This window comes from Lacerta agilis, chromosome 17 (genome assembly GCF_009819535.1).
Source record: "Lacerta agilis isolate rLacAgi1 chromosome 17, rLacAgi1.pri, whole genome shotgun sequence".
Lineage (NCBI taxonomy): Eukaryota > Metazoa > Chordata > Lepidosauria > Squamata > Lacertidae > Lacerta > Lacerta agilis.
Window position 1 is genome coordinate 28,859,420 of NC_046328.1, and position 58,507 is coordinate 28,917,926.

Consider the following 58,507-nt stretch of genomic DNA (forward strand, 5'->3'; position numbering starts at 1 on the left):
CGGGACTCGGGGAATTCAGGCACGAAAAGTCTTGCAATGATAGGGAGAGGCATTGGCCCCTCTAATCTGGGTGGAATTCATGCCCCTCCCCTCCCATTCTGACCCGGCACATCTCCCCCTCCTCATTTACCCCTTGGCTAATCCAGAAATTCCCCCAGTTGCTGGATTCCTTTAGCGAGCAAAGCAGCGTAATCTGTGTCTTAATTGGTGAACTAAGAGGTACCGGGGTTTTAAGTCTGCTTAGGAAGTCTGCTTCATGGGGGACGAGCCGTAGCCAAGTAGTCGAGAGCATCTGCTTGGGATGCAGAAAGTCCCTGGTTCAATCCCCAATGAAATCTCCAGGTGGGGCTGGCAGAGACTCTCTGCCTGAAACCCTGGAGAGCTGCTGCCAGTCACTGTAGTGTAGACAATGCTGAGCTAGATGGACCAATGGTATGACTAGGCAGAAGGCAGCTTTCTGTGTTCCTGGGTCCCCTCCTCTGGTAAGGACTCCAGGAGAGTTAGGTAAAGGCTGTGGTTTAGTTTGTTAGTTCACATTTGAGGGGAAGTTTGCCAACCTAGTGCCCTCCCAGTGTTTTCAAATACAGCTCAGTCCAAAACATGAGGGGAAATGGAGCAGGCTGGCAAAGTTTGCTGTAAAATATAAGTGCTAGGGAAGGTAACAACAGGGAATTGTTAGACTACGGGGGGACAATTGGTCCTGCTGATGGGAGTTGTCATCCAAAACCTCTGGAGGCACCAGGTTGGCAAAGTCTGCAAGAGACCTTGCAAACACTGGACGGAGCATGCCCTCCAACCCCGTGTATTTATTTATTTTACCCATTCTGTGGTAGAACAAACGGCAAGTCACAGCATCGACCACCTAAAATATTTATTCATTTATTTATATAATACCACTCTTATCTTCTGAAGATCCCAAGGTGGTGTACATGGTTCATCTCATCCCCATTTCATCCTCACAACAACCCTGTGAGGTAGGTTAGAGATGGTGACTTGCCCAAGGTAACCCAGTGAGATTCATGGCTGTGTGGGGATTCGAACCCTGCTCTTCCAGGTCCTATAACCCGATACTCTCACCATTACGCCACACTAACATATGCATCATTGCCAGAGCTCCCAAAACATCCTTCTCTCAGATTCTGATCTCTTGCCCACCTGTCACTGTAAGGACCCGGGTTGCAACAATATTATAAAAATGCACAATTAACATTGGCCACAAAATAGGGGCCGGGTGTGATGGCCCCTTAGCCTTCCGTGGCTCTTCCCAAGGACGAGGAGGAGCGTATGAGAAATCTACCCTGCCAACTTTTAGCCCAGCAGAGCGCCTGATGGAACCTCCAACTCCGGAGGTAGTCTACCTTTGAATGCCAAACTGCTGGGTGGACAAACAACAAGGGATGGCAGTGCCACCTCCATTCCTGGTTGTGAGCTTCCATACGTGATTATTTGTGTTCATGATGGTTTGGTGGCGATTATACACAATCCCGCTTTCAATCTTGTTGTTCACCGGCTGCAAAGGTTTTGGGACAGACTGCGTCGCTTCCAATCAGTGCAAGCCTCGTAACTTCCAGCTGAAATTCTGCAACTTTTCATACCACAAATATTCCAGGGCTGCTGTTGCTTTGTCCTGCTTTCGTTGCGCAAGAGCGCCCCTCTGAATAGCAATAGTGCGCTAACCCTGGGGGAGCCTCGCAAAACAACAGAGCAAAAGGGCAGTGTGGATGGCCCAATATAAGCTTTCCTGACCATCTGACATTGTAGCCTGACCATCTGACATTGTAGAGTTTGAAGGGACCCGAAGGGTCATCCGTATCAAGCAGCCTGCTGCACTCACCAATTCTAGAGGAAACCTCTCCAGAGCATCCAGCTGTGGCTGCTTTAAGGTGTGATGGGGTGCAGGATGCTGGGTGAAGCAGACCCTCCTTGACCTGTTTGGTTCAAGGTTGTTCTTGGGATAGGGGGTGCATATCCCCCCCACCCGTCTCTCTTTCTCTGACCTGCGCCAGCAGCCAGGCTCAGCCTCTCTCCCTCCCTCCCTCAGGGTGGGATTGAACAGTCACATGAGAGCTCGCTTGCCTCCTTCCCTCTCCTCGCTGTGCCAGCAGCTTCTGTCTCCCTCGCGCTCTCTCCCCCCCCCCTCGACTTGGAGCCCAGTTACTTCTGCGGCCGCCTGGCACGAAGACACCACCGTCGCCACCTCCTCCCTGGGCAGCGGCGTTGGCAGCAGCTGCGGAGATGCACCTGTACCCACCTCTGGTTCTCCTTGCGCCCAGGTGCTGGGAGTAGGATGGCACCGAGAGAGAAGCGAGCGGCTGCGCCGGGCACCAGGCTGATCTGAGCCATGCCCAGGTGCAGGGGCAATGCCCAGTTCCTGAGTGGCGGCTGCCCGTCGGCTGGGCATTTTGTCTGAGTGGCAAATCCTGGAGGAGGGGGGGGGCGATCCTGGACGACCTCCTTCCCCAATCGACTGGAGAGCAAACCCAGAAGCTGCCGCCGAGCCAGCAAACTTTGAAGAAAAGTCTCCAAGAGGAGCCCGAGGCGGGCGCGTGTGCCCCCTTGCCCGGCAGGAGCAGCGGCAGCGGCAGCCTTGGCACCACCATGAACGCCCCCTGCGGTGCCCTTCAGCTCCTCTTGGCTACCACCTTGCAGCTGCACTACTGCGCCGCCACGACGGTAGGTGGGCACAGGACGTTGGGGGGCGCACGCAGAGGGTGGCTGGGAGTTGGCACCCAAAAGCCCCTGGCATTGAGCAAGAAGCGGGGTGAGAGGAGAGAGGGATGGCAAACAAGTTTGGGGTTGTTTTTTTTTAAAAAAATAATAATTCCCCAAATGCATGGGGTAGCGAGCTGGCACTAATGGGGGCTGCTGGCAGAGAAGGCTGGGTGGGTTTCAGATGGGCATCCAATGCGGAGAAAGACAGAGGGGGGTGAGATGACTGGAGGCAGGGGCGACGAGGCTTTTACTGAAGGGGGGGGGGAGAAGTTCATAGCCGAAACTGGTGTGCCCAGATGGTATATAGGACATAGGAGCCAACTACTAGGGGCCAAGGTCCCTTCCCCCCCAATAAAATATTTGAGGGGGGTGCCCCCCAGTTGATGGGCATTGCCATTCAAATAGCGTGTGTGCACTGTGTCATGTGATCGATTATGCATTGATTGTCAAAGCTGTGGTGCTGGTTGGACTGTTAAGTTTTTTGGCATCTCTTCCCCCCCACACACACTTTTCCCCATTTCACTCAAATCCTGGAGCTCTGCTTTGGGTGCCCCACTCGAACTGTGTACAAATTCAAGTGTGCCCCCCCCAAAAAAACCCTCTGGGAACTGTAGTTTACCCCTTGTAGAGTTACAATTCCCAGTACCCTTAAACAACAGGAGAGAGAGAGAGAGAGAGAGAGAGAGAGAGAGAGAGAGAGAGAGACTGTAGATAGATAGATAGATAGATAGATAGATAGATAGATAGATAGATAGATAGATATTTGCGGGAGGTGGGGAGAATATGCTTTAAATGCATGGTTGACATGCAGCCAGTGAGCATTCCCTTCAGGGTCACAGCTGTGAAAGAGACAGCAAGTGGGTCTATGTAAGGACTTTGCTTGCCAGAGATTAGGGGCCCCTTCGTGTCCTTTACCACACATCTTGTGTTAACTGTGGTTTGGGGAGGGAAGGCGATAAAGAGGGACAAATGCTCAGAGTCTATTTGCTTCACGGGGGTTTCCAAGATTCAGCCTTAGTTATTAAAAATCAAAAACAGATCATGGAGCTAAACCTTGGGACACATAAACAATCCTTTCACATTAGCCAGTCACAGAGGTAAAAATCCCCAAAAGATTTCCCCCCAGCAGTGTTTAAATGATAGCCAGAGAGAATATTAGGATTTCGGCTGCAGTCCTATGCAACACTTACCTTGGAGTAACAGTAAGCTCAGTGGGACTCACTTCTGAGTAAAGTTTTTTAGGATTGCACTGTTAGCTTTTTCTTAAAAAAACAAAAACAAACAAATAAACAAACAAACAAACAAACCAGCAATAACCCACCCTGGACCTTATTCATAATTTGCATGGCACTTTTAAAGGCAGGATTTACAAAATAACAGTAAATAATAATAAAGGTTACGAATTAGATAACACCTGTATTGCATTTTCAAACGCACATGGAAGGATCCTTACAGCAACATTACAAACCACTGCCCCCCCATGCCACAGAGACGGGCATTTCATGGGTCAAAGCTTAGAAACAGAGTCACCGTACACCAGTCTGCAGATAGACAATCTTGGCCACTTGGATGTTAGCTATTCAAGAGTTGCGGGTTCTTGCCACATGGCTTCTGACAAACAAATTCCCTTTCCTTCCTTCCTTCCTTCCTGGCATGGGCCCATGTGCAGCTCTCTGGGCGCTTGCATTTTCTGCCCTCCATATGGGTAATTTAACGATACACGCTTGCAGCCACCAATCAGGCTGTCATCCTATGTGGAACTGCTGTAAAAGCGCACCACACATTTAAAGCACATGGCTTCCCCCCAAACTGAGGTTTACCCCTCACAGAGCTACAGTTCCCAGAACCCTTAACAAACTATAGTTCCCAGGATTGTCTGAGGGAAAACGTGTGCTTTTTATGTATGGTGTGGACATGAACTTTGAGCTACGTAAGAAAGCAGGCAGCCACTGGTGGTGGCAGCAGCTGAGCTTTGCTCTTGTTCAAAAGCAACACAGCCACCCAAAAAGCACCCAGGAGCCTGGCAGGGAGGGTGGTGGGTGGTGGGGCAGCCGGGTCAAGCTGCTGTGGGACTTTTCCAGGCCCCTGGGGCCTTCAGCCAATGCCCCACTGGCACTGGGCCTGCCCCTCTCCAGCACCATTCTGGGAAGTGTAGTTGAACCCTCATAGAGCTACAGGTCCAAGCACCTTTAACCCACTACAGTTCCCAGGATTCTTTGGGAAATACAGTGTGAATACAACCAATGGTACACTTCTCAGTGGTCCTGCTGCTAGCAGGATTTTAGGATTGGTTTGTTCTTATTTTTATTATATATATATTTATTTTATATTGTAGTTTTGTGCTGTAAACTGCCCTGAGATCTGTGGGTGTATGGTGGTATGCATAATAATAATAATAATAATAATAATAATAATAATAATAATAATAATAATTTGTGGTGTTTATATCCCAAGTTTTTCCCCCTCCAAAGAGCTCAAGGTGGCATATGTGGTTCTCCCCCTCCTCATTTAATTCTCACAACAACCCTGTGAGGTAGGTGAGGCTAAGAGGCCGTGACTGTCCCAAGGCCACTCATGGCCTAGTGGGGATTTGAACCCCTGGCATCCCAGGTCCCAGTCCAACACCCGAACCCATTACACCACTATGCACACACTGGGAATTGGCTCAGTGGCAGGCATCTCTATGAGCGGACAATATAAATATTCTAAATAAAACCATTTTAAAATCCATTTGGTCCAGGGATCCAGGCTATGTATACAACGGCATGCCTTTAAAACTCATTCTTTCCCTCAAAGGATTATGGGTGCTGTAGTTTGTTAAGGGTTGCTGGGAATTGCAACTCTGCGAGGGGTGAACTACAGCACCCAGAATTCTTTGAGGGAAAGAATGTGCTTTGGGTGTGCTTTCAATGTATAGTAAGTACACACAGTTGCAGATTATAATTCCTATAGCACATTTACAGCCTTCATGTCTTCTGCCCCCCTGTGGGATCTTTCAGTGGGGTGGAGAGAGAGAGAGAGAGATCACTATGTGTGTGACTTGCTTCTGGAATTTGCTACCATGAGATGCACTGATGACGATGCCATGGAAGGAAGGCTTAGAGAACCAAGTGGGATTGAGGAAAATCCTGAGGAGAAACAAGGGGAACATTGCCTGCAGGCTTCTCATAGACAATGGTTGGCCTCTGTGAGAACAGGATGCTGGTCTCCGTCGGCCTTTTTTCCTCATCCAGCATCAGGGCTCTTATGATGTTCTTGTTGGCAGAGGGCTGCTCCTTCACACCACATGACGTAATTCACTTATGGAACTCACTTCCACAGGATGCGGTGGTGGCTGCTAGCTTAGACGGCCTTAAAAGGGAGGACTGGACAAATTTGTGGAGGTGGTTGTTCAGCCGTGACATGTAAACAGAACCTCCATGTTCAGATGCAATCTACCTCTTGGGCAGGCACATTTGGGATCCTGAGGAAGTGCCATTAGCGCCGGTCACGAAATGGCTGCTGTGTTTGTGTGTATGTGTGGCATAGCTCAAAAAAGCTGCTACACGTAACAGGGCGGCAGCGGAGGGGAGAGAGATGGAACCATAAAATGGTGAAGACATGTCCCCCACAACTTTTTTTTTTTTGGGGGGGGAGGCAGCTATATCAGCTACTGCCATACTTGCTCGTAAAGAGCTATCTGCACCTCTCCTCTGCTCAGAAGGAAGGGGTGGGTGGGTGTCTGGTCCTGGCATCCAACAAAATGTGGGCATGTGTTCAGTGCAAGAGAGGCCGAGCCAGGGCAAACAGAACCTGAGCAGGAAGAGCAAACAGCCTCTTGTGCAGTTTTGGATTTCTGGGCAGATAATTAGGGAGCCCTGGAGGGCTGCTGCCACTCAGTATATACAGTCCTGAGCTAGATGGGCCTGTGGTCTGACTCGGTGAAAGGGAACTTCCTATGTTCCTGGACAGCGCATGTTTTTAAGCACTAGAGTTGTGTGCTGGCCATGGTCTGTCCCCACCAACAGACTCTCTTGGGAGTGTTTTGCAGGAGCTAAAGTCTCTGGACCAGGCTCCATGCAGAGTGCATGACGCTGATCAAGCCCAGAGGTTGCCAGTGCATGGATCCCTGTGGCCCAGATTGCTTGAAGCGGACTCCTGAAAGTGCCTTCCCTATTTCTGATCCGCTGTTGTTTCTGATCTGTCTGCAGATTCTGCCGCATCCAGCTAATGAGATGGAACCAGTCGTAGAGCCAGTTACAGAAGGTAAGAGCTACGGAGTCTGAGGACAGTGGTTTTGAGGGTGGGGGTGCACATCACTCCTGGACACAGAGAGAGGGACTGTTAGAAAAACCACCCCAAAACACATCTTCCTCGAGCCCCAGATATTGAGCTCCCATGTGTTTGTCTAGGAATGTGGAGACCTGGGTTCAAATGCAGCCCACTGCAGGACCTGATCTTGGGTTGGTGACTCTCTTTCACAGCCTGGCCCTACCTCACAGGACTGTTGTGACGATAAAATGAAAGGGAAGAGTAGGTTAAATCTGTCCATTTCGGATTCTCTCGGTTTTTCATTTCCCCCCAGTTGTAAGTTCAGCTCTCTACATTTCCACACCAGTCTGCAATTAAAAAGAAATATCCCCACGAAAATTTGTCAGCATTTTAGGGTGGATTTCTCCTAACATGCCCAGGTTTGTTTGCAGTTTTCCTTAATATACACATTTTCCCTCACTGAATGGGGAAAGAAACTACTGTAATTAGCAGGATAGGATCTTGAACCTAACTATTGTCGGATAAGGATGGTGGTTGAGGAGTAGAAGACTCCTTCTGTCCCCTTCCTGTCCGATTCTCAATAAACTTGCTGCCTCCCCCTTTGCTCACAGCTCATGCCTCATTAGCACCACTCTCAATTTTTTAGACTTCCTAACCAGGGCTCTGGTTTATTTTTATTCCTGTTGATGGTTTACAGCACCATGCCCATCGATAATTATGTGTGAGCTTTATTAGCTGTTTCTTCCATTTGTACCACACTCCAAGGGGTTCTCTCTGGGAGTGGGGAAGAAATTCGGCTCAGTTTCAACTGAAAGCCTGAACTTAACAAACTCAAACATTCTGAAATGATACACGAACCAAAACAGCTGCCCTTAGAAATTCTCCAATTTTGCAATTCCATTCTCTAGCCAATGTGTCTGGAAATGTATATGCTGCTAGAAAGAGTGTCTGAAAATGCATATATTTGTGTAACCGATGGACAGAAATGGATTACGTCAGGGGAAATTGCTTTGCCAAATGATGTGCATGTCAGACAAAGTTGAGTACCAAGATGTTACCTCACCTCAAAAAGGATATCGTACTGCCAACCTAGCAATTCGAAAGCATGTCAAAGTGCAAGTAGATAAATAGGTGCCGCTCCGGCGGGAAGGTAAACGGCGTTTCCGTGCGCTGCTCTGGTTCGCCAGAAGCGGTTTAGTCATGCTGGCCACATGACCTGGAAGCTGTATGCCGGCTTCCTTGGCCAATAAAGCAAGATGAGCGCCACAACCCCAGAGTCGTCCGCAACTGGACCTAACGGTCAGGGGTCCCTTTACAGTTGGAAATGGTTGCGGAAAGCTGAACCTAAAATTGTCAAGGGGATGGAGCGACAACTGCTGTGAGGAAAGGTTCTAGCCTTGGGACTTTTTGGCTTAGTAAAAATCTCAACGAGAGGTGACACGACAGAAGTTTATAGATCCAGTTACAGGTGGGTAGCCGTGTTGGTCTGCCATAGTCAAAACAAAATCAAAAATTCTTTCCAGTAGCACCTTAGAGACCAACTGAGTTTGTTCTTGGTATGAGCTTTCGTGTGCATGCACACTTCTTCAGGTATCTGAAGAAGTGTGCATGCACACGAAAGCTCATACCAAGAACAAACTCAGTTGGTCTCTAAGGTGCTACTGGAAAGAAGTTTATAGAATTATGCATGGTGTGTAGAATGTATATATATATATAGAGAGAGAATTTTTTCTCCCTCTCTTATAACGCTAGAACTCATGGATATCCAATGAAGCTGAATGTTGGGGGAATCAGGACAGCTAAAAAAAAAAGTACTTACTCACTCAGCACACAGTTAAGCTTTGGAACTCCCTCCCACTGGAGGCAGTGACAGCCACCAATCTACATGGCTTTGAAAGAGGATTGGACAAATTCATGGGGGATAGGGCTATCTGTGCCTCCTAGCCATGATGATTATGCTCAGCCCTCACAGCTGGAGGCAGTAAAGCTCCTGATTTCCCCATTGCTGGAAAACACAAGAGAGTTATTGTGCCTGAATCTTGCATGTGGTGGGTTCCTCACGGGACATCTGGTTGGCTGCTGCGAGAACAGGATGCTGGACTAGATGAGCCCCTGGCCTGATCCAGCAGGCTATTCTTATGTATATATTGGGATAAATGCACACTAACACTTGCAAAAATTGACGAGCACTTTAAAAACAAAGAACAGCACCCAATCGCAAATGAGAACTAAATTTAAGCCAGGAAAAATGAGAAACTGAGATTGACGTATTTGATTGACACCAAATAAAGTGTTTAAATCTGTTTGAAATTGATACCTTCTCCTCCATCCCTCCTCAGAGATAGCCCTCTGACAAAGCTTTTAACTTCTTCTTCTTCTTCTTCTTCTTCTTCTTCTTCTTCTTCTTCTTCTTCTTCTTCTTCTTCTTCTTCTTCTTCTCCTTCTAGTGGTGAGGTTCCTGGAGGTGTTCAGCCGCAGCGCCTGCCAGGCCAAGGAGACAATGGTATCTCTGGACAAGGAGTACCCGGACTTAGTCATCAGCCACCTCATTGTGCCCTCCTGCGTGTCTCTAAAGCGCTGTGTCGGCTGCTGCGCTGATGAATCGGCACAGTGTATGCCGTCCCGGACGTATACAGTGGCCATGGAGGTAATGAACTTGGGCAAGAATGGGGGGAATCCTTTCAGGAAGGCCAGGACAGGGAACCTTTTGCCCTCCAGATTGGTGGTGTTGGCAGCCAACAGCTATGTTCTCCCTCTGGAGGCAGGATGCCTCCAAATTCTTGTGGGGAGAGTTGCCCTCAGAGACAGCTGTTGTGGGTTTCTCAGAGACATCTGGTTGGCCACTGTGGGAAAAGCGATGGGCCACAGGCCTGATCCAGCAAAGCTCTGCTTATATTCTTGGTGGGGGCAGACTGAGGTGGGTGGGCACTGTGCCCCCTTTCACACTAAAAAGCTAGCCTTCACGGCTCAGGATATTTCCAGGACACCCAGCACCCTTCAAGAAGAGGGAAGGATCCTGCAAAGTTGATAGGCCAGTTCTTGGTTACATGTGAGGTTAACTTGCCCCCACCCGCAGAAATGAAAAAGTAAATAAGTGAACCACAGCCACAAAATCTGGTATTTTTTTGTTTTCCAGAATATTTGCTCTGGTTTGTTCTCAATATCATTTAAAAAAAAAAAAAAAAAAAAAAGCTTCACAATATTTTTAGACATATTGGCCGCATTCATACCACACACACGGAAAGCACTGTGATATCACTTTAAACAGTCACAGCTTCCTCCCAAAGAATTCTTTGTTAAGGGGGCCGAGGGTTGCTAGAAAACCCCAATTCCACTTGCAGAGTTACAGTTCCCAGAGTGGTTTAACAACCAATCCCTCTCCACAGAGAGCCCTGGAAATTGTAGCTCTGCAAGGTGAGTAAAAGTATCTTAACAAGTTACATACACATATACTGTCCTTTGTTTAGTTAGTTATTCAGCTACTGTACTTGATTATTTTTATTTTATAAGGTGGGAGCTCCTTTTTTTAGACCCCTAAAGTCTGCATTTTGCAGAGTGAGGATAATAATAATAATAATAATAATAATTTATTATTTGTACCCCGCCCATCTGGCTGGGTCCCCCAACCACTCTGGGTGGCCTCCAACAGATATTAAAATACATTAAAATATCACAGGTTAAAAACTTCCCTAAACAGGGCTGCCTTCAGGTATTTTCTGAATGTCAGATAGTTATTTATCTCTTTGACCTCTGATGGGAGGGTGTTCCACAGGGCGGGCGCCACTACCAAGAAGGCCCTCTGCCTGGTTCCCTGTAGCTTTGCTTTTCGCCGTGAGGGAACCGCCAGAAGGCCCTTGGTGCTGGACCTCAGTGTCTGGACTGAACGATGGGGGCGGAGACGCTCCTTCAGGTATACTGGACCGAGGCCGTTTAGGGCTTTAAAGGTCAGCACCAACACTTTGAATTGTGCTCGGAAACGTACTGGGAGCTAATGTAGCTCTCTCAGGACCGGTGTTATATGGTCCCGGTGGCCACTCCCAGTCACCAGTCTAGCTGCCGCATTCTGGATTAATTGCAGTTTCCGGGTCACCTTCAAAGGTAGCCCCACATAGAGCGCATTGCAGTAGTCCAAGCAGGAGATAACCAGAGCATGCACCATTCTGGCGAGACAGTCTGCGGGCAGGTAGGGTCTCAGCCTGCATACCAGATGGAGCTGGTAGACAGCCACCCTGGACACAGTATTGACCTGTGCCTCCATGGACAGCTGTGAGTCTCCTTTTTCCTTCCCTTCTCCTTTTCTCCAGGTGTTGTTGCTGAGCAAGTTCCAACACAGCCACTTGCAGCAGCTGACTTTTGAGGAGCACGCTACCTGTGAATGCAGGTGAGAGTCAGAAGGGTGGGGGGATGCTGAAGAAGAGACGGGTGATTGGGACCATTCCACGATAGCCACCAAGCTGGATGGCTTCAAAGGAGAATTAGACAAATTCATGGAGGAGAAGGGTACTAACCAGTGGCTATTAGCCAGGATGGCTAGGTTCACCCTCCACTTTCAGAAGCTGTATGATCCCGAATGCCAGTGCCAGAGAGCCTCAGGAGGGGAGATCGCTCCTGTGTTTAGGTCCTGCTTGTGGGCTCCCCATAAGTTTCTGTGAGAACAGGATGCTGGTCTAGATGGGCCTTTGGCCTGATCCAGCAGCCAGATTCTTATTATGTTCTTAAGCCAGTTATAATTCCGCTTGCAGTGGAAGAGCAATGATTAGGTAGTGCTGGGAGCCATCAATGCCAAACAAGCACCAAATACTAACCTTATTCTTCTGCTTTTCAGACCAAAGGAAGTTTATAGATTGCCCACGCACAGGTAAAAAAAATTCTCCCTCTTATAGGCCTCTGTTGTTTGTTTGTTTGTTTGTGTGTATGTATAGGTTTTAATTCCCCTCAAGTCCCCTGTACCAATATATAGTTTTACCTCAGGTTAAGAACTTAATTCGTTCTGGAGGTCCGTTATTAACCTGAAACTGTTCTTAACCTGAGGTACCACTTTAGCTAATGGGACCTCCCGCTGCCGCCGCCACGCGATTTCTGTTCTCAACCTGAGGTAAAGTTCTTAACCCGAGGTACTATTTCTGGGTTAGCGGAGTCTGTAAACTGAAGCATCTGTAACCCGAGGTACCACTGTACAAACATTACAGTCGAATCTCCGTTTACGTAACCCTCTGGTTATGTAAACTTCAGGATGCATGCATGGCAAACCCGGAAGTATTTTACCTGGTTTCGCTGCACAGTCTGCACATGTGCAGAAGCAGTCCTCAGGTTCGGGAAACCTCGGGATCCGACTGGACCTCCAGAACGGATCCCATCCACAACCGGAGGTACCACTGTACTCTGAAACTTGAGATGTATATTTTTACGACCCACCTTATTTCTGTGGTTGTAGTTTTTTAATTGGTTTTTAACATTTTTAATTGCTGTAATTGTTGTTACCTGCTCTTGGAACTTAGGGTAAAAGGTGTGTAATTAATAATTATAATATTGTAATGATGGTGGTGGTGGTGTTGGGGGAGCATTAATAGAGTCATAGAATTTTAGAGTTGCAAGGGTCATCTAGGGTGATCTAGTCCAACTCCCTGCATTACAATACATCTTATGGTTCTTTGGGTCGCATCCAATATTAGCAGTGGCGGAGCAAGCTGATCGGGCGCCTGGGGTGGAGGTGGAGCGTGTGCCCTGTGCCGAAGGATGGGGCCAGCAGCCGCCCGCGGGGCAGGGCAAGCCGGGGCAGGATGCTCCATGGGGCCTCCAAGGAGTCTGCCTGCCTCCTCCCACTCAGCTACCCTACAGCTGAGGGGGAGGCAGCGGACAGACCATTTGGGGCAGGGCGGAGAGACGCGTGGCTCAGGTGCGCTGCAGGCCCCACCGTGAGTGCCGCCCAGCATTTTGTCAACCCCCCCCCCAGTGGTGATACCCAGGGCGCCCCTGGATATTAGTCCTACCCAGCATAGCCCCCCTGAAATTAATGGGCATGAGTGAAATGGATTGTTAATTTCAGGGGGTTAACCCTGAGTGGAATTTTGGCCCCATTTGCAGTATACATTTATAACAGTGTTACACCACTTTAACATTCTGAAAGCTATAGTTTGATAAGGGTGCTAAGAGATGTTAGTAGACCCACCCACCCTATTCCCTTCAGTTCTCAGAATACTTTAACAATCAACCCCTCTTCCCTGGGAATTCTGGGAATTGTAGTTCTGTGAGAGGAATAGGTGTCTTCTGACAACTCTCAGCACCCTTAACAAACAATGGACACAACCCAGAGCCATAAGTACTTGAAGCAGATAACCTTTGAAACAGAGGACTCACTCTAGTCATATTCAGTTTATTTATCGACCACATTTTCCGCAAATACATCTCTGTTCAAAGCAGTTTGCATAAAAGCAATCCAAATACTGTATTAGCCATAACAGTACTGTAATTCATTTATATCCTGCTTAATGCATACGATTAATTTCTATATATACCTCTTAACACTGCTTAGTTGACAAGGTAGTACAGTGAGAATACATAATAATACCAATAGTGAAAGAAAATAAAAAGAACAATCAACGGTTTATGTAACGTACATCAAAATTTAAATGAGCACAAAGCTCACCAATAGGTAAACTTGTTGTTGTTTTTTAATCCAATAATATTGCAACCCAAAGTAGCCCCAAAACTCCAAAATCGAGGAATGTCCTTTGTAAAAAGGGGACATATAGCCTCCATATGCTAAAAGGCACAGGAGGGACGTTGTCTGAAAACAATTAAAAAGAGGGGAATTGTGGGGTGAGCTTGTAACCTCACACGTTTGGAAGGCACCCCTCCAAGATGTTGCTTCATCTGGGATTCTCCTCTCCCAACAGCCCGTCCTGCGCACCCTGTCCGGACAGGAAGAAGCGGGTCAACCCATTGACATGTGAATGCGTATGCAGGCGTGATTCCGTCCGCTGTCAGCAGCGTGGCTGGGAACTCAACAAGGCCACTTGCAGGTGGGGTTCGCCTCCCTACCCCCCCCCCCAATCCTGAACATCCCCCTAATGGTGGGCTTTCAGGCCAGGGACCACTAATGTAGTACCTTCCAGATACTATTGGGCCTGAGGGAGTCTTGAGCCAAGTGCACTCTAGTGCCCCCCCCATCTTTTGGTGGGCCCTGGCGGGCTTTCACTGGCAGCAGCTCCAGCCAATAGCAACGACATCAGATCGATGGCTGAGGGCCACCATTTAAATCGCCCACAACTCCCAGGGCATTATGGGAAACTTTACCTCTTAAGGCATGTGGATCTAAGCCAACAGCTTGGCTTATTTCATTTCATAGAATCATAGAGTTTGAAGGGACCCCAAGGGTCACCTCGTCCAACGCCCTGCAATGCAGACATCTCTACTAAAGTGTCCATGAAACAACCTCTGCTTTAAAACTTCCAATGAAGGGAAAAGTCCACAACCTACCGAGAGAGACTATTCCACTTGTCAAACAGCTCTTGCCGTCAGAACGTGTTTCCTGATGTTTAGCCAGACTCTCCTTTCTTGTAACTTGAAGCCATTGGTTCGAGTCCTAGCCTCAAGAGCAGGAGAAAACATGCTGGCTACATCTTCCGTGTGGAACAAGCAAGTTTTCTCCTGCTCTGGGGGGTAGGACTCAAACCAATGGCTTCAAGTTTTCAAACTTTGGTTCCCCATTATGAAAGTCGCCCTTTTCGGAATGCAGGTGCCAGACGGAGGGGGTGGGGCTAGTTTTCTGAATGCACCCCAGAAAACATTTCTACCTCCTGTGGCCCCTTGAAGGGACGCAAGCAGAGATGGTTACTCGGTTTGGGCAAAGGGGGTCCCTCCCCACCACCCTCAGTCTGCCCTCAGTCAATGCCTGCCTGCCTTCTTCCTTACAACCAATCAGGGAGTGGATCTGCCTGTCATTGCCTCTGCTCCCACCTATCACTGGGCTCCCTGCCTCCACCCTGCCAACCCCAATGGGAGCCAGTCCCCACAGGTATAAAGGAACCTGAGATCATTTTTTTAATGGGGGTGTGTGTTATTCTTGCTGCAGGTGTGTGAAACACCGCAGGCGATCCAACAGGAAAGCAAAAGCGTAGCTGCACGGGAAGCCAGGACTTGGAGGAGTTTGGATCTTGGACCTTTCTCGGTCGGGGATGACTTTTCTCTGGTGGGAATGAAGCACGGGACTTGCCGAGGAGACGTCCAATGGTCGCTGGGGGAGGAGAAGCAGTCTTCTTTACCTACCACCGCAACACCGTGCCGGATTACCTCTCTTTACAGCAGAAGGAGGCTGTACCACACGCAAGAGCTGTACCACACTCCCATGGAAGGCAGACTGAAGGAGCATCTCCTCAGCGTCAAGACACTGAGATTGGTCCCACTCATATTTAAAAGCAGCAACCGCCAAACTGGTCGTCTGTTTGTCCTGGGCCTCCCCTGGGCTGCTTCTAATTTATAACTGCCTCTCCTCCGAGGGAGCTTTATTTTCTTTTCCCACCCGCCCCTCCCTCGCTTTCTTCCCAAGTTTTGCGGTGCGCTGGGGAAGCTTCCGGCATCCCACCCTCTTCCAGGCCGAAGGAGAAGATTTTATGAGAGGTTATGAGAGGGAATATTACTCTTAATATAAAGATCTGCCACTAAGACACAGCTCCTGGGAGCCGCGACCTCTCTGCCTTGCGTGCCTTCTAAAACGCCATCTTACAATGCCGTTCTTCATCATGGGTAGTTTGTGTGGGGTTCGCCCATCTTAGTGGGCACATTTACAAACCAGAGAAGCTGATGTGGGCAACACACACACACACACACACACACACACTGCAGATCAAGCACAGACTGCCGTCTAGTTTATGAGCTAGCCTGATTTCAGCAGCGGACCCTGTGGGAGCCAGGAAAGGCTTCTGTGGGTTACCTGTGCACCCAAGGGTGCCACGTTTGCAACCCTGCTTGACAAAGTCACAGCGGCAAAGGACAAGCCTCATGGTAGCTCAGTGATGGAGCATCTAAATTTCAAACAGAACGTGCCAGGCTCAGTCCCTCATGGTGAAATAAACAAATTGCGTCTCCAGGAAGGGCTAGGAGACACTCCCTGCCTGAAACCTCAGAGGGCAGCTGCCAGTCAGAGTTAACAATACTGAGGTGGATGGGCCAATGGTCTGACTCAGTAGAAGGCAGATTGCTATGCTCCTAAATTTAGATTAGGACGGGGTGTGGAGAAGGAGACAACGAGTGGAGTGAGTTCAGCTGTATTTTCAAAGGTATTTTGGATTTTACAGTGAAAGTGTTACCGTTCATAATAGCTTCCAGCCCAGGGTTAAACATCTTGGGAAATTTGGCTTTACTTAAATGTTTATGAAGCCCAGGGCACTTCAGCTAATGAGTGACCGTTGATAAGCCTGCTCACTCAAACAAATGAATGTATGTACTGACACACACAAACACCAAACAGAGCAGCTATTTCCCCCTTGCACACGCACACACACAAAAGATTTAGGAAAATAATCCTAAGGCAGGGGGGAAACCCCAAAAACACTCCAATAAGGACTGAGCATCCTCAATGGCTACAGAAAGGCGGTTGACTATTAGGTGCATATGGAATGGAATGTTCTGGAATAGGGCACAGCTAGCTGGATTCTCAAACAACACCTTGCTGCGCTGCAGCATCTTGTTGCAGCTTCAACTTAACAACAGGCTGGCAATATATATGATGCTTCACAGGTTAGAGCAGATGTTAGGTAATTCCCCTGCCCCTAGGAGCGGTCAATTCAAATGTCGAATCTGGAGTTAATGAAAGCAAGACGTTTGGAGGAATAAGGAATAATTCCTATTTGCCAGGATATTTGTGAGCAGACTTCCCATATATATATTTTTCCTAATTTACCTAATGGGACTCTAATTTTGGCCAGGGCAATGCTGCTCAGGGAAGATAGGCTTTGTTTTATTTTATGTATTTATTTAAATAATTTTTATTTTGCTATTCAGCCAAATAAAGACTTCTAGAGCAGCATATAGGTAACTGTAAATGGGACATTTATGGCTGCTCTCAGGCTTACATTCTAAAAAGACATAGCACAAAAGGAAAATGGGTGGGGAGGGAGGAGGAAATAATCAAACGCGGGTGCGCGTTCTTAATTACAGGTACTACTTGTGGCCAGCTTGGCTGGAAAACCTCAAGGAAATGAGGAAATTTGTATTTCACCCTTTCTCCTGTGCCATTTCCTGAATCAAAACCCTTCCCACTCCCCCCCACCCCGCCAAGTTGCTATTAGCCCACAGTGGAAAACATCCCGGGCGCGTGCATGTTCACTGTGGCATTAAAACCTTAATAGAGGTTCATCTACAGCAGATGTGGAGAACCTTTGGCCCTCCAGATGTTGATGAACTACAACTCCCATCAGCTCCAACAAGCATGGGCAGGGGCCAGGGGATTTATAATTCACCAACATTTGGAGAGCCAAAGGTTCCACACATATTATAGATCTCAATGGTGTGTGACAGAGTAAAAGGGGGCAAGCTTACAAATTAGAAATTGCCTCAGGGTAGAGGAAGGAAATGCAGACGGGGTAAAGGAGTGCTGGTGGAATATTTCAGTGAAACATATTTAGCCCCAGTTGCTGCTGAATACACAGAACCAGCCTTTCTGCCAAAGGTTTTGCAAAAGGGAAAAAAGCGGGTGGCGGTGCTATGAATGGATGAGAAAGTATCCACAAGGGATCCCTGTTATACGCTAGAGGAGGCTGCCTCATTCTGAGAAGGGCATTCTTTGCATTTCTGGAGGAGACAAGCAAGTCTTCTGCCAGGCCACAGAGATGTAAAAACCCAGAGTCTACCCTCTACCTGCCCCAGCATCCTGCTCCCATCAGTGGTCAGCAGCCAGATGCCCCTGGGAAGCCAACAAAGCATGGCATGGAGGCAATAGCCATCTCCTCCTGTTGTGCCGCCCTCCCACTGCCAGCATCTGGTATGGAGCAGTCTGCCTCTGCTTGTGGAGGCTCCATTTGGCTCCATGTCTACTTGCTGCTCCACTGTTCCCACTTAGCTATTATGGCTAATGGGTAAAGGTAAAGGTACCCCTGACCGTTAGGTCCAGTCGCGAAATACTCTGGTGTTGCGGCGCTCATCTCGCTTTACTGGCTGAGGGAGCTGGCTTTGTCCGCAGACAGCTTCTGGGTCATGTGGCCAGCATGACTAAGCCGCTTCTGGCAAACCAGAGCAGCGCACGGAAACGCTGTTTACCTTCCCACCGGAGCGGTACCTAATTATCTACTTGCACTTTGACGTGCTTTCGAACTGCTAGGTTGGCTAATGGCTAGCTGTTTATAAATTGGCAAGGTATTTTGGCCAGTGCAGGGCTTTTCCTGCAGCTCCAGTTGGGCTGCCCTTGTTAGCACAGAGCGCTCCCTCTGGCCCTCCCCAGCCCTGTGGAACTCCGACTCCTCTTTTCAGGGCCCGTGAATGACTGAGTCCCTCGCTCCTTTCTTTCCCAGGATGGCTGAATGGGCCCAGCCATGCCCAGCGTTGGCACTGCCAGGCAGAGACGTGCTTTTCCGCATGGATTCCCCAGGCCACGCTGGCTGTGTGTGTCAGTGTGTGTGTGTGTCGGGTGGGGGGGGGATCCTGGCTGTGTGAGTTTCACATGACTAGAAGAATAAGGAGCTGGCTCCGTAACAACAAGCAGCTTGATCCTAAACGGGGACGTGCGAGGACTCCAAAGGCTTCCCATTTGCGGAAGCCGCAGGTTCTTCAACCTGGAAACCTTTGAATCCTAGAAACTCTGTTTGCTTATGCACTTCTCATGTGCTCAGGGGAAGGCTTGTCATTTATTCCTTTGTACGCATATCACTGCACAAAGCCCTGCCATTCAGATAATTACATGCGGGCACTCCAAATGTTGCTGGACTCACGACTCAGCCAGCATGGCCAGGAATGATGGGAATTGTAGTCCAGCAATATGTTGAAGGAGGCAGGTTCCCCAGCCCTTCACAAATATCTACAGCTCTCTGAATGATCCACCCCCCCTCCCCAGAAGGCTGACTTTTAACAGGTAGGTGGGACTGCCCACATGCCAATCATCTGATGTTACATTGATGTAAGGTGATTGGCAGGTGGGTTTTCCCACCCATTTGTCCAAGTTGGCCCTTGGGAGTGGCCCACGCAGGACCAAACTTCCTGAACAGGATGGGTCAATCCTACTTACTACAGGGTTCAGGTACACCAGCCTGTTTCCCCATGAAATGACATCAGGTGTGGCGCAGTTGGTCATGGGTGCAGAAAAATGGAATGGCGGGACAAATGGGGAAGTCTGATGATTGGCCGGTGAATTAGGTTTGGCCCATTGTCCCCTGAACTAGAGACTAGATTTCCCCTTGTGGCACGGCAAGAAAAGCATTGCTTTTCACATCTCTGTGAGTCTGGGTTCCTGGACCAGGGACAGGGACAGATCCAAGGGTGCTGGGGGAGTGTCAATTCTAACTTGTGGCCAAAATCGCTGTTACGGAAATTACCCACCAAAACAGAGGCTGGGAAACAGACAGTTGCTCTTTGACATCTATGGCTAAATCGCACCGCAAAACAGCTGCCTTTGAAGGTATTTAGAATGGCTGGTTGGCCTTGAGATGACGTGTCCGTGGTCTTCTCTTCTTTCTGCTCATTTTGTCACACTTACAAGTATTTACATATTTCACTATCGGCTAGTCTCCAGACCATATATGTCTAATATATTGTGATGGTCTCTTTGGAAGCGTTTGCATTGACTGCGTTCACAGGCTCGGCTCTGGCGCCTGGGCCTCTGCTCAATATTTCACCCTTCCCCTTCTTTGGCTGACATGTGCCCGGGAGCTTCCTGCCTCCCCCTCTCTCTTGACCAGGTCACATACCATACTCTGCTATCTATTATTTCTAGGGCTGCCAGACCTCCAGGGCTGCCCTGAAGCCTCCAGGTTTGCTTGGCCCATTCCAGCTGGCAGGGGGAGGGCTCAAATCTCCACCTGGGAGAGAGTGCCTTAAAAAAAAAAACTGATTAAGAAGACTATGTGTGCAGCTTGCAAGCTTTAGTCCAGCAGGAGCCAGCTCCAAATTATTGCATAGACTCTCTGAGGGATCTGCCCTCCTCCCCTCCCCTCTCCCAATTAACCTCCGTCTCCAGGGCTCAGTGGTGGGAGGGAGCGCAAAGGAAGAATCACCAGGGCCCACCCCCAATACAACACCAGGGCTTGTCTCCCTATGACCCCCAGGGCTGGCCCAAGGTGTTTTGCCTATACCCTGCCACCAATCTTGCCCTGATGCGGTGGCAAGGGCAGTGGGGTTATGTGGGCCACGGGTGAAAGCCTGCTGGGGCTGGCAGCAGCGCAACAGGGAGGCAACTCAAGGACACATTCCAGCCAGGAAAAACCCTCAAGGGGGTTGCAGAGCTGGGCTCTGGAGGGGGTGTGGCCTGGGGAGAGTCCCAAGGGCCAGATGGAGGGTTGTGGAGGTTCATATGTGTCCCTTGAGGCTGAGGTCCCCCATCCCTGGGATAAGAATCAAAGACTCCCAAGAGAAGCACGATAGAGGATGATAAAAGCATGTGTTGTGTGAAGAAAGTGGGTAGGAAGGCAATTTACCCACCTTCTCTTGTAATAATGGAACTCGGGGCTAGCCAACAAAACTGACTGGCAAGAGATCCAGGACAGCCAAAATAAATTTAATTCATCACATAGTTCATTGTTAATTTATTGAATTGGCTGCCTCGGGAGGTGGTGGTGATAGCAACTGCTTTCCCTGGCTTTGAAATGGGATAGGACACATCCATAGAGGAAAATCAATGGCTCCAGGATTTTGGAGTGGGCTCAGGCACTGCAATCTCATTGGGCCCCCATAATTTGGAAGAGCCATGACGTGCAAACTGAGACTTCTCCTAGGCTACTCTTGATCTTCCTGGGTGTTTTGTCCGAAGAAGACGGGTCTTGGGGCCCTAGTACCGGTAAATACCAAGCGCTGCCAACCTTCTGGAACCAGCCTTACTGCCACAGCTAAAATAGAACTTCCATGTTCAGAGGCATAATACCCAGAGAACAGGGAGGCCAATTACAGGGGAGGACTCTTTCCTCCATCCCTTTGCTTGTGGTCTTCCCAAAAAAACATCTGACTGGCCGGCCTTCGAAACAGGGCATTGGATGAGAGTGCCCTTTGGCCACATTCAGAAATGAGATTCTTGGAAGTGGAGAGGATCTGTGGGGCCTCCTAACTTGGGTTCATCTCCCTTGTCCTATGGGCAGCCTGGGACACATGGCCATGTCCTTCCCAGGAATGGGCATTGGAAAAGCTGCCCTGTGGGGTTTCCAAGCAGACTTTGCCCCTAACCTTGGAAGAGTCAATATTTACAGAGTCCAGTTGGAGGCTTGCATGTTGAGGTGGGGGGGGGGGCAGAAATGTCTCTCCGCAGCCACCTTTCCCAAGGCCACTACTAAAAGCTAGGAAGGGAGGATGGGTGTTGGCAAGCAAAATACTAGAGTATCAGGGGTGAATGACCCCCTCCTCATGCTCCAGTTTGGTTTGCATCACACAAGGAGAGGCTGCAGTGCAGTGGGTACAGCACATTTGGGGAAGAGCCGTAGCTCAGCGGTAGAGCATCTGCTTTGCATGCAGAAGGTTCCAGGTTCAATCCCTGCCATCTCCAAGTATCCCTGGCAAAGACCCCTGACTGAAATCCTGGACAGCCACTATGTAGACTGAGAGCTAGATAGAACCAAGATCTGAGGCAGGTTCTTGTGTTCCTAAATTCACCTGACTGCGGGGGCGGGGTAGGGGTAGGGAATCACTTATGAATGCCTACTGGGGAGTAAGCCCCATTTCCCATCAGTGAGATTTGCTCCAGCGTCATTGTGCGTCGGACTGCTGAAATAAATAAAAAATATTAAATCAATGAATACATTAAAAATAAAGTGCATGCCAAGGAAGATTTTGCCCAATGATTAAAAAAAAAATTTAAAATCATTTTTTATTGTTAACCAATTGGGGAGCTGGCTGAAATGTAGGTTTTACAATGCGTGGGGAGGAAAAAAAATAAATTAAATAAACAATTAAAAAATAAAATAAAACCGCATTAAGGAAATAATATGTTCCAAAAATTTGTATTTCACCAAGAGGCTCACTTTACAACAAACAGGCTTATTTGTTGGAAGCCCTCAGAGTGACTAGGGCCCTCCTAGTCAGATGGGCGGGGTAATCATCATCATCATCATCATCATCGGAGCCACGTGATGAAGACGAGGCCACTTTCAGAGAGGCCGGGGAGCCCCCTTTCTCCACTCCAACACCAGGGGGCGCGCTCACACGTCAGTGCGCCTACCGCAGCTCATATGCCTCAGCCCAGAACGGAAGTGACGCTTTGCCCTTGTCACGTGCAAGCCGTTATAATTTTTGTATTTTGAAGTGGGGGTGGGCACGCCTTTATTTCTGTGATTATTTCTCCCGTGTCCGAGAGAAGAGCACTAGAATCGTAATGACGGTCATTGATTTTTATAAAATAGCTAGCCGAGCGCCTGTCACGTGGCGCCGCGCCGATCACGTGATGGCGGTTAACCTGCCTCGGGGCGGGCGAGGGAACATGGCGGACCCCACGGCTGCTTCCCTTGTTGTTAGGCAAATCAGCGTTGCGAGGCGCGCATGCGCAGAGGGGGGTGGTATCCGTTGAGGAAAGGAGAGGTGAGGAGGGGGGGGCGGATGGGGGGTCCTGAGGAGACGGGGGGACAGGGAAGGGGGGCGCCCAGGAGCTTTGGACCGAGCGAGGGTCGGCGGCAGCAGCCTGGGGACCTAGATATGGGACAGCCCCAAGAGGCGGGCTGGAGGGAGCGGGGAGGCTCTAGCGGGCCCGAAGGGACCCAGGCGTCCGGCGCCCCCAAGTGGGGGGTGGCTGGTAGCGAGGAGGGCCTCGCAGGGCCGGCGGCAACGCAGGGGCCGCGGAAGCTGGAGCGGAGGGACGTAGGGACCCAGGTGTCTTGGGGTCCAGGTGTGCGGGCCCTTGACTATGGGAGGACCCAGGCCCCAGCCGTGGGGAAGGTCCTGGAGGGACAGGGTGGCCCGAGGAGAGTCACGATGAGCAGATGGGGGCCTCGTGGGTTTGGGGGCCCCCCAGGCAGCGGGAGCTTGGAGAGCCTGGGCCGCCCTCCGCCCGGCTCAGGGAGGAGCAGCCAAGCAGCGAGGCAGGAGAAGAGAGCTTCGTGGTGCGTGGGGGTCTGCGAGTCCTGCGTGGCTGTGGCCGTGAAAGGAAAGGGCGTCCCCAAAGAGGTGGGGACCCAGCTCTCCCACAGGGAGGATTGGGAGTTGGGTGCGGGGAGCCCCGGGGTGGTCAGGGGAAGAGGCGGCGAGGAACCAGAGTTCCCGGCACGGGGCGTCAGCCGCAGCCACTCCGGGGGGATCTTGGGGCATGTGGGTCCCCAGAGGGATCCTGTAAGGGGAGCTGCGATGTGGGTCCAGAAGGAGTGGTACCGGGACCCTGCGGAGGCTTCTGGGCAGGTCTGGGTGCCCCGCAAGCCAGCCAGGGCCTCTGATAGGATGGGGCTGCCGTGGTTGCAACGGGAAGCCAGTCCCCAGGGGAAGCAGAGAGAGTGGAAGCCCGAATCTAGGGGTGTCAGTTGTTCCCCAGAACGCAGCCAGGTCTGGATCCCCCGAGAGAAGCCAGCTCCTGCGGGTGGGGGTCCTGGGGATGTCTGGATTCACAAGGTGAGGGATCCTTCTGGGGCTGGGATCATGTGGGTCTGGGCCAAGGTGACAAATTGTAATGAAGAAGATGAAGCAGAGGAGACCAGGGTTTGGACCTTCCGTAAGGAGGGCCCTAGGAAAGGGGGGCAAGGTGAGGGTGGATATGGGGTATCTTAGGGCAGGGGTGCTATTTGGGGGGCGTGGGTTGGGGGAAGGCGATACTGCACCTGGGAGGGAGGGGGGAGGAAATGCTAGGCTCATACCTGAGGGAAAGGGTTAGAAATATGATTTCATATGTGGGAGATCCTGTCTAGAGGACTAGGGAGTACAGGAGGGAGGGGGGAGCAGAGAGACCTTGCTGGATTATTCCTGGGGTGGCAACAGCCCAGTATCCTTGAGAGAATCTGGAGTGGGGTGGCGGCGGCTGCCACCAGGGGAGGGAGCAGAGTCCAAGGCGCCTCCGGCCACACGGGTAAGTCGGGGTCCAGAAGCTCCCGGGGGGACCTGAATGGACCGCATGCTGTTGCATGCCAGGGTAGGAGCTGGGGGTGCTGGCAATTGGGGCGGGAGTGTTGAATCTGCATGAATTATTTTAATTCAAGGATGGGCCTTCATGGGGAGGAGGCTTCTGTTCATTGGGGCACCATGTGAAAAACGGGGCAGGGCCCTACCTGACATTTGAACCTGGGACCTTCTGCATGCAAGGCAGGTGTTTATGACTGTGTTGTGGACCTTCCCAAATAGAACTCATGTCTTGGTGTGTGTTGGCATGGAAGGACTGGAGCTCTTTCCCATTCTTCCTTTTCCTGTATGTACAAGGACAGTGAACAGAACCATATGTCTGGCAGCTGCTGAATGGATCCCTTTCCCCAGAAGTGGCATGCTCAGTGGGGGGCGGCCTGCTGCGCCAGCTTGCCAGCAGCAATGTTACTGCTGCTTATTGGGAGGGGTGAGGAAATCAGGGCTGTGGGGGCACCCTGGTGGAGCCATTCAAGTACTCCCATTGGTGCACATAGACAGCCCCAACTTCCCCCTGCCTCCTGGTAAATGGCAGCAATGCCACTGCCAGGAAGCCAGCTCCATTTCCGCCTTCCTGTAGCATTGTGATCAGCAAAGCAAGAGAGAGCGATGGCAGTAGACTTTTGGCCACAGAGAGCTCTCCACAGCTAACCAGTTTCTGCCCTTCCAGGAGCTTATGCGATGCAGGTGAGCCAGGGAGCAACGTTACTCGCTCTGGCGCTGTGTGCAGTCTTCTCGCTAGTGCTGGGCACGGAAGGCAAACGGAAGCTCCAGATTGGGGTCAAGAAGCGGGTGGACAACTGCCCCATCAAGTCCCGCAAGGGTGATGTGCTCCACATGCATTATACGGTGAGTGCTGCAGGTGTGATGTGGAAGGGCAGGTCATTGTTAGCCAGGTACCTTGAGGTTTGCAGGGGCTGAAGGGGTCTTTCCCAGAGGCCACAGGGGAGAGACATATTGTCAAAGGGTGAATCGTAATCTAATGGAGAACCTGTCAGGCCTTCCATGCATTTCTAGACTCCACCTCCTGCTCTCTCATCACAAAGTTGTGGCTCTTTGGGAACGGCTGGGGGACCTGCCTGCCTGCCTCCAGGTATTGCAGAACTTCAGCTCCCATCATCCCTGACCATTGGCCATGCTCACTCTGGTTGATGGGAGCTGAAGCCCAACAACCTGGAGGGCTTGTAGGTTCCCCATCCCTGACCTGAAGCAGTGAGAGTCAGCAACTCCTGCCAAAATTGGTGTGTGTGTAGTTGCTAAGTTGGTGGGGTTGGGTTTGTTTTGGAAGGCAGACGTCTGTGGGTGACCCAAGTTCAGAGCTTCAACAGAAAGAAATAAAAGAAAAAAGAATCCTACTGTAAATTAGGCCATAGCTGTCAACTTTTCCCTTTTTTTAAGGGACATTCACTTATTCCAAATAGGATTTCTTGCAAGAAAAGGGAAAAGTTGACAGCTATGAAATTAGGCACATGTGTCTTGTGTCTCATGGAACTGTCTACTCCTTGACATCTGAATTCAGCAACCCCTCTGAGATTTCACTAGGAGTATCTCCAAGGCTTTGATAGAAATTTTTGTGACCATAAGGACTAGATGCTTAGCTTTTTTAAAAAAGGAATTCTTGAAGCAACTGGATTCTGCACCCACTACTAGATGCTGCCATTGCAACATATTCTTGGCTCAGCTGCTTGTTTCAGCCATGCACCCTTGCTGACTCACATGTGCTCATTCATGGCTTGATGGCTGCAGTGTTAGGTGGCAAGTTGAATGCAGGAAATGGACAACCAGAGAAAAACTCTGTGTTCCCTGTGTGAGGAGGAATAGGGGGTGGAGCTTTTATCCCCCTTTGATTCCAATCGTATGGGCATGAGGTTACTCTACCCCGTTCCATTCTGCAATTTCCAGACCTCTGTTTGGCCAGAGAACATAAGCAGAGCCCCTCTGGATCAAACCAAAGGCTACCTAGTTCAGTCTCCTTTTTCCCATAGCAGCCAGCCAATATGCCACTGAATTCTGTGTTGCTGGAAATCACAGTTAGGGAGAGCACCATTGCACTCTGGTTCTGCTCATATGCTTCCCATTGAGTATAGAGTGCTAGACTAGATGGGCTACTGGCCTCATCCAGCAGAGCTCTCTTTTATGCAGCCATATCCTTCTGGGAACCCATAAGCATGACAGCAAATAGCTGCCTCTCACTATTGTTCCCCAGCAAATGGAACTCAAAGACAATCCTGGAGGTTGCACCATGAGATTAGTGTCTGGTAGCCACTGATAGCCTTGTCCTGCCTTTTAAAGTTTTTTTTTTATATTATCATTAAGGGATGTGTTTGTTTTATAAATTAAAAATTTATGTGTAAGTGGACCTGGGATCGAATCATGGAGGGTGGGGTCACAAATGTACCAAGTAAATAAATAATCCCCTTTTAAAACCATCTCAATTTGGCAGTTATCCCTGCTCTGTATGGTGGCAGGATTCCAGAGTTGAGGGCCCCTGGTCATCTGAGCAGCAAGGGGAAAGGGGGTGGGTGTATTAATTTCATGTCCTGCTTGTGGCCTTCTCAACAGGCATTTCATTAGCCATTGTTAGGAAACAGGGCCCTCAACCTGACTCACCTTTGCTCTGACCCAGCAGGGCTTCTGCCTCAGGTTCTTATGAGTCACTTTCCGCAGTGGAGCAGTGAATCACTGAGTGATAGACGTTCATGTGTGAATCTGCCCTGAGTCAGTCAGTCAGTGAGAGAGCAAGGCTGAAACACCCCAGGGCTTCTTTACTTTCAACCCTCCAGATGTTGTTGAACTCCCATCAGCCCAGCCAGCAATGATTGGGAGGGCCGCAGGATCCCCACTCCTGCTGTGGAGGGTGTTTGTATACGTGTGCTTAGTTAAAACTGCACATAGTTAAAGCTATGGAATTCACTTTATTAAGATGTAGTGATGACTTAAAAGAGTAGACAAATCCATGAGGAACCAGGCTATCAGTGTCTGCTAGCCACACTGGCTCCCTTGTCTGTATGTCTCTGAATGTCAGTTGCTGGGAATCACAAGTTGCGCTTGGGTCCTGCTTGTGGCCTTCCCGTTGAGGCATCCACTTGGTCACTGTGAAAACAGGATGCTGGACTAGATGAGCCCTCTTTGGGCTTACTTTGCAGGGCTCTTCTTTTGGGATAATAAGCACAGCATCTTGGATGTTTTAAGAAGAAACCCTGGCTGGCTCACACCCCTTTTAACTTCCGCACTCTCTCATAGGGCAAGCTGGAGGATGGGACAGAGTTCGACAGCAGCCTGACTCGTGATCAGCCGTTTATCTTCTCCTTGGGGACTGGACAAGTCATTAAAGGCTGGGATCAGGGCCTGCTTGGGTAAATTCTTCCTCCTAGCAGGGATCAGGTGTGGCAGTGACCGCTGTGTTCTGGTTGCTGGTTTTCAAGCACCCGAACGGGGAAACACAGTGATTTCTCCAGTGGCAAGTCAAAAGTGCAGATTTTCACTCTCCCTTCTAAAGGATGCTGGAAAACTCCTAAAACTTTATTTATTTTGGGATCCTGAAACTTTTTTTAAATAAAGAGCAGAGAATTCCATAATCTGGGCATGACCTCAGGGAAGGGCCTCTGGTGTATTCCGACTGCATCTGCAGCACCTTTGGCAGGAATGTTGGGGGAGAGCACTCTGTGCAATTGCACCCAGGAGATCTGGCTGGCATCTTCTAATGATCTTTTGCCGTCTTTTGAAAATCCATCTGTTCCGGCTCATTTTATTTATTAAAGTGTCTTGTTAATCAGGACGGTTCATCTATCCTGTGTTTCTCTCCAGTGTTAACTACATTTAGTGTGCTTCTTTTTCATTTGTATGTAATTTTTATATTGATAGCTGCCCCTAGGCAACGTTAGAAGGGAAGGTTAAGTGATATGAATGAAGTAATTATTTTCGAGTCAGATTTCAGCCCTCCTGTTTTGTGTTGCTTCTATACAGCAGGAAAGCCATGTACAGTATTTGGTTGGTAACTGAATTTATACTGTTCTTTTGGTGTTTCTAGGATGTGCGAGGGTGAGAAGAGAAAGCTGGTCATTCCTTCTGAGCTGGGTGAGGAGCTGGAATGTGGGATGGGGAGGGGGGGAAATTGGGTTCCTGGGTTCAGAACCTGCCCCAGGGAGGTGGAAGTGGCAAGGGGTTGGTACTGGTGCTTCACCTGTTCTAAGGAGTTGCCATCATCATTTTTTTGCAGGGGTCAGTGGGAGTTGAAATCCCACAACATCTGGAGGGCCACATATTGCTCCATCCCTTCACTATCTGGGAACTCTTTGATCTCTTGGGTAACTTTGTCATTTTTCTCCCTTTGCTCACAGGTTATGGGGACCGGGGAGCGCCACCCAAAATCCCAGGTAAATTGTGCATGCCTTTCCCCCCTTAGAATCAGTCCTGCTATGAATTCTGAACTGATGGGCGGGGGCTTCCTCCCCTCCCCAAGCGAAGTGTTTATGCCAAGTTCTTAACCCGCCTTCTCCCTGCTGGCCTTTTGAAAACCAGGAGACGAGAATGGAAGGGATCAAAACCTAGTGGCCCCACTCAAGTTCCAGGCAGTCAGCTGTGGGGCCACCAAAGCTTCCAGGGCCCTCTGGCACCTGCTCTAGGGGTTGGGATGGGTAGTGCTTCTTCCCAGCACCTCTCCCTCCAGCCTGCACTCGTGATTTCTCTTTATTTTCCCCCCCAGGTGGCGCAACCTTAATATTTGAAGTTGAGCTGCTGAAGATTGAGCGAAGGCAGGAATTATAGCGACATCTCTTCGGGGGAGGGGGCACACAGGGAGGGGAGGTAATCTTGAGTATTTGTTGATACCGATGGGCCAAATAAAAGCACAGACCAGAGTTGTATTGTGACTGCAGCAGGTGGCCTGGTGGCAGGAGAAGGGGCAACACTGTTCTAAGGAGGTGGAGGTGGGGGGTTCCTTGGGCTCAAGATTTGGGCTGCTCTGACTTCTGTGGCAAGGTGGGGGGAAGCCCCAAATATTTGGGTGCAGAAAGTCCCAGGGTCAACCCCTGCCATCATCAGCAAATATGACTTAAGGTATGAGGGCTAGGAAAGGCCTCTGCCTGGAGCCTTGGAGAGAGGCTGCAAGTTGCAGCAGACATTACTAGGCTGGGTGACCTGCTGGCCTGACTGTGTAAGGCAGCCTCAGGGGTTCAAGTCCTTGTGGGTGTCTGGTCTCTGGCCTAACCCCATCACCTCCAGGTGGGTCAGTTTTGATTGGTGTCTGGGCCTCATCAGATGTTGGACTACAACTCCCATCATCCCTGACCATTTGCTAAGCAGATGGATGATGGGAGTTGTAATCCAGCAGTAGGGCTGGGCATTCTATCATCCAAAACCAGTTTGAAGTCCATATTGTGATACCAGTTTCATAATTTTTGACCTGGCAATATTTTTGGGGTGTGTGTGTGTTTGCTACACTAAAACCTATGTTGAGGAAACTGTGAAGCCAGCTGATGCGCTATCCTTATTTCAGACATTGTGATATATCGGTATATCAGTATGTTTAGCTGGTGATCTATTGTGATATAGAAAACCAGATACAGTCATACCTCGGGTTACGTACTTATTTGGTTCCGGGTCACTGTACGTAACCCGAAACGTATGTAACCCAAAAAACGCACGTTGCACATGTGCAGATTGTGCGTGCGGCGGGTTACGGGAGTTCGTTACCCAAAAAGTACGCAACCCAAAGTGTATGTAACCCGAGGTACGACTGTATGCCCAGCCCTACCTAGCAGGATCTCGTGCCCCAAGGTTGAAGAACACTGTTGTAGACAATACTGAGCTGGATTGACTAAGGGCTGGGCTCCTAAGCAAGGCAGCTCCCTATACTAGTAACACTAAGTGAAATGCACAGATAGCTTGCCAGGGACAGGCAGCCTGTGTCCTTCCAGATGGCGTTGGATTCCAAGGTATGTCACTTCCGATCAGCCTGGGCGGTGGCCTGAGAGGGCATGGGTTTTAGTTTAGGTACATCTAAGAAGGCTGCAGATTCTCCATTCCCAGACTATTGGGGCATTGGAAGCCTAATAAAAGACTTGCAGAGCAGGGAATTCTTGTGCTATGTGTGTGGCTGGCAGCGGGATTGGGCTGTCATGGTGGCCTGGCTGCCCAAAGCCAACCTTTCTGTCTTTGGTCTGGCTTAATGTGGGGCCTTGTGCTGCCCACAGTCTGGTCCTGTCCTCCTGCCAAGGGAAAGCAAGCTCTGGAGAATATCGTGTGCTGCGTGGCTTTGCTGTAGGCGGCACATCCCAGAATCCCCTTGTGATAGACTGCAAGGGATTCTGGGGGCCTTTTCTGTGCTGGTGGCATCTGCCCTCCACAAGAGGCGTATGGGGATTTGTGAAGCCACGTTCCCAACAACCTGCGTAATTAATTAATCGAAGCATGCGCCGACTTCGTAGTGGAATTTGGGTTTGTTTAAGGACAACCTGGACTGAATAAACGAGCCATGGAAGTTGCGAACGTGTGAAGCAGGGCGAGAACGTGAGATAACGGATAATTTTGCACTGCAGAGCAGAAAACTGCGAGGGGGTGTTCTCCCCCAGTGAAACCACCAGTGTGAATGCTGCTGGGACCCTGCCAGTATTGTCTACTGTGAAAGTGAACAGTTGTGAGCATTGCTGCGGAAGGCTATAGTGAAGGGGCAGGATGGGTTGCTGTGAGGAACTCACTTATCCTCCTTGACAGAGAGGGTCTAGCTGCAGAATGCCTTTTGCAGAGAGACCATTCTCCAGCCTCCCTTGTTCAGCATGAAGAACAGTTGAGACAGTGTGCGCGCACGCTGTACTTAAAAAAAAACCCAACTCCAACAAATCGCATTTGTGCCTAATTTTGCAACCTCCATAAATAATGTCAGTGAAGTGATTTTCATGTGTGGTATAATTAATTGTTCCTGTCAGGGCTGTGGAGAAACAAATAAAAAAATAAAATAAATCCTATTTAGCAAGGCACAACTCCCCCTCCCCACCTTCAGAGCATAGAAAGCATTGCCATTTCCCACACCCTGATTTCAGTGTGATTCTCACCACATACTTTCAAGACTCATCCTTTGGCCTCAAGGGCTAGAAGGTTGCTCCCCCCCCCCCATGCTCAAAATAAAATTAAAACAACCTAGGATGTTAGGAACATAAGAATCTGCCTGATTAGGCCAGGGGCTTATCTAGCACCCAGCATCCTGTTTTCTGTGGCCAACCAAATGCCCCAATGGGACACCCACAAGCAGGACCCGAGCGTAACAGCAACTCTTCCTTGAGGTTTCCTGCAAGTGGCATTCATGGGCGTATGGCCTCCAACAGTGGAGAACGTGGCCAGATAGCCTAGCCCTCTGAATTTGTCAAATCCTTTTTAAAGCCATCCAGGTTGGTGGCTTACACCCACTGTGAGGTGCTGCAGCAGAATCCCTTGGCACGTGAGTGAATCTTTATGGTTTCTTGGCGCAGAGAAGCAGAAGTGGCTTTGTAAGTGAACTACTTCCTTGCATGAACCAATGAGGGAAAGCTGGAAAAAGTATGTGTGCGGGAGAGAAATTAGCCACCCCTCCTTCATAAAAACAAATTCTGCCAAGGCCACAGTGAGAAATAGGGTTTGCTTGTGGGTGAGGAACCTGCCAGACCCTCCAGATCAGGGGTCCCCAAACTATGGTCCGCAGGCTGGATAAGGCCCAAGGGACTTGTTTATCCGGCCCGTGGTGACCTCCACCGCCCACTCTTACTGGTGCTGCGCTGTGCGGCTGCAAACTTCCAGGTCGGAGGAACACCGGAAATAGTGTGTGCGCACGTGTATGGGCACACGCTCCCCCACCCTCTGTGCAATTGGCGCTGGAGACGCCAGTCCGAGGCATGCTAAGTTTGCTGACCCCTGCTCCAAATGTTCTTGGATTTTTCCCATCATCCCTGACCATGGGGTTGTTTGGGCCCAAGGAGAGCTGGCCTCTTTCTTCAAACTGGGGAGGTTGTGCTTGCTGGCAGAAAGCAAACTCTGGCTTTCTTCCAGCTGCAGGAAAGGAGGCACCTGCTTTAAAGGCAACCACGCCCTCTGCGGCAGAGAGCCAAAGGGAGCCTTGCAAGATGCAGCTTACGGGCACAGCAGCCAGGCGTACTGCTCCACCCTCGAGACAGCATCTCTCTCGCCTTGCCCTGCCCAGTCTGGGAACCAAGTAGTGTTTTGTGGCAAGGCTGTGGCTCTGGTGCCTGCTTTCCCTGTTCCTTTCCCTCCCCTGTGGGGCCAGTGCCAACCCCTCTTAGGCATCTTGGTTTGGAAAGAAGAGCCACGTGGAAAAATCAGGCCGGGGCCAGCTCCGGAGGCCAGGGCAGGCCATTTCGCAAAACACACACACACACACACACACACACACACAACTTGCCTGGTGACTTCAGGCAGGAAACACGAAGCCCGATTAGTTCCAGGCCCCAGAAGACATTCTTTCCTTGCTGAGTTCAGCCCCGCCACAAGTGAAGGGGAGGGGGAGGCTCCGCCTGCGTCCCCACCAGGGACAGCGTTGCTAACTGGGGGACCTGTAACTCTGCACTTGGCCTGGTCTGCAGTTGCACTTGGTTGAAAATACTTGCTGCAGGCAGTGAGGAAGGGGAAGAAGGCCCACGGGGGAGCAGAATCTCCGCTTTACTAGCCTAGCTGGTCGAAAAATCTCCAAAAAACACTTGTGTTTTTCACTAGTATGGGTGACAATGATAAGCCATAAGTGGGTATTATTTTATTCACATTCAGTGAGCAAAAGGCAGCATCCATTGCTCTCTCCGCCCCCCTCGCCCAACAATTGCCTTGCAAGATAGGTTATAGGCTGAGAAAGTTACTTGCCCATGGTCGCCTATTAGTTTTCTGGCCAAGAAGGGAGTTAAACCTGGATTCTCTCCCCACCCCCCTCCAGTCCTAATACTTGGCTGGAGTGACATAAATGTCCTCCCAATTCACCAGACTAAGCAAACCAAAAATGTCCACAACTCTTCAGTTTTTACTAGTACTGGTAATGAATATTAAGCGACAAGCAGGTATTCATTTTTATAGCCTATTTTACTAAAGGCTGCGGCCCTCTTTTCTCTCCCCTCCTAACCCCTCTATTTCATCCTAAAAGCCACCCTGCGATGTAGACTGTAGGCCAGGCATGGGCAAACTCGGCCCTCCAGATATTTTGGGACTACAACTCCCATCATCCCTGACCACTGGTCCTGTTAGCTAGGGATGATGGGAGTTGTAGTCCCAAAACATCTGGCGGGCAGAGCTTGCCTATGCCTGCTGTAGGCTAAGGTGAAATAATTTGCGCAAGGTCGCACGTTAATTTTCCTGGTCAAGCATCTGAACCCAGGTTCTCACTCCCAAGACCTGCCACGCTACTTGCTTGCATAATCCTGCTTTTTTTCCTTTTAAAAGTGAAAAAGTTTTGTTAAAATACACGTACGCAAACACTCGTCTGCCCTAGCGCACACTTCCGTCCCCTAAAGCAGAAACCAAACCCTTGTTCTCAAAGCATTTTTATTAAATTTATATAAAAACGCAAATAATTAAAAAAAAAAACCAACCCAAACGTTCTTTAAAAAAAAAAAGATTTCTCAGGATCCTACCCCTCTTTCTCTTCCCCTGGAGAACAGACGTTCCTCTTCCCCTCCTCTGACGCTCACGGGTGGAGGAGGGTGACGGGCAGGAAGGAGCAGGTTGGTATTGCTAAAAAGGTGTCCAGATGGTTTTGATTATCAAGGCAATCCCACCGAAAAGGGAAGGTCTTCCCTCTCTCATAAGGGCAGTATCTGGTTCTCCACTGGACCCCTGAAAAGCTCCCTTCTCCCTCTCCAACCCAGCCAGCAGCCAGAGTCTCAATGACAAACTCTCCAAAGAGGAAGGAGGGCAGCGATGGGAGATCATCACGCCAGTGGCAAGTCACTTCTTCTGTGGAGTGCTGAGCTTCTGCATCCCACGGATCTTGTCTAACAAGTCGGCAACAAAAACCTGGTGGGCGACAGAAGGGTGGGGCGTCAGCGAGGAACCCAGAGTCAAAGCAGAAGGCATAGGCACCGGATCTCTCATCTGCCCTCCTTTTAGGTTGCGTACATACAGGGGGGAAAGAATCCCGGGAACTCTAGTTTGTTTAAGGTGTTGGGAATCGTAGCTCAGTGTGGGGTAAACTACAGTGCCCAGGGTTGCTTTTTAGGGGGGGTGGGGGGGAGGAATCGGGTGCTTTAAACATATAGTGTGTACACAACTGTAGACTCAAGCTGGCTGCGTATTTTAAACCACCCCCCAATAATTCAGTGCTTCATTAACTTTCGGAACTTGCATCACACAATACCCATTAGCACAGAAGGTTTTAAAGCGGGTGAGGAAACTTGGAACTGTGATAATGCTTCTTGCTTGCCTGGATAGAGAGTTTTTTTTGGTCTTCTGTGGCTGGAATGCACACATCTGTTGCCCTGTCCATTTTTGCTTCTGGCTCTGCTTATATCGTCATAGATGTGTACGGGACCATGAGGGTCATTTAGTCCAATCCCCTTGCAGTGCAGGAGTCTTGCCCAAGCCCTGCCTACCGCTGCCATGTGGCCCCCAGAAGGCAGCCTGCAATGTGGCCCTCAGATTTAAAAAGAGAAGAGTTCCTCTCCCCTGCTTTAAATGTGTTGTTACAGCCAAGCAAAACCTCCACAGATAGAGGCAGTCTACCCCTGAATTGCAGGCACCGGGGATGAACAAAGTCTGGCAGGCATCTTTGCATCCTGCTGGTGAACTTCTAGGGGCATCTGCATGGAAGGATTCAGATCGAACACTGGTGAGGGCTAATACTTGAGCCTACCTAGCGGCAGTGGAGGCAACAAAGAAGGCATACTTGGCTGCCTCCATTGCATCCTCATTGTGCCACGGCAGAGCTTTTCCAGGTAGTGCAGGGGACTCTTACCGCCTGGCCAGATTTGTTGGCAAAGCATTTTGAGAATAAAATTACTGGCACCCACCGAGATCTTAAAGCAGATGAAATCTCACGGGGTGCCCAGAGCTCTGCCTGGTCCTGTTGCGTCGGAGGAGTTTCAGTCACTAAGGCTCAGATGTGGACAAGGCGTTTGGGTCGGTCTGGGCAAACACTTGTGCCTTGGACCTGTGCCTCCCTTGGCTGATAAAAACCAGCAGGGAGGGGAGTTGGAAGGGACCCTGAGGGTCATCCAGTCCACCCCCCCCCTCCAATGCAGCAATCTCAACACACGCTCCCCCATCCAATTTGAAACCATACTAGCTCCTGGTTAGCTTTGCAAATGTGCCGGCAGTTTCATTGCTGCACCACTATAATTCACAGCAAAGTGATTATTTGCTCGTCGTTCGCTTTAAAGGCTGTAGAGCTTCTGGCTTCAGATGCAGTACACTGGAGTGTTACAAACTCAGGCAACAAATGGGCAGGGAGAGCATTGCCTTCATGCCCTGGCTTGCCGGCTTCTTAACTTGCGGGAAATCTAGGAACTGCACTGGAATCTAGGCCAGGGATGGGGAAACCTTTTCCAGCCCTGAGGCCGATTTCCTAGGGAGCCGCCTTCTGGGGGCCACATGCCCATTGGTGGATGGGGCAACAGACTCTTTATGTTTCCAGAGCCCAGCCCCAAAAAACTCAAGAGCCTCCTACCAGGACAGCTCTCTGTAGCCAGGCAAGCAAGAGGCAAGACCCCGGTTCCAGCCAGGCAGAAGAGCTGGAAGGGGGAGACAAGCCAGTGCAGGGCCTGGGGAACGTCCCAAGGGCCAGAAAAAGAGGCCTTGGCGGGCCAGGCAGCACGGCCTGCGGTTCTCCACCCTTGAGCTGCCTGATCCAGCAAGACACTTCTTGCCTACTTCTACCCCGGGGGGCAGAAACGACAAACGCAAGCAACGCCTCCCGTTCGGTGATGAAACCAGCAGCTTTTGGTGGCGGTTGAGATCCTTCCCTGAAATCTCCCAGCCTCTCTGCCAGGGGAAAAGGGAGGGTGAGGGGGGGAGACAGCTGAGCAGCCCCTCCCCTAACAGGTGCCGGAATGGGAGGGGACTCTCTTCCCTGCTGTGAGAGAAGGAAGGAACGGGAGAAGATTGGGAGCTGGCACTGGGCAGAGGCAGCTGCTGCTGCTCTCCTGATCTGCCAACAAAGCAGCTGCGAAGGGAGGAGGGTTGGGACATGTGGGGCTTCTGGAAGGGAAGGATGTGGGAGCATTTAAGGGGTCATGGGAAAAGCAGGGTGGGGGGTGGACTCAGGGCAGGCAGGCAAGCACTCACCTCTGTGGGCTTGTAACAGTCGACCAGGAGCTCCTGTTTTTTTGGAAAAAGAAAAGATAAATTTAGATGCCAATGGTTTGGACAAGCCGGAAGCCCTGTCCACCCAGATCTCATTGAGGGACAGGCCACAGCTCCGTGGTGGAGCATCTCTGTTCCATGCAGAAGGTCCCAGGTTCAATCCCTAATGGCAGGGCTGGGAGAGAACCCCATCTGAAACTGCCCTGAGGAGCAGCTGCCAGCCAGTGTTGGCTGACCTAGGTAGACTAATAGTCTGACTCCACAAGAACCAGATTCCTGCGTTCCTGTTTTGAGAACCATGAGCACTTGGATCTTAAATTTTTAGGGGAAAACCCACAGTTTGGTGGTAGAGCAGGTGTGGGGGACCTGTGCCCCCCCCATAAGTCGCTGTGCTGCCATCACCCCCAAACCCACTGGCGACACTAAGCGGAGCTGATGGGAGCCTGGTGACCATCTGTAGGTTCCCCATTTCTGATACATTCTGAAAATAAAAATCCCAGCCTGCCCCAGTCTAAAACTCACCCTTAATCTCTAGCCAAATCCTGAGTGTTTATGGCAACAACAGAAGGCCACTCTCTTTATTTATGTATAAAGAAATATTGGCAGATACGTATGGTCTCCAGATTGCTGACCAGAACAGCCCACCCACCGCTTGGCTGCCATCGTGCGAAAACAGCATCTGGTCTTCCCAGGCAGCGCACGGGCCCCCCCTCCTCTCAACCCCTCCTTTTCTTGGGGGGGGCGTGGAGAAGGAAGGAACACCCCCCCCCCATTTTCAACCCAGCTTTCACAGCTCCTACCTTCACTCGGGCGCTCCGAGACTCATCACTCTCCATGTCCAGGAGTTCGTCAACATCTATTTCTAACTCCGGAATCTCCTCTTCCTATAAGAAGACAAAAGAGAAGAACCTGCCAGGAATCCAGTCATTTTATTGTTTGGAGGTGTGTGTATGTAGCTGGAGCATGAAAAGAGTTCTTTCTGCATGTAAAAACCTTACCCAGAGCAGTGGATGGGGGGGGGGGGAGGCTGAGAGTGCGAGATTCTGCACCCCTTCAAATGAACTCAAATTGAATAATAAAGGGCACAGTTGCAGTGTTCAGATTACAGGAACAACATGATCCCTTTTAGGATGCTGTGTGTGGGGGTACTTCACCCCCTACCTACCTCTCTCCATATAATTTCAACATTGGTAAGGTGTCTAGTAAAAGGGTATCTCCCTGCCCCATAGACTGAGGCAATTCGAGGACCAGCTGGGTGTAAGGAGTTGTTTTCTCTCTGCCTTCTCAAGGAGAGGGATCTCATCGAGGATTTTGTTTCCAGACTTCCCAGGACTGGAATCCTGCCACACTTGTCTACTACAAGTCTGGTTTGTGTGTGTACACACACACCCTTTGGAGTTCAGCTCATTTGGGGGCAGGCATTCCCACACCCCCTCAAGCAGCTACAATGTTAAGGCTCCCACCCCCTAGTCCCCAACTGGGAATGTTGTGCTGGGGGGGGGGCACGTCATGCCTGAACTTCTTCTCCATCCTCATTAATCATTGTCATTCCCTCCTTTCCTGGCTTCAACTGTTTTAAAAGTTGAACAGTTAAACCTCCTAGGTCAGGAGGATGCCTAATCCCACACAGGCACTGAAAAAGGAGGTGGGAAAAAGCGGATCATTTCAATGCCCCCCTCCACATAGCCCTTTCGATGCACGTCATCAAGGCAGAATAAGTTCTCAAACCACCTAATTCTCCTGCCCTTGTACACTAGGCTTTGGTCCTGTGTAGAGCACTTAGCACTCAAGAGGTATTCAAGAGTGGTAACAAAACGTAGCCGGCCAGCCAGCCATGCCCTTTTCAGGATACTCCATGCCAACAGGAACTCTTGGACTGCTTGGGGAGGTGGGGTGCTGTCTTAGGTTCCCCACAATTTTTCTTTGTACGTTTGGAAACCTTGGGGTTGCCCCAAAAACCTCGTCTTTTTTCCTGACTAGCCAGAGTTTGTTATTAGAGGGGGTTATAGGCAGTCGGTGGGAAACTGGAGGCAGATCTTAATTCTCCAGGCTTTAGGGTAGCAGAGAGGCCTCCCTGTGGGAGACCTTTAGTCAGTTCATCAGTTAGAGTAAGTGGGTGGGGTGGGGTGAGGAATCCGCAACCTGTTGTGTAAAACATTTATTTATTGGACAGCAGTTTTTAAAGTTTTAGAAGTCACTTTTGGAGGAAAACAAAATCTGGATGGTAGGCACCATCTTAGAAGAGTTTGGCGTCTGCAAGCACACCTTTAAAGCATGTTTATATCACTTTAACTGTCATGGTTTCCTCCAAGGAACCCTGGGAAATGTAGTTTCCCTTGCCACAGAGCTGCAACCCCCAGTACCTCTAACAAACTACAGTTCCCAGGATTCTGTGGGGGGCGGGAGGAACCATGTGCTTGAAATAGTGTGGAGGATGCCTTTTTCTCAGATGCTTCATGTACATGCTACTCATAGAGTGGGAAGGGACCCTGAGGATCTAGTCCTGGGTTTCCCAAACTGGGGGTCTCCAGCTGTTTTTGGACTACAACTCCCATCATCCTTAGCTAGCAGGACCAGTGGCCAGGGATGATGGGAACTGTAGTCCAAAAACAGCTGGACACCCCAGCAGCTGGCTCCTAACCAAGTCTACTCGGAAGGAAGCCCCACTGGAACCTTCATTATACACTTTTAGGCGGCCAGTGGAAACGGTCCACTTTAACCAGGCCTTTGGCTGCTTGACATCCAATGCCCTTTTAAGGTGTTTTGGGGAACAACCCCAATAAAGGGGGTTTGTTTTTATTATTTATTTTGTGTTTTTATATTGTAATGCTACATTGTAACCGCCCTGAGACCTGTGTACAGGGTGGTATACAAATTTAATTGATTAATAAGAATAATAGTACTACTACTAATAATAGTAATTCAGTGGGGCTTTCTCCCAGGTAAGTGGGGCTCGTGGTTGCAGATTAAGGGTTTGTTAGTGGGGTTAACCCTACTATAGAGCAGACCTATTGAAACAGATAAAAGGCATTGAGCTACGCAAGTCCATTCATGTTAATATTGTGAAGCGCCCCGAGACCTCCTGATGTAGGGCAGTATATAAATTTAATAAATAATAATTTCAGCGAGTCTACTCTGAGCAGGGCTGCGTTGGCTGCAAACCTAAGCTCCTTCCAGCTCCCTGCTAAATCCGCGCAGGACTTGCCCTGACCGGCACCTCCAGCCGACAGGCACAGCCTGGTAACAAGGGAGTCATTGAGGGATGCAAAGGAGAATTCAAACAGCTGAGGTACCGTTCTCAGCCGCAGAACAAGGCCAAAGGTAACTGGGTCACGCACACACTCCCACTGGCATTTGTGAATCAACTAGTGTGTGTTTTGTTTTGCAAGGACCCAGCGGTGGCTCTTTCGGCCCTCTTGACTAGCTACTTACTGCCCCATTAGCCTACTCAGACGCAAGCCCCATATGGCCAGCTAAATCCCCCACCCCACCCCAATAAGCAGGCTGGCCAGCTGCCAGGTGACATTTGGCAGGCGGGGTGTGTGTGTGTGTGTGTGTGTGCAGGCACACACAAGGAGAGGGCAGACAGAAAGTTGATCCTGCTGCCGCGGCCTGGACAATAAAAAATTAGACTGGTCTCTCGTTCGAATGCTACCTTGGCCGCAAGTCCAGTTGGGGGGGCGGCGGGGCGGGCAGGGTTAGCGCCATCAACTGCCCACCCCTACTTGGTTTCAATCCCACCCACCCATTTTTCACTTGAGGTTTCTGGCAACAAGCATCTTGCAACGTTAAAGAAATAAAAAGGAAAGCCATATCTTAAAAGACAGCTGCTCCTCTCGAGAGACAGCTGCATTTGTGGCCTAAGGCACACACTTCCAAACCCAGAACAGCATACCATGCACAGCGGAGAGGGTGGGGAACGCCACTCTCCACAGGACAATCCCTCCACCCACCCACAATGCTGCAAAATCAGGAGTGGACAATTCCCTCCCCTTGCTCTTTTTTAAGAGGGGTTGGGGAAAGGAAGGATTCGAACACAGGCCCCATAAAGGCCTTTGAGTACTTGTGACCTTAAGTGACCTTCACCATTAGTTGGAGGGGGCAGGAATAAAAGCAGGGATCCTGCCATCACCATCTCTCCAGTCTTTAGGGCAGGGAAGAAGAACAGGAGGATCTTGGGATGTGAGGGTGGGAGGGAGAGGGTGAAGCATTTTGTTGGGCATGTGGTCACTTCTGAAGCGTATGCTCCAAAATTTGGCAAGCGGAAAGAGGAAAACTGGCACAGGGTCAAATGCCCAGCGGAGATAAGGGGAAGTGGGTGGTTGAGTGAACACAAGATGCCCCGATGAGCCAAAAATCGCTAGAAAAATATAAATGAAAAAAGTTGGGTTTCGGGGGCTGGGGGAAAGAGTTTTTTTCTGGTCTGTGGAAACCATTTTCTCTGGAGAGGAGCAGGCCTTGAAACTACAAATTTGTGATTCTGAGGGTGGTAACAAGCATCCAAGTGTGGTCTTAGGGAGGAATAAAAAATGGGAGGGGTGGCATCAGGTCCACTTAATGGAAATGGGGGCCCTTCCAAAAACTAAGGGTGTTTTGTTCTTGGGGCTGCAGAGAGGGGGAAGGCCTGGAGCTTGGGATGGGGCAGGGGCTGCATATGGGGTGTAAGTTGGGTTAGAAACAGTCCCCAGATAAAGTGGGTGGAATTTGCCAAGGAGCGAGTCCCCGACTCCGCGGGTCACTAGTCCTCAATGTCCCTTTTCATAACCTGCACAATGGCTGACAAAAGAACCAGGAAATGGGGGTGGGAGTCCTTGGGTAGCCACTCCCTGAACCTGGGCTGCATTGGAGGGTAATGGGGCAGCATATATGGGGAGACAAGGTGGGGTGGGAGGAGGCTGCATGAGTTGATCTAGGATCTAAGCTGAGTTATAAGGAGGATGTAACAGGGTGGAGGAGCTGGAGACATTAAAGTATCCGGAATAATGGGTTTGGGGGACACCAACATAAAAGGGGCAGGATTTTCAGGGACTCTTTTGGGAGGCGGCAGGGGCTTCGAGGTGAAAGTCAAGCCTGCATTCTCTTTGTTATCCACTACTTTCTTTGTACTGCTGTGATGGGAAATAATATTATTGCAAAGGTTACATGTATTTGACCAGGAGGCCTGCCCTCCAGATCAAGAAGGTATTGGGGCATAGTGTCCATATTTGGGGTCCACAACCTTTTCCTTAAGATTTAGCAAGTTCCCGGGGGGGCAGAGACCTTAAAAAAGAAATTATTGCAAGTAATTTTTGTGGGGTGGGAGTAACACAAAGCCTGCAACTGTAGGGACAAGATTCATTAGATGGGCAGTTGAAATGCATGTACAGGCTCCACACACATTAAGGGACGCCATAAGGTGGGTGTCTGGTTTATAGGGGCAGCGATCTAGCACCTGAATGATGGAAGGGGGCTAAATTTTAAGGGATTGTAGGGAAATCCAAGTGCGAGGAGAGGATTTCGGAGTTTTTACCTGGCAGTCGTAGAGGACCGTCAGCTGTTCCAAGATCCATTCTTCCAAGTGGAGCCTCTTTCGGAGCTCTTTGCGATCGTATTTCACCGTCACCCGCCCCTGGCGCCGGACCGGGCCCTCCTCTTCCTCTGCGGCCGGTTCTCCAGCCGGGGGGCTTTGGAAATACACCCGGGGCCCCGTCCCCGCAGCCGCCGGGGGGCCGCTCTCTGGGCTGCAAGGAGCCGCCATCCGAACCGGATCGGAACCGGAGCGCAAGAAGTAAAAGAGCGCGGATCAACCGCACACACACACACACGGAATCGCTGACTCCGCTTCCTGACTTGGCGAGTCTTCCTTTTGTCTTCTTTTCCTTCCCCGACGCCACGTGGTGGGGACCCCCGGTTGGATCCAGAGGGCAGAACTAGCCCCAGAACCGGATTGGGATTCCCCACCCAAAACCCACTCGGTTGAACCAAAAACCGAGAGGGAGGAACAGGCAGAGAGAGAGAGAGAGAGAGCTCGATGCGAAGTCTGCCCAAAACCGAGCCTCAAGAGGACTAGCGCCACGTGCAGTCCGAACCGAGGGAAGGAAGCGGGGGGGGGGTCCTTTATTTGGTTTGGTTTGACGGATCGCTGCTCCTCGTTCCTTGCGCCACGTGCGACGGGATCTGGATCTGGCCTCTTCTCACACTTACACACACACACAAGGGCAATAACTCGGCGCCGAACCAGAACCGGAATCCCGAACTCCGCCTTTCTCTCCTCCTCCTCTTTGTTTGCAAAACTGGAAACCGGTTTCGACTCTCTCCCTCCCTCCGCCCACCCGATCCTCCCTCCGGGCGCGATTGCTTCACTCCGCTTCAGGAGTTCCTTAAGCCAAGCAGGTCCAGTCCAGGTTCCGATCCGCTTTCGCCTCGGCCCTTTGTCCCGCTGCTGCTCCCGGGGCTACTGCTGCTGCTGCTGCGCTGGCTCCGTCTCCTCACTCCCCCCCCCGCACCCCACCCCGCCCCCTTAAAGGGCCAGCACGTCTTTCTCCCTTTCCAGCCAGCGCTTGCCCAGCTGCCCTGCCTGACCACCCCCAGGGCTGGCCGGCTGGACGCCCGCCTCTCTCTTTGATGCCAAATCCCCCACCTTGCCCCACCCCAATGCACACCTCCCCCCTTTCAGATCTCCTGTCTGGGGACATGTTTTCTCCCCCACCCCCCTCCGCCCACTCCTCAATCTATTCTCTTATCAAAAGGGTGTGCCCGGTTGTCACACACACACACCAATTTTTGCTTTGCCACAATGGTTTGGAAATTCCGCTTTGTCAGTCGCTTTGAACTCTATCTCTCTGCGTGCCTTGTTGGAAGAGAGGAGGGGCGGGTGGATTAGCTTCCATCAGGTTAATCTTAGTTTAATGGCTTCATTTGTTTATTAGGTTAATGCCGCGAGAAGACTGGCATCGTATGGATGCTGTTAAGGCGTCCACGTGAATGTCAGGTCATCAGTAGCAGCAGGGGTAGTTCTGAAACACAAATTGTGTGTGAGAGAGAGAGAGAGGGAAAGAGATTTAGACACAGAAACATTTTTTTGCTTAAATATCAGAAGATATATTATTTTATTATTATTAATCTATTCATGGCCTTCTACACAACTGTCTCAAGGCGATGCATTATAAAGAACAGAAACAGCAGGAGAAAGGCAGATGCATTTAAATGGTGTTAGATTATACGAGATTTGGAGAAGAATTGCTTATTTTATTGTGCACAGAGCCATATAAATAGATGTTAATAATAATAAAACAAAATAAGAAGGATACAAAATAGGCACTCATGGGCAAAGGCTCATTTAGCCAGCTGGGAAAGCCTGTTGGAACAAAAATGGAATAACAAAGTGCAAGTGCGTGTGATCCAATGTTTGTATCCAATGTCAGTCCTACTCATAGTAAACCCATTAAGATGAAGAGTCATGATTCACTTGCGTCTATTGATTTCCATGGGTTTACTTAGCTGGGTGCAAGCCATTATTTATGATGCAATATATTGATAAAAGTATGTATGAAATTTCAATAACCATGAATGAAACTCAGTTTACTACGGCCCAAAAATGCACTGCGAGTCTCTATATGCAGATGCAGGCTTCCTTATTTCACACGATGAAATATATGCATGTATACAAATACGCTAGTGCAGATAGGCACAAATATGGATATCATATCAGACAGATGGATACATTTTTCATTGCATCATGTGTATATATGAATTGTGTGTGTGTGCTGGTGATGATAATGATGATATGTGCTGAATCATTTTGTCTGCGTACAGACATTTTGGAAGAACGTATGCTTTCTAATGTATACACAAATTTTGTCTGTGTATATGTGATGTATACACACAAAACTGAAGCCACTTTGGTTAAAGGAGGAGTCTTGTGGAGCTTTCCAGTTAAGTGGGGTGGGGGGCTATTTCTGCAAAACAAACAAACAAACAAACACCCTGCCCCATCATTCCACTTCTACCCCATTCCAATCGCAAAGCCTCATTGCATCATGTTTCTGTCATTCTGCAACAGGCATGTTTGTCCGATTTAAATATGGAGAGGGCAATACTCCAGTGCTGTGATTCATCTGGTTCTGGGGAGGGGTTTTGTTGTGTTTAGGATGTTGTCACCCTTTGCCTTGGTTTGGATACCCTTCACGGTATTCTTTTTAATCCTGATTATTGACTCCAGATAAACTTCCCTTAATCCCCTTCACTATCAGCTAACAAGGTACTCGGATTTCAACTCTAAGCAGATTGTGGTTTAAAAATGAAGATTAGAGCAATGCCCCAAAGCAACAATTGCTTATCTTAACTATATCTGCATTTATTCTTGAGAAAGATGCCCCTTTTTGTTCTGCAGGGGCGCCCTTCGTATACTGCCCTATACCCGCAGGTCTCAGGGCAGTTACAACATAAAATCACAATATAAAAACACAAACTGCAAAAAATGCAGCATGATTTTCACTGCATCACATCAGGCACATATCCAACAGGCTATTATCCTGGAATAAGAGAAGGTTGGTTGGTTTCTTTGTAGTTTTTTTAATAAATAAAAAATCAGAGACCCTGCTCACAGTGGATTGGGAGAAACTGGGATTTGGAAGGGCATAATCTCTGCTACCAGCCTACCAACTCCCCACAGGGCTCTCTGCACAGTGAAATGCACAAATGAAAGGCAGACTCTCGCCAAGTGCTGGAGTTTTAATCCTCATGGTCCCAGCATTGCCTAAACAAGCTTATACCATGTGATCGAATGCCATTTTTAAAACAAGACTTCTGTGGCTTTAAGATACAAAGCTCTTGGCAGGGGTGGGGGGAGTTGGGCCACGTGGTTTGGGCCCCAACAGAAGCTTAATTCAGCCACTTCCTGCCAGAGTTGGGGGAAGCAACAGCTGCAAGGCACACTTCTGAACATAGGAACTTTGAGTCAGATCATTGGCTAGTATAGGCCAGATTGGCAGCAGCTCTTCAGCATTTTGGGCAGAGATTCCTGCCCCCACCACTTGTTTTTCGAGATCTTTTAAATTGAAGAAGCTAGGACCCAGGGAAACTGAGGCCATTTTGCATTCTGCATTATGTGCTCCTGGATACAAATTCAAATTACATTTCTACACATTTTACAATTCCTCCACATTTCCTCTGCACACTGATCCTCAGTGTGACCCGTGTGGCTTCCTTCCTTGGAACCTAAAGCTTCTGCAGAACGAGAGGTTGCTTTTTGAAAACATCAGCATCTGTGGCCTGCCTTCCTTGGAGGCTTTTAAGCAGAGGTTGGATGGCCATCTGTCATGGATGCTTTAGCTTTGCAGGGGGTTGGACTAGATGATCCTCGGGGTCCCTTCCAACTCTACAGTTCTGTTTCTATGCAAGCAGAACATGGGCGCCATAACCCTCTCCTGCATGTGATCCCCAGCAACTCGTAATTCAAATTCCTGGAGGTACTATAGCCACCATGATTAGTAGCCATTGTTCCTTATCCTCTGTGAATTTGTCTAATCCCCCTTTAAAGCCCCCTAAATTGATGGCTGGCAGGGTTAACAATGTGCTGTGCGGGAGGGAGCCTTTCCTCTAGTCTGCAGTGAATCAGCTCCTTTCAGCTCCACTAGTTGAAATATGGAAAGTGGTGGCTGGTGCCCATTGGGTCTGATGGGGGGGGGGGATGGCATGGAGCCCAACAGTAGGTGGCGCCAGAGACAATGGCAGGCAGAGCTGATGCTACATTTGTCCCCATCCTCCTCCTCCTTCCTGCTGAATTCTACAAGGGGCAACACAGAGACTAAGGAGGCAGGCAGGGCCACTTTCCTGGACTGGCTGAAAGAAAGAAGGGAAGCAGGTGGGGCTGGCTGAAGGCAGACGGAGGTTGGTGGGGCAGTGCCCCATTTGCCAAACAAACAAACCTCTGCTCGACAGGAAAAGGGGAAAAAACCTCCCTCAGTCTAATTTCTCCATCACATAGGCGCTTCAATCATGTCTCCCCTTACCCGTCTTGCCCCCTCAAAGACCCACAAATTGTAAGCCCCAACCCCCGCAAATATTGGAGATTCTTCAATAGCATCCTAATTGCCTATTTTCTGGACCTTCTCCATCTCAATCATCATATATATTATGATTTCCCCCCCAAAAAAAGTTATTGGTGTTTCCACATAAAAAAACAACAAATACAGAAATAAAACATCAAATCAACATATAAGACAAAACAAATACAATAAACAATACTAATAACAAAAATAAAACTTATACATACCGTAACACCACAAATAGACAGGAAATTATTAATTAAATTCTTATTTCGAATCTTATTTATGGGGACTTCCCCCATTCTCTCTTCTGCGTTCTATTTCTAATCTACTTTAGTAACTTTATAACTAATTTAACAATCATTCACCATACCTTAATCTTCAAATAAACATCTTATATACCTTATGTCATTCAACTTGTTTTAATCACATAATTCATATTTCAAATCTTAACTTCTTATATCCTATTTTCTCTTATCTTAATAAAGCTATTGCTGTTATTACTTCTAATGCCTACCTTAAAAAAATAAATTCCAAACCTTATCATAAAAAGCCTAAACATTTCTTCCCTTCTCCGAATCGCTTGTTTCCCTCTGGCAAAAGAGTATCTTGGTAAGCCGTCCTAATAAAATTCATAACTTACTTTACCCCACCCCTCTCCTCACAATCCTCCCTCCTCCCATCTTAATCTCCCACCGGTCTTCCCCCCAGCATATTCCCAGTCCATATTCTTCCAAAATCACAAATTTTCCTTGTTGTAGAATGTCACCTTTTCCTTGGTAGCTAAAAACCAAAACAGTGTCCCCAGGTATCTTTGCTGCACTCTTCCAAACGCCTTGCACATTGTCCCCAGATGACTCTCGTTCATTCTTCAAATCCAGTTTTGACTCCCAGAGTTGATATTCCTGCATTTCTGGGCTCTCACCCCAGAAAGCCGTTATAAAGTTATTGTCATAGGTCTCAGACCTCTCACATACTTGAGACCGTTCTTTTTGAACCTGTGTCTTCTCATCTTCAAATGATGACTCTGGGAGGCATTTCACTTGGATCGTATCTCTAAAAATATCTCTTCAGATTCTCTAATTGATGCTTTAAGTTCCTCAGCAAAGTCCTTGAAGGCACTTCCAATCCCCGAAAATGTTACAGTAACACTCTGTTGCAGAAGTTCCAATCGCCACAAAATTTCCTGGCCAAATGCCATTGCTGTGTCTGAAGGAGCCGTGGGAACCAAACGGGAAAAACAGGAGCTGGCAGGGAGCAACAATGTCTCAGTACTTTTCCATCCTTTGAGATCAGATTTCAGCCACCATTTCCACTTCCGTCAGAGGGTAAACTTTCTATTGCTAAAACCTCTATTTATCAGAAGAAACAATTCCAATATCTCAGTTTCTTCCCAAAACGGATTCCTTAAGCCATCAGAATCAGAATCAACGTAAAACTTCAAAGCAATCCATACAGAAATCAGCCAAATCCGGTGTTACTTTGATCTTGCCGCAGAGGAGAGAAACGGACTTCCGCTTTTTAAGTCTCTCTCCGTGAGCCAATTAGTCCAAATTAAATCCAATTAGTCCAAATTGCGATCATTACTCACGGTTCCTTCTTTTTCAGCTGAAATTGGAAGAACGTAGCGCACACCACGAGCGGCCGGCTGCCGCTTTGGTTCCCCCGGTTGGGGACAGCTTCCTCAGCCCCGCGCTGGAGCCCGTTCACTCAAGCCTCCCTTTTACAAGGGAAGCCCGAGAACGGGACAGCGCAAAGGGGCCCGCAGGAAAGCCCCGACCATGGGACGCTCCTCCCGTGGGTTACCGGAGCCCGCAGCGCGGTTGCGGAGCTCCAAACCCCGGGGGAACCGGAGCCGTCTCGGAACTGAGACGACTCCCAGCAGCCCGCAATGGCGCACCCGCCGGAAGTCATATATATATATATATATATATATATATATATATATATATATATATATATATATATATATATATATATAATGTGGCACCCAGAATTGTCTGAAGCAGCATTCCAAGCTTGGAAGGAGAAATGCGCTGTGTGGTACAGGAAAAGACAAAGAGGTTGATATTTGGGCACAGCCACCTGTTGGGCTGCAGTTTGTGCCACCAGCTAAGCCTTGAATGTTCTATCATAGAATCATGGAATTGTAGAGTTGGAAGGGGCCACGGGGGTCATCTAGTCCAACCCTTTGCAAGACAGGAATCTTTTGCCCATGGCCCTGAGATTAAGAGTCTCGCATTCTACCAAGTGAGCTATGAGATGCTTGCACTCCTTTCTTTTTCTTTATTCCCCCTCCCATAACAAACAAAATAAAAACAGATGGGGTATCTGAAGAAGTGTGCATGCACACGAAAGCTCATACCAAGAACAAACTTAGTTGGTCTCTAAGGTGCTACTGGAAGGATTTTTTTATTTTATTTTGTTTTGACTATGGCAGACCAACACGGCTACCTACCTGTAACTGAAACACTCTACTAACATTCTGGAATTAGTCACCATGTGGGGAGACTTTAAAGAGGCAACTCAGCATCTGTAGGACAGGAGAGTGGGGGCAAAGTCTTTCTGGCAGAACAAAAGTACCAATCCCTTATTTGTTTGCCAGGAGGCCTAACCATGAACTAATTAACATCTCCCCCTTCAGTCTCCATTATGAAGTAGGTTTCTTGGGTGGGGGAGTGGGGGGAGGACAAAGGAGACCCACTCAGAAAACAAAGAGTTCACTTTGCAGGCCTTTTTTTTGGTTTAAGTTCCATTGGGATTGTCATTAGGGCTTCATTAGGATGAGGAGCCTGTTTTCTGGGGTGGGGTGTTGTGGTGATGAGTGGCCTACACTACAAAAGTAAGACTCATGTCTGCTGCCCCACCCACTTTTGCCTTTGGCCCCACCCACCACTGACACGTGACCTTCAGAAGGTTCCCTACAAACGGCTTCAGCCTTTCTTTTGGATGGGTCTAAACCACAGAGCCCAGGGCTTGCTGATTAGAAGGTTGATGGTTTGAATCCCCGCGATGGGGTGAGCTCCCGTTGCTCGGTCCCTGCTCCTGCCAACCTAGCAGTTTGAAAGCACATCAAAGTGCAAATACCTATAGATAAATAGGTGCCACTCCGGCGGGAAGGTAAACGGCGTTTCCGTGCACTGCTCTGGTTCACCAGAAGCGGCTTAGTCATGCTGGCCACATGACCCGGAAGCTGTATGCCGGCTCCCTCGGCCAGTAAAGCAAGATGAGCGCCGCAACCCCAGAGTCGTCCACGACTGGACCTAATGGTCAGGGGTCCCTTTACCTTTACCACTGACAGGTGACCTTCAGAAGGTTCCCTACAAAGGGCTGCAGCCTTTGGATGGCAGGAGGTTCCTCCCCCCTCGTACAGCCAGGGGTTCAGAATCCAGTGACATCCAGAGTCCAGCATTTGAGGTGCCTAGGTTAGCAATAATATGATGTTGATTATGACACTCAAAAATAAAATAAAGCTCCCCCCCACCCCAAAAGCGTGAGTAGTTTGGTGACATAATCAGCTGTTCTGAGAGGAGGCGTTCCTAATCTCGGGCAATCATCAGAACCAATATATTTCGATCAATACTTGTTAACACTCTAAATTTATATATAATAATGATAATAGTTTATATAATAATAATAATAATAATAATAAATAAATAAATAAATAAATAAATAAATAAATTATTATTTATACCCTGCCCATCTGGCTGAGTTTCCCCAGCCACTCGGGGCAGCTTTCAACCAAATACAGTGGAACCTCTGGTTAAGAACTTAATTCATTCTGGAGGTCCATTCTTAACCTGAAGTACCACTTTAGCTAATGGGGCCTCCCTCTGCCGCCATGCCGCGGCGGCGGCACAATTTCTGTTCTCATCCTGAAGCAAAGTTCTTAACCCAAGGTACTATTTCTGGGTTAGCGGAGTCTGTAACCTGAAGTGTCTGTAACCTGAGGTACCACTGTATTAAAAACAATACAGCATCAAACATTAAAAACTTCCCTAAACAGGACCGCCTTCAGTTGTCTTTTAAAAGTAAAATAGTTGCTTATTGCCTTGACATCTGCTGGGAGGGCGTTCCACAGGGCAGGCGCCACCACCGAGAAGGCCCTCTGCCTGGTTCCCTGTTCCTTTGCTTCTCGCAGCGAGGAAACTGCCAGAAGGCCCTCGGCGCTGGACCTCAGTGTCAGGGCTGGATGATGGGGGTGGAGACACTCCTTCAGGTATACAGGACTGAGGCCGTTTAGGGCTTTAAAGGTCAGCACCAACACTTTGAAATGAGATTGGAAAGTTACTGGGAGCCAATGAAGATCTTTCAGGACTGGTGTTATATGGTCTCGGTGGCCACTCCCAGTCACCAGTCTAGCTGCCGCATTCTGGATTAATTGCAGTTTCCGAGTCACCTTCAAAGGTAGCCCCATGTAGAGCGCATTGCAGTAGTCCAAGCGGGAGATAACTAGAGCATGCACCACTCTGGGAAGACAGTCTGCAGGCAGGTAGGGTCTCAGCCTGCGTACCAGATGGAGCTGGTAGACAGCTGCCCTGGACACAGAATTGACCTGTGCCTCCATGGACAGCTGTGAGTCCAAAATGACTCCCAGGGTGCACACCTGGTCTTTCGGGGACACAGTTACCCCATTCAGGATCAGGGAGTCCTCCATACCAGCCTGCCCCCTAAGAACAGTACTTCTGTCTTGTCAGGATTCAACCTCAATCCGTTAGCCACCATCCATCCTCCAACCGCCTCCAGACATTCAGTTAACTAAAAGCAAACAAAGCCACACTTGTCTTTTATCAGATCTCTTATTTACTTAAATTCACAGCTCTAAATGAGGAGACTCTCGTATTTTGGTCTGGCAGCACATAAAAAAAAGTTGTCGAATGCCCCCCAAATCAACCTAACCTACCTCACGGAGTTGTTGTGGGGAATAAATGAGAAAGGGGAGGCCCACATACACAATCCTGAGCTCTTTCGACCTGAGAGCGACAGCAACTTTTCTCATTTGTGATTCCTAGCAACTGATATTCGGAAGCAGTGGATGCAGAACAGAGACATCTCAGGCAGTGGCCCCTGTCAGCTTGATCGGCCATGAATTTGTCAAGCCCACTTCTAAAGCTATCCATACTCGTATTCCTCTTGGTGGAGCAAATCTCAGTTTAACTACTGTATGCGCTCTTTGAAGAAGTCCTTCATGTTGTTTGACCTGAATCTTGAGCGTACACCTTCTGATTTATTTATACATCTCCCTGTTAATCATTAGTTCCCGCAGAGAACCCTGGCTATGATGATGATTGATGGGGCAAGACAGCTACCATGTGACTCAGAGAAACAATACAATAGTTAACCTCTAGTGAGCAGTGTTGTATTCTGTGCTGTCTGTCAATATCTATCTATCTCTAATCCAGGGGTCAGCAAACTTTTTCAGCAGGGGGCCGGTCCACTGTCCCTCAGACCTTGTGGGGGGCCGGACTATATTTTTTTTTGGGGGGGGAATGAATGAATTCCTATGCCCCACAAATAACCCAGAGATGCATTTTAAATAAAAGGATACATTCTACTCATGTAAAAACATGCTGATTCCTGGACTGTCCGCGGGCCAGATTTAGAAGGCGATTGGACCGGATCCGGCCCCCGGGCCTTAGTTTGCCTACCCATGCTCTAATCATTAGGCCTAATCTGTGGCCTGCATCCCTTATGCAAATTAAGCAAATGGACCTATATGGATCTATACAGGCTTACACAGCAAAGATCCATTCAGCAATGAAAAACAAGAAAAAATATGGGGGCAGGGTGAGGCGAATTGTATTCAGCATATCGTAGAGTTCCTGAGCCCCAAGCAGAAATTTTACCTAACATTGTCCACAAGTACTGTATTTTCTAATGTCTTTTTCAACTACCCTCCAGTCATGTTCCCAGGGCAGTTTCGTTCGGGTAAATCTTGACAAGCATAAGGTCTAGAAACTTTTTTAAAAACAAAAACAAAAAACCAGAGGTGGAATTTGGGTATGTGTGTGTTGAATTCTGCTTTTCTATAGTTGCACAGAAATGCCCATTTAAAAATGCAACGCCCACTTCTCCTTTTTCGTTCCTTGAAGTCATCCTTCATTCATTCTCGTAATTTGGCTCGGAGAGGAGAAAATTGCTTCAAGAGGCTTTTTGCCTGCAGCTCTCCACACCTGCCACTAGATGGCAGGGTCTCCCCAGGACAACAGATATCCACAGGTGTTGAAGCAAGACTCCAAAAAAGCCCCGTTCAGTTTGGCCTATTATTTGCCAGGGGAGTCTCTTGCTTTCTCCGGAGTTTCTTTCCACAACCCTTTGGTAATGCATGGTATGTCAGTGGTCTCTTCCTCTGTGCAGCTCAGCCCACGTCGGTTCTAAAATAATAACAATAATAATAATAAATTGCACATATTCTAAGTGCAGTTCATTGTCTCCTTTTTAAGCATTTCTGTGAACGCCTCTTAAAGCTTTCTTTGCAAAGGATGTGTAGAGGGCCTAGGTCTGGACATGAACTACTGGGAGGCTAAGGTGCCTTTGGGGTCAGCACATTTTTGTGTTACGGACAAAGAGACGCTTGTTCAATATTTGCTGCATTGCCCTCTGTATAAAGTTATTCAAGCTAGACCCCCCCTTTTAAATAGAATTTTAATTATATGCTCACTATAAAACAGTAAAAAAAAACACCATTAAGTGGCATTAAGCCTAGAGAAGAGGAGGCTTAGAGGTGGTGTGAGAGCTGTCTTCAAATATCTGTCTCATGGAAAGCAGACCAAGCTTGTTTTCTGCTGCCCCAGACGGTAGGACTGAAACCAATAGCTTCAAATGGCAAGAAAGGAGATTCTGACTAAACATTAGGAAGAAATATCTGGCAGTTAGGAGCTGTTTGACAGTGGAGTGGACTGTCTTGGAAGGTGGTGGACTCTCATTCCGTGGAGGCTTTGAAAGGCTTTGAAATAGGAGGTTAGCTGACCATCTGCCAGGGATTCTGTATCTTTGAATTCCCCATTATAGGGGGTTGGACTAGACTATGGCCCTCGGGGTCTCTTCCAACTCTACAATTCTATGAAAAGGGGTGTACAAGAAAAAAATAAATGCAGACCCTATCATTATTGGGTATATTGCATTAATATGTTTGTAGTGGTATCCATGTTACTCATAGTTACAATAATAATTTGTAAATCATATACCTTTCTATATCTTAGGTATCAGAACCAAGCTAGATTTTGGCCTGGTCTGCCTAATTCTAGGATATCAGATTATGAGCCAGGAAGTGAAACATTTATTCTCTCCAATCTGATCAGGTTAAATATAAGGGGTAATTCTAGACCTACACAGAGTAGGCCTGCTGAAGTTAATAGGCATGGCTTAGGTTCATTGTTTCTGTTGGGTCTACTCAAGAGTGCAAGTTAGTTAGATACACCCTAGGATTTGCATCTGAAGCATAGAAAATAAACAGAAATACAGCCAGTGTCATGTCGTCTTCTAACAGATCGTTTCATTTGATTTTTGCAATTCTCGCTCTTGTGTTTCATTATTTAGACTTTATAGTACATTGGTGGTGGATGACCTGAGGCCACCTGCTCTCTGTTTAGCCCTCTCCCTAGGCCAGACCCCTTCCCCAGCCATGTCCCTACCAGGGGTGGCTGGTACCCATTAGGTCAAGGAGGGCAGAAGACAGGGAGCCACCAGTAGATGGAGCCAGAGCCAATGGCAGGCAGAGACGGTCAGTCTAGTTTTGTCCCTATCCTCCTCTTCCTCCCTGATGAGTTCTACAGGGGGCAACACTGAGATGCAGGTGGAGGAAGCTGGCAGCCAGCTCTACACCTGGAATGATTGTAAGCAAGGAGGCAGCCCAGGGGGGGCTGACAGGGGGAAGGCAGAGGTTGGTTGGGACAAGGCCCCATTTACCCTACTAAGCCAGCCACCACTGACCCTACCAGACCCTATTTTCCAGAGACAGTCCTCTATTTATAGAAGCTGTCCTGGTTTCTGATTTGAACCCAAAACTTCCCACTTTTCCTTAGGGCGACGGCATCCCTAATTTCATTGGTGAAATGTTGGAGGGTATGGTAGGATGTCCCTATTTTTGTCTGAGAAATGTTGAAGGTTATGGAGTTCTCCAACCCCCGGAGCCATCTGAAGGCAGCCCTGTATAGGGAAGTTTCTAAATGTTACAGTTTCACCGCCACACCTGTCTGGGCTACTGGGAGAGGCAGTTGAGCAAGCAAGTTGGGGGGGGGGCTTGTTAGACCCCTCTTTGGGTGTGAGTAGGGATGGGAAAATATATCCATTTTGGTTCCTCTCTGTTTCTCCCTTTTCCAGTCTAAAGTTCAGTTTGGGATATATGTTTTTTTAAGTCCTCATGAAGATTCATCAACATTTGAAGGCAATTTCCTCTTAATACACACTTTTTTATATGCAATTTTGCCTAATGCAATGCAATGTTTGTATGTTATTTTCACAAATATATGCATTTACATGCACACTTTAGTATGTGAATTTTGTACACATTACCTGTCCAGATCTGCGTCGTGAAATTCAGAGAAGTGCAAATTTCGAGGGATGGCATTTGTTTCTGCTCTCGTATTGTTTCGTAAAGTGCAAATCAGGTACGTTTGCCTTTAGATATGAACCGATTCAAATTTCTCTTCTTATTCCTAGGGGTGGGACATTGGCAGACAGTCAAACATGTCTCCTTTGGGCGCTGCCTCTGGTCAGATGTTTACATTCAGCTTGTAATCTGGCATGATTCATTTTTTTAAGCGAATGAATCAAACTTCACTGAATGATGGCATTTTTATTTTTATTTCTCTGTCTATTTATTTGGCTTGGACAGCTGAGGATCCCTGAGGAAATACTTCAGATACTGCACTGCCAGAATCCTCTGCTCATTTATTCGAGGTTTCCCCCCTGAAGACCGTCTCCCGTGGATCGTGGCCCTGGGGGTGTGTGTGTGTGTCTAGTCAATGGAATCGGATTCGGCATTCCAGCCCCTCTTGCACAGAAAGTGTCAAACGGAGGAAGATGAACTAGGCGTTGCGGGAGTAAACGTTGCCATCTTGTCAAGACTAAAATAAACTCCCCGTTAATAAACGAGGTTGGGGATTGGAAGCGAGCTTTTCGCCATAAAAGGAGCCAAACGCTAAAATTATTGCCCCTAGAACCATCGTGGGAGTAAAGAAATTGTTTGTATTAAAAAAAAGGAATGGTGTGTGTGTCTGTGTGTAACTCATCCTGGGGTCTATATATACAGCTTCTCTGACTCTAAAAGCACCTTTTGACCCCAGTGCTATTTGTGGGAAGGTCTGTGTGTTGTTGATGGGCAACGGAGAGCTGAAGAGAGACATCATTTGAACCAGAATGCACAATTTAGCCCTGGAGTTGGGAACCGATAGCCTTCCAGATGTTGTTGGGACTCCAACTCCCACCAGCCCCAGCTAGCACAGCCAATGGTCAGGGATGATGGGATTTGTAGTCCAGAAATGTCTGGAGGATCACAGGGCTCATCTGGGCACCCATTTATTGAGCCTTCATCCTGATTTGCTTGTAGGATGCTTATGTGGAGGTCGGACCATGCATTATCTTTACTGAACGTCAATCCTGATATGCTTCCCACTAATCACTAATCACTAACCATGAATCCCAAACCGGAATTAAGATTGCCAGAAAAAAAATATCAACAACCTCAGATATGCTGATGATACAACCTTGATGGCAGAAAGTGAGGAGGAATTTAAGAACCTTTTAATGAGGGTGAAAGAGGAGAGTGCAAAATATGGTCTGAAGCTCAACATCAAAAAAACTAAGATTATGGCCACTGGTCCCATCACCTCCTGGCAAATAGAAGTGGAAGAAATGGAGGCAGTGAGAGATTTCACTTTCTTGGGCTCCATGATCACTGCAGATGGTGACAGCAGTCACGAAATTAGAAGACGCCTGCTTCTTGGGAGAAAAGCAATGACAAACCTAGACAGCATCTTAAAAAGCAAAGACATCACCTTGCCGACAAAGGTCTGTATAGTTAAAGCTATGGCGTGCTCTGGTCCATGGGGTCACGAAGAGTCGGACACGACTGAACAACAACAATCATTTGTTCATCCAATGTTTTTCTATGCGTTTCCTCATCACTTTCCTAACTGCAAAAATTCTTTTAAAAAGTGGCTTTGTTGCACTCGGAAGAGAGGGGACTTGAACCTCCATATATGGAAGTTTTAAATGTTTGATGCTTAATATTTTTTTTATTTCTGTTGGGAGCCACCCAGAGTGGTTGGGACAACCCAGTCAGATGGGTGGAATACAAATAATAACATTATTCTTATTTTTAATATACATCCTGCAGGTGACAGGTGTGAGTTTCACATTTATATGACAGCCCCAATAATGCACTTTTAGGCTGCTAAAATATAATATTCATTACATGTCTGAAGGCCAGCAGGCATTTATGTACATGTGCCAAGGCTTCGTTACAGTCAGGGAGAACGCTTTTGATAATTTGGAAACGTGAATTATTGTATTACAGTGGAACCTTGGTTCTTGCATGCCTTGGTTCTCGAACATTTTGGCTCCTGAACGCCAAAAACCTGGAAGTAAGTGTTCTGGTTTTCGAACGTTTTTCAGAAGCTGAACATCCGATGTGGCTGTCGGCTATTGTTTCTAGGGCGCCTGCGCCAATCGGAAGCCGCGCCTTTGTTTTTGAACGTTTCGCAAGTCGAACGGACTTCTGGAATGGATTACGTTCGAGAACCAAGGTACCACTGTATTTGCTACTCTGCTGTAAGCAGCCATGCATTCCTTGGCAACGTAGAGGGTTTGGGTCTCGAACCAGAGACCAAGCCTGATCTAAGCCTGTGCCGCTGTGGCAGTTCACCAGTGGAGAGAGAGCCACTGGCTTGTTCTCTTTCTTGCGCTTGGGCGCCACCAATGCAGCTGGCTTGAAGGAGGTACTGCAGCTTCCAGACTCAGCGGATGTCAGGTGACCCGAGGAAGCCAATGGGCTTTGTCTGGCTCTCATGTTGTTGTTGTTCAGTCGTTCAGTCGTGTCCGACTCTTCGTGACCCCATGGACCAGAGCACGCCAGGCACGCCGATCCTTCACTGCCTCTCGCAGTTTGGCCAAACTCATGTTAGTAGCTTCGAGAATACTGTCCAACCATCTCATCCTCTGTCGTCCCTTTCTCCTTGTGCCCTCCATCTTTCCCAACATCAGGGTCTTTTCTAGGGAGTCTTCTCTTCTCATGAGGTGGCCATATATATCCATGTCGGTGTTTGTAGAGAAATGCAAAGCTCTCTTTTTCAGGTGTGTTTCCAGGCCGCCCACAACCCTGGCAGGAAAATTTGGGGGGGGGGGGAGGAAGTGGAATAAGCATTATCCAGTGCAACATCAAAATAATAATGACTTATTCTTGTTTTTAAATTTACCTTGCAACCTTCCCACCCTGATTATGCAAACACATACGCTCAAGAGTTTGCTCAGATGTAAGCATTGCCTCTGCGCTGTGACTTGGTGGCTGTGATTCAGTTTTCCCTTCCGCAGACGAGGAAGAGAGTCTGTGGGGTCAGGACCTGTTTTCTTCCTTTTCTCTGTGTTTACATTCTCTCCCAACTCCCTGGAAGTTCAAAAGCGAAGTCTGCTTTCCTCTGTGGACTACGGCCAAGTTGGCTTAGCGCTATGATCCTGTTAAATAACTTTCTTGAAAGCAGGGTGCGGCTGAGATCGCTCTCTGTACAGGGGAAGCCCTCCAGCCTGGAACAAAACAACAGCATTTTATTCTCTCTAGGTTTTCCTGGTGCACATATGACCTTTCTGGCCACTAAATTACAGCTGGTGACGTCCTCCTTTCCCACGGCGGCCCTGCGAAAACAGTTTTAGTTTGAGATCTGATGCCTTGGGCTGTGGAAACAACATAATTTTAAAAGCACATGGCTTCCGCCCTTCCCCCACAAGAATCCTGGGATCTGCAGTTTGTTAAGGGTGCTGGGAATTGTAGCACTGTGAGGGGTAAACTACAGTTCCTAGTATTCTTTACGGGA

At 48.8% G+C, this 58,507-nt stretch overlaps 3 protein-coding genes and 1 long non-coding RNA gene across 9 annotated transcripts; 3 read left to right on the forward strand and 1 right to left on the reverse strand.

Moving 5' to 3' along the window:
- The first annotated feature begins 1,990 nt into the window (after positions 1–1,990).
- On the forward strand, positions 1,991–15,442 carry VEGFB (vascular endothelial growth factor B). Its single transcript, XM_033135889.1, has 7 exons — positions 1,991–2,673; positions 6,903–6,957; positions 9,411–9,610; positions 11,268–11,344; positions 11,789–11,821; positions 13,860–13,985; positions 15,038–15,442. Exons 1-7 carry the CDS (start codon positions 2,599–2,601, stop codon positions 15,081–15,083), a joined length of 612 nt encoding a protein of 203 aa, XP_032991780.1. The 5' UTR covers positions 1,991–2,598; the 3' UTR covers positions 15,084–15,442.
- Positions 15,443–22,528: 7,086 nt separating this feature from the next.
- Positions 22,529–29,019, forward strand: LOC117061721 (peptidyl-prolyl cis-trans isomerase FKBP2-like). 4 transcript variants are annotated; one of them, XM_033174666.1, is made up of 6 exons: positions 22,529–22,668; positions 24,854–25,032; positions 27,427–27,539; positions 28,214–28,260; positions 28,524–28,559; positions 28,889–29,018. In XM_033174666.1, the coding sequence occupies exons 2-6, from the start codon at positions 24,865–24,867 to the stop codon at positions 28,948–28,950; spliced, it is 426 nt and encodes a 141-aa protein (XP_033030557.1). In that variant the 5' UTR covers positions 22,529–22,668; positions 24,854–24,864; the 3' UTR covers positions 28,951–29,018. The 4 variants fall into 4 exon arrangements, with proteins under 4 accessions (XP_033030557.1, XP_033030555.1, XP_033030554.1 ...); XM_033174664.1 differs by lacking the exon at positions 22,529–22,668 and adding an exon at positions 23,007–23,250 and having other exon boundaries at positions 28,889–29,019; XM_033174663.1 differs by lacking the exon at positions 22,529–22,668 and adding an exon at positions 23,257–23,815 and having other exon boundaries at positions 28,889–29,019.
- A 4,742-nt stretch (positions 29,020–33,761) lies between these two features.
- Positions 33,762–42,912, reverse strand: PPP1R14B (protein phosphatase 1 regulatory inhibitor subunit 14B). 2 transcript variants are annotated; one of them, XM_033174805.1, is made up of 4 exons: positions 41,960–42,910; positions 37,251–37,334; positions 36,433–36,465; positions 33,762–34,167 (listed from the first exon to the last, which is right to left on the reverse strand). In XM_033174805.1, the coding sequence occupies exons 1-4, from the start codon at positions 42,185–42,187 to the stop codon at positions 34,099–34,101; spliced, it is 414 nt and encodes a 137-aa protein (XP_033030696.1). In that variant the 5' UTR covers positions 42,188–42,910; the 3' UTR covers positions 33,762–34,098. The 2 variants fall into 2 exon arrangements, with proteins under 2 accessions (XP_033030696.1, XP_033030697.1); XM_033174806.1 differs by lacking the exon at positions 36,433–36,465 and having other exon boundaries at positions 41,960–42,912.
- An 11,851-nt stretch (positions 42,913–54,763) lies between these two features.
- On the forward strand, positions 54,764–55,689 carry LOC117061769. Of its 2 annotated transcripts, none has more exons than XR_004428143.1 (2): positions 54,764–55,087; positions 55,315–55,689. It is a non-coding gene; the product is annotated as an uncharacterized LOC117061769 (long non-coding RNA). The 2 variants fall into 2 exon arrangements; XR_004428142.1 differs by lacking the exon at positions 54,764–55,087 and adding an exon at positions 55,140–55,191.
- The last annotated feature ends 2,818 nt before the right edge of the window (positions 55,690–58,507 follow it).

Excerpts from the sequence above, each read along its gene's own strand:
- LOC117061721 (XM_033174663.1), top strand. The coding sequence starts at position 23,428 with ATGTGGGTCCAGAAGGAGTGGTACCGGGACCCTGCGGAGGCTTCTGGG. Across the intron at positions 27,540-28,213 it reads TGGGATCAGGGCCTGCTTGG|GATGTGCGAGGGTGAGAAGA; the intron begins GTAAATTCTTCC and ends TGGTGTTTCTAG. Across the intron at positions 28,560-28,888 it reads AGCGCCACCCAAAATCCCAG|GTGGCGCAACCTTAATATTT; the intron begins GTAAATTGTGCA and ends TTTCCCCCCCAG.
- VEGFB (XM_033135889.1), top strand. The coding sequence starts at position 2,599 with ATGAACGCCCCCTGCGGTGCCCTTCAGCTCCTCTTGGCTACCACCTTG. Across the intron at positions 9,611-11,267 it reads CGTATACAGTGGCCATGGAG|GTGTTGTTGCTGAGCAAGTT; the intron begins GTAATGAACTTG and ends CCTTTTCTCCAG. Across the intron at positions 11,822-13,859 it reads TATAGATTGCCCACGCACAG|CCCGTCCTGCGCACCCTGTC; the intron begins GTAAAAAAAATT and ends CTCTCCCAACAG.
- PPP1R14B (XM_033174805.1), bottom strand. The coding sequence starts at position 42,187 with ATGGCGGCTCCTTGCAGCCCAGAGAGCGGCCCCCCGGCGGCTGCGGGG. Across the intron at positions 36,466-37,250 it reads CTCGGAGCGCCCGAGTGAAG|GAGCTCCTGGTCGACTGTTA; the intron begins GTAGGAGCTGTG and ends CCAAAAAAACAG. Across the intron at positions 34,168-36,432 it reads ACTGTTACAAGCCCACAGAG|GTTTTTGTTGCCGACTTGTT; the intron begins GTGAGTGCTTGC and ends GTCGCCCACCAG.